General features: G+C 46.8%; 1 long non-coding RNA gene across 1 annotated transcript; it reads right to left on the bottom strand.

The window, feature by feature from the left end:
• Positions 1-58,446: 58,446 nt before the first annotated feature.
• LOC142571113 (uncharacterized) lies at positions 58,447-67,299 on the bottom strand. Its single transcript, XR_012825765.1, has 3 exons — positions 67,049-67,299; positions 65,412-65,548; positions 58,447-59,290 (listed from the first exon to the last, which is right to left on the bottom strand). It is a non-coding gene; the product is annotated as an uncharacterized LOC142571113 (long non-coding RNA).
• Between the last annotated feature and the right edge of the window lie 4,790 nt (positions 67,300-72,089).

Here is a 72,089-nt window from a genome sequence, read left to right as displayed (position 1 = left end):
CTAGTTAGGAGGACTGCAGGCAAGTTCCTGTATTATTATGAGCATACTTTATTAATCTCAACAATATCGAAACACTAGTTAGCTATGTTCAGCAGGTTTCAGCGAGTTACTAAAAAAAAGGACATCATGAGTGTTCACATTGAAAAGCATTATTGAGGCTAAGCAAGTATTTTTTAAGCATAGATGAAAACTTAATTGCTTGTTTTATTTCTGCTGGTAGATTATTCCAAATTTTTGACCCCGAAAACTATAGCAAACGTTGTCCATAAATATTTTTATTTGGAGGAAGATTAAAATTACCCACATTTGATTTATGGTCACACGAAAAGATGAGTAAAATATAGAAACATGAAAAGGCAGGTTGTGTTTAATAATGTTGAAGACACACATGGCAATTTTGAATTCATGTATTTTATCATACATCAAAACATACATTCTATTAAATAAAGGCAGACTTGGTACATGGCAACCTGAATGGGTAATTATTCTCAGGGCGCATTTTTGAAGTTTGCGTACAAGTTCAAGATAAGTTTTGTATGTCGTACCCCATGATTCATTACAATGTGATATGGCAATGGATGAGTGCAAAATATAAAATATGCAGCCAGCTCTCCCCAAACAACTTGAATTAAAGAGATAGTTGGTCAGGAATCGTCAGAAGGGCATGTGAAAAATGAAGGTGGCAATGCCGCCTAAATTTCAAGACGTGCAACACGGACAAGGTTATCAGCGGTGGGCAGCTGAAGGTCCACCCAGTACGATGTAGCAGCAGTATTTGGAAGCCACATGAATTGTTGGGAAATGCAGTGATTCTTGAGTTCTTCCCCATGCCTGCACTCTTTGATATTGTCTTCAGCAGTTGAGTAATCCTTAAAGACGAGCAAGTTAAAAGCATCATCTCCGATGGCTTTCCGGATGTGGCTTACCTTATCCGCTTCGGTGATGTTGGTATGAACTTGGCAGCAAAGGGCGATAACGTATGTACGAAATGAATGACTCCACGGGAGTTGGAGCGCAGCAGGAGAAGCCTTCCGAGCGGCGAGCTGGCGACCAATTCGTTTGCCAAGTAAGTCCTGAAGCTTCTGCTTGCATAGATTTCAGCTGGTCAGCTGTTTCACGAGTGTCAAACCAAACGGACAGTGTCTCTCTGAGGCAGAAAGCAACATTGGCGAGTGTCAGTGTCAGGTCCCACCGATTCTTCGTTGCAACATGCTCGTAATTCCCAAGTCAGTCATCGACGTCAACACTATCCAGGGTTGGGGGTTGGTTCAAGATCACAGGCTCGGGTGATGCTGTTGAAGCAGCATCCCCATCCACTGACAAGGTGGAACTGGCCAAGACACATCCACTGCGGATTTCCGTCTTGCTTAGTACCCCGCACCTCCAGCAAAGTACTTTGCCACAGGTAGAGATGTAAATATAGATGCATCTACAAGCTCTCTTCACCGAGCTACAACACCGCCAAGATAGCGGAAAAGAAAATCTATAATTGTTGTTCTCTTCCTACAGTGACCAACGCTGTCTTTGTCGCCGTCTTGCAGTCATATTTAAGATTTTTCAAATTAAATTCCGGAGTTTTATAAGCCAAAAACACGATATGTATACGAGGCACGCTGCAGTGGGGTACTCCGGATTAATTTTGGCCACTTAGGGTTGCAGAACTGCGTTTTTCGTGATATACGTCTTTTCTAAGCAATTTATTTATTCTCTACAGAGATGGGGGTATATACATCGCAGTATATGTGATCCACGTTCCCCCTTTGCTCAGCAGAAGGCCTGTTCTCACTGCAACACACATCGAAAGAGCACTACATTCTTCAGGCACAAGCAGTACTAACGCATGTGTCCATTAAAATGGAGCACAAGCACCCCGTCAGGCGAATATGTGTCCTATCTACGAAGGCGATGCAAGGTTTACAACGGAATGACAGCTTAACACCTGATTTCCCGTTATCTACACATTTATAACAAATAAGAGCATCTGTGTGGTGCTGTGAAAGTCAGCAATACGCTTATTCACACACGTGGTTTTCGGATCGAAAATTATTCAAGATTAGTGACTACACAACCAAGTGCTTAATGAAAAATCGCCAAAAGCCTTGAGAACAACAGCCCCCCGATACAGATCATGAAAAATGTCAGTCAGCTTTGCCCTTCCAATGGTGCCGATACTCGCAACCGCGGTCGAATGTTCTTCCATCAGCTCTCAGTGCAGCACGCTTCGTCATCTTTAAAGGGGCTAACAAATGACCCGCTCAATCGTGACAACACGGCGTAGACGTAAGCAAGGCACGCGGAAATAGAAATACCCGGCTTACTTGACTCTGCGGACAGCAGCTATCCACGCTTCTCTCCTCTCCGTTTCGTACCATTTGGCAGGAAATCTGTAGAATTTAACGGGCGGGTGTCTGCCTTTCGTGTTCTGGAGGCTATTATGGCACTGAACGACACAGCAATACTGGGTACCACCATGCCTGCGGCGTGACGAAGTCGCACTTGACATTATGTACCACGCACACGGCGCACACTACAAAGCACAATGAACGCGCGCGCGCGACCACAGATGCCACACAGACGCGACCCTCGACGTTCGTATCTGCCCGCTAGAGGAGCCACAGCGAGAAATTTCAACAAGAGCGGACATTCCCATAGAGCCCAGCGGCCGAATGGACTGTAGCACGCCAAGCGGATGGTAGTAACGTCTTCCGGTTTTGGGAGCGCGCGTTTTGAACACCAGTTGGTACACGCCGCGCCGGCTCCGCTGCTCGGCGCGGCATTCATTTTTTTTTTTTTCGCTTCTGCTTAACCCCACGTGGCCTTGGCGTGGAATCGTTTCATTTAGTAGAAATGATTGCGAACGACCTTTACAAGACTGCGCCGAATCTGTCAGGTACAATTTCATAAAGAAAACGAAAGACGTCTTCTGAAATGATGAAATGTTTATTTTGCTCCATATAAATGCTTGTTCCGGGCTTCTGCATTCCTCCAAAGTTGTAGCACCAGGTAAGCAGCAGTCGTTGCCGTACGAAGCTCCACCGGATGCCATCAGCTGAAAGAAAGTAAATTACAAGCATGTATCATTTTGGTATACTGACGTAACAGGAGTATTGCGTGTAGAGGCGAAACGTGCGTAAGTGGTGAATGAGCGGCACTACAGACAATTCCATTTTTACGCACATTTCGCCGCAAAGACTCTCAAACAATGCCATAATATACGAAGAAAATATCAGATTTTCAAGCATCCCTCCCTTCCCGGGCATTATTTCCTGCGATTTAAGAGCACAAATAGACGGGTGACTGCGCGTTTCCAACTTGGCCTCGGTCGACGCGATGTTACGCCAAGTACACAGAGGTGGCTATAACACAGGCTCAGCCAGATCATGTTACACGCTCGCAGACTGCCTTCTAGTCGCACTCAAGACAGATTCGTGGGTGCAAAGCCTGTTTTCAGTCGCTCAGAATACATAAATGTCAAGTTCTTGAGCTGCTCTGTGTTAGCTTTTACGCGTCCTGCCGGCGCAAGCAACACTCCCGTATTATCACTCTCGGCAATCGCTCGTCGCGTTTTCGCCAAGCGTGAGCACCGAATTGCAAGGTTATAAAATGCGTCACAAACTTCAGTACACGCAAAACTAACTCACTATGGGCGGCTTGCTTTTTTGCTAACAGCTTCACAACCCTAGGCGCGGCGAGCATGCCTCAAAATATCCCAAAAAGTTACCAAATGAATTACAATGCTTTTTCGGGTCAGAGAATGCGTCACGAACTTCTACCACTAAGGTTCAGTACACGCGAAACTAACTGCGGCACACAGCCGAGCTGCTTTTCGCTAACTGCGCCACTACGCCGAGCGCGGCCACTGTGCTTGAAAAGTACCCCAAAAAGTAGCGAAATTAGCTACAATAATGTCTGGGGTCAGAGAAAGCGCCAAAACATGTCCCGGTAAGATTCAGTACACCCGAAACTCCGTCACACGGCCAAGGTGCTTTTCGTCACAAAGCCAGGTGCGGCGAGCGAGCCCAAAAACTACCGAAATAAGTTTTAATTATGCTTGGGCTCATTGAAAGTGTTGCCAACATCTCCCAGTACGAATAATTAACTCAAATTAACTTGGCTTGGACGGCGGTGCTGTTTTCGATAACTGCGTCACTATATAGGTTCAGTTTTGTGCAGTAAGCCTAATTGTGCTTGAAGTGCGTCGCAGACTGTCAAACAAAATTCCTCACCTTGTTGTAGTCCAGTAGTGCAGCGGTGCTGTGCCGAAATGCAGCCGCCTTCGCTCACTCGTGCAGCTTGTCTGGCGCATGACGTTTGCACGCGCGTCTGGCGTGCCGCTAGCTTGTTGCTAAGCAACGCAACAAAAATAAGTCGCAAAGTATAAGTTCATTTACACGCAAAACTTTCTCACTTTTAGTGGGAAAGAATAAAGAAAATAAAACGTTGTCTGTAAGTTTATTTCACATACTTTTTTTGATGCTCGCGTCAATTAACGGATGGAGTTGAAACTAGGCGTGACGTGTTTCCTGTTGCCAGTTTTTGAGCGTGCGTCTATTTGTCGTACAAAAATCCCTCACGTGACCTGATCCTAGGTGCCTAGGGACTGCATCGTTTAGGGATTTTTGAGAAGGCGCGATGCTGGCGCCGAGCGACGCCGTGGCGTGTTCGTTCTCGGCGTGATCGTTCTCTGGACCCCGCGTTGTTCAATATTGCTCATGTGATTGTACGTGCGTTGCTTGTGTGTTGGTTGTAGGTTCTGCGTTACTTGGCGGAAAGCCGCGAGTAGTGGTGGTGCGGCAGTGCGGCTTTCGCCTCGGTGAGCTCTGGCAGTAGAGAATCTGCGTTGTGTGACCCGTGCTTGCTTGACAATTGAAATGTCGAAGTGGCCTAGCGCATCGGCAGCGAAGTTCTGCGAACCGCGATGTGGCGTCGCCGTGTCCGACTTTGCTTAACGGACATCGAGGGATGTGCTGCTCGCTACAAGTCATGTAAATGCGACTGCGTCGACCGCCCTTTGTTCAGTGCTGAATGTGTGTTAGGTGTGCTGTGCTTGAAACGAGTGGTTCAGCCGTGCAGCGGGGGGTGGTGGAGGAGCAGAGTGGCTTGTCTCCATTTGCGCGTTCACAGATATGTACTCCCGTTTTGGTCTCATTAGCGGCTGTCGCGGGATTGTGGTGTGCTCCTTGCCTAGTATGAAATTTACGATGCTAACACACAGCATGTTCACGTTTTTCCGTGCTATATGTCATTTGCATGACGACCGAGTTGAAAACAAGGCATATGTATCTGTTGTTTTCGTTTGTGTGTTGTAAATTACTACCTGTTGTGGAAGTTCTGGAAGTCTTATTACGCAAGGAGTACGAACGTAAACATATAAACATATTTCTGTGTGTGTGAAATTATGAATTACCCAGAATAGCCTTTACGACTGATAAGTGGGCTACACAGCCTGTGTGAATCAGCTACCTTTTGTTGCGACGCTCTTCCATGTGGTAGACTGATGCATGGTGCGCGTTTATTTCTGTACTGTTGTAAAAAGCATTTGTTTATTTACTCAATACAAATGTACTGCTTCTTCGCCGCAGTGCATTTTAGTTACGCGGTAAAGGATACTGAAAGTGGGAGGGGGCCGCTATCACCCAGCATAGTATGTCCACTCAGGCGACCTGAGAGGCGGCGGTTGCGCTAGTGTATAATCATAGGGTATAATTAAAGAACTTTTTATGTCCAGTGACAGTGGCCCCTTTCCACTTTTAGTATGCTTCAACGCAGTACATTGCTTAGGCTTCACCGCAGAACATAGGTGTATTGCAAAAAAGTTAATCTTAAAAAGCTCAATTATGCAACGTTTCTTTCGTAGCTTGCTACACCGCAATACAGAGGTGGAAATAAGCGTTGTGCAGTAAAGCATACTAATAGTGGAAAGGGCACATAGGTTTGCTCATTATTTTCAATTGTGATATAATTTGCAAGTGCATCTGTGCTCTTGGTAAGCTTAATTGACAATTCTTTGTACATTACAAATTCATATTGCAGGGAAGCTTACTAAGGCACATTCGTCATTTTGTAACGCAGTATTCACCTTCAATGCAGGAGCACAATGCGGATTCATACCTATGCTTCTGGCTGGACTGCACATGCTCTTTGAGAATTGATTCGTTTTGCATAAGTGCACTGGTACTTTACTCTAAACTGGAGGGCTGAAGTTTATACGGAAGCACAATTTTTATTAAGGGGACAAGATGTTGCCAAGATGGTTGCAGCACAGCTTTTTTTTCTTCCAGGCACCTTTTCTATTAGGAGCTTCCATTGCAGTGTTTCGAGCCTCTTTGAGGCAGCATATAATGTATATAAAAATCGGACACCGATTGGGAACATCACCTATGCTCTCTGCAATAAGCTGTGCACAGGATAAGTTCATGCCTATATATAGAAAAAAATGTAGCATGACCAGACAAAATAAAAGGGGGTGGGCTGCAGCAATACTAGGTGTTAAGTGGTGCCTTATCCTTTCCCTTCAGTTTTCTGTTTTGTGCTTTCTATTATGGTTCCTCCACAGTAACTACACGAGTGCTGAACTTGAGCTTGTTGGTTTCAGATCTGATGGTTGTTACTAACAGAACAGTGTGATACACGAACAAGGGCTTGGAGGCATCCGGTCACCTTGCTTGTCTCATGGTGTCGCTTTGTGAGCACCATGAGCCTCCAGCCCAACTCGGAAGAAAGGTTTCTTGCAATCGCTTCTGAACTGTATTGCCACCAAACCAACAGTGCTCTCAATGACAACTTTTGGACAGTAGAATGCTTGCACCCAGCAAAGTCTAAGAAGGAAGCATTCAGGATGTGCCAAGTGGGCCTTTTGAAGCTGGCCGCATTGCTGAAGGGGCTTTGCCTATCCGCCCTCTTTATGGATGCACAAGGATGATTTCTTGTTTCAGAAGGATTGTTTCAGAGGTGTCACATGGCAACAGTGTTGGGTGTTTAGTAGCAGATAAGCTTGCCTTTGGCCACTGTCAATAATCTGTTTTTTCTCCAATGCCCCTGTGAAGTGCCTACTTTTTGGACACAACGTGCTCTCCATGCATGCATGCATTTTTAGCTTGTAAAGATGTCTATTACCCCTTGCCTCAAGCTGGTCCTTGCTGATGTCAACCAAGAAGGCAGTGGGGAGTATGGCGATGCATATTTACAAAGCACTGCTAATACCAGTGAAACCAGATTAGTGGAGCTGCCGTTTTTTTTTGTCCACTCCATCTTCATCAGTTACAATGAGCAGTTCTTTGTCCAAACAGAAGGCATATGTAGTTGGTCATGCATAGCCTGCGCACTAAGATTTGTTGGCATGTTACAAGAGACGTGCCTGAGAACCTTAGCAGTGTCTATACGCAAAAACCTTCTGATGTGTTGATGACTTCCTTCTCTTTATCACAGTTTGCCTGATGAAGCCAGCAACTTGGTCAATTAGATGTTCAACAGGCTTCCCACTAGTTTTCCCAGCGTCTCCTTTACCAGTGTGCTGCTCATAGATACCTGTTTTCTTGACCTTGCACTGCACTTCAACCATGGCCACACCTGCTGAACCTATAGTATGCGATCAGAAAAGTGCTATACATCACGTTGCTCCAAACTCATGACAAGCTAGAAGGCCTTGAGGAACACCTTCATTAATTTCCGTCCTCATCATACTGTAGGAAGCTTCGCATGACAAGTGCAACAATTAACATCTGCTGGTTTTTCAGTGCTATTCCTGTCCAGCTTGCTGAAAGCCATCCTGAGTGTTTCAAAAGCAAAACTGCTGCCGGACAAGAAGTGCATAAAGCAAGGGTAGCTATAACCATATATGTCACACAAAATGAAGAAGGCCACCGAGTGTACAGGCGGTTTAATTCATATCCAACAAGCTTGGTTCTCTCTTTGCAAGTGAGTAAACCCAACTTGCCCCAAAAACATGGCCTGTGACAAACTATGTGCCAGATGCTGTGTCCCCTGCAAAGCTGAAGATGTGTACAAGATCCTGACACCCGCAGTGGCTTCTACACTGCGCAAACAGTTTACTATAAGAACGACTGCCTCAACTAATATGCTAATAACATGAAAACGGGCAGAAATTTGGCTATTCATTGGGCCCCACTGCAGGTGCAAGCCACTCTTCCGCCAGATGCGTGTTGTTCACAGGAACTGGAGCTATACAAATGCATATAAAAATAATGATGTTTGAAAGTAGTAGAGTCGAACTATATTCTGCACAAACAGTGCTACTTGCAGTGCTGGTAACTTATAGCTACAATTCATGGCTGCCCCACCATGCAAAGGCACTATTCTTGAATTAACTTCTATTTATGGTGGCCATATATTGCAAGTACATATCATCCACATTGTGTGCAATATGATTAAATGATGTCGACTTTGATAGCCATTCCTAATCTGAGATACAACAAAAGAACTAATATAGGCAACAAATCGTAATTCAAAAAGACAACCAGTGCACAGGATAAGTGACAGACTTCCTTTTATTGAACAAAAGTCACATGTCAACAACAGTGGGTAGCAAGCTTGGGTGACAGAGGCAAAACTTAGCGAAATGCTACACTCATACTCAAATGTAAAACAGCCTATGACACAAAAAACATTATATTTTACTGAATGAAAGGGCAAGACTCCATCCAAGAATGCACTATGGCACCACATAATTGACGTGGTGTAAAAGATGTTAACATGCCCTCTCCATAAAAAAAAGAAACACTTAAAACATGCCTTAAAAGGCAATGTGCAGAGTCTGAAAGCAAGGAAAAACAACCCAAAAAAGGTTTCGCTAAGTCTTTCAATGATTAAAATTGTAAAACTGTCTTGTCACTTCTTAATGAATCTGCACAGCGGAAAAGGATGAAAAGAAAGCCCAATAGCAGGGCCACAGAAAATGTCACCAAATAAATAAACCTTGCTTACCAAGGATACTGGTTTAGTTGTCTGACTCTGCAAAATAATTGTCTATGAGCTTTTCTTGTTTAGAACGGTTTAGCAGATAGCGGAAAAAATGGACATGAGAGCACCAGGTGCATGCATAGTCGATGCATGAAGAGCCACTGTTTTCTTACTTTTTTCTCTACTACTATTCACGAATATGTAAGTGCCTTAATAGCACTGCTAAAATCCTACTGCAAAACACAAGATTGGGCAAGTTGTGGCATAACGAAAATTGGAGTTCCACTCATACTGTGAAAGTGATGCAATAAATGGTGAAATATGCGCAGGAAGCTTGCTTCATTCGGTGTTTGTTGAAGTGAACACTTGCCAGCGCAAGTCAGTAATCTCCTTTAAAGAAGTAAAATAAGTGGGAGTTGTGCCTCCCAGTGTTGAAGTGGAAAGACTAGTTTTCTTCCTCCTCTTTCACATCCAGACTTGGTCTCTGGTCTCCAGAAAAACAACCCTTTAGCTTCTCACTGCTGAATTAATTTGGTTTTCTCAAAGCTATATTTGAGCTACCCATTGCTAGGTCTCGCGCTCTGCCCCATCAACCAGCCCCATCCAGCAAATCTGAGAAGCCAAGCACTAGAATATTAATAAAGCAGATGCACCCAATCACTGTCATTACATGTAAGAAGAAAAATTAACATAGTACTGCCTTCACAAGTGGGGAAAGTGATGAGTAAGAATTTGAAGGCGTGGACGCCAGCTCTATATACAGCATGCAGACATTGAACAGGTGTTAGCCAATCATGGCACCTGTTGGCTAGATCGCACTCTCCAGGATCGGTATTCGCCACGACTGTACCTTCAGCAGAGTGGCTGAAATGTAGAATTGTGGACTGCCAATCTTTTGATCATATGTTTGAATGAATCACAATGAGAACTTTATCTGCAATATTCTAGCAATAAATTTGGGAATTAGAGCGACAACACCAGTAGACATCAGAACCAGGGGAGTTGGCCCATAGCAGCTATTGGTGTAAAAAAGAAGACTGGCATAAGAAGAATTGAGATGTGCACGCTACATGCCTTTGTTCTGGTAGTGTTCCACTACTTTGGTGCTACAGTTAATGATCTCGAATGAGTTCAAGGAGCAAGAATTTAGTCCAGAAAAAAATATTACGCAGAACAGCTGTATCTAGTTGTATCATTTGCCTATGCCGCTGTATATAACCCTGTCCACACTGCTAGGAAGGGAAGCGTAGCAGAGGGCGGCAGAAAGTTGGGTGGGCGGATGAGGTTAAGAAATTTGCAGGGACAACATGGCCACAATTAGTATATGACCGGGGTAGTTGGAGAAGTATGGGAGAGGCCTTTGCGCTGCAGTGGGTGTAACCAGACTGATGATGATGATGTCCACACTTACCTAAAGCACATGAGTGGCATCCTAAACAAAATTGAGCTTTTGATATTGCTTTGGAGAAAATTAATCTGTTTCAGCCTAACAGTATGTATACATATTGCGCATACCTGCATTCGGTGTACCTTATCACCAACTGTTAAGTCACCTTGTTACCTCATCAGCAAATCGCTCCTGCAACCAAGTGTGCTGGTCCGGGTTTTACCTGCATTTCCACCTGTGCAGTTGGTAAAAGTCTTTGGCTGTTTACTATAACTTCATATTCAAACATATGGTTGCATTAGAGGCTTTCACACCACTAATGACTGGGCAGGCTTCACGAAAGGCCACCAGTACCTCCTCATTGCAGACTGTGCTCAACATCCTTCTTGGTTGGACTGTGACTAAGAACCCATACATCTTTCCTCCAAAGCGGCTGGCATTGACGATGGTTTGATGCAGAAAGAGGCTATTGTCTTTCCCAGATGCTGGTTCAGCCTCGCGAGGCACATTCCTTCAGCCAATATGCACACTGTCAATGTGAGTGAGACTGATCAAAGGTTGTCTATGGTGTCAGGTTTCTTGCCTGGTTTCGGTAGTGGCATCATGACCAAGTGTTTTCACTCTGTGGGGAATTCCAATATTCCAGATTTCATTGATTACAAGCAATAGTGCTTGCTTCCTTGTTTCGGCAAGATTCCTCAACATCTGAAAAATGACTCCATCTTTGCCATGTGCACTCTGTGGTGTCTGCTTCGTCAAGGTGGCATCCTCTTGGCCGTATGTCTTTGCATCCCCAGTGCGGGTGATGTGCATTGAGCTCACCTCGACTGAGTATTACGTGCTTGTGAAAGCGAATTTGAAGCTGTCAAAGACAAGTGAAGTCGCCTTGGCTGTGGTGCCTGGTTTTGGGACAGAGGTAGACCATTGCCAAAACGGCTTTTAGCCTGCAGCACACCACTGCAACTTTCTGATGAGACATATGTTTATTCAAGCCGTTTCTTCCTTGCCCTAATTCAATAATAGCCAATTTTAGCAGCTGCAAATCAAGCTGACTTCAGAAGACTGCTGATTTTTTAGCCACTTCTAGTAGATTATTGCATGGTTAATTTTCTAGTTGGGCATGACATGCTTTGTGCTTAAAAAATGAACTGTTTAAAGAATTATTGGAGTAATATTAGGACAGGCAACTCTGATTGAATCATCACTGCTTTTGTCGCAAAATGTGGCATTGAGCTAGGCAGATGCTGTCACAAAACCATAGGTTGTACAAGTACAGAAGAAACAAAATTGGAGTTCTGAAATTTAAAGCCAGATTTTTACAGCCTCTCTTTATACTGCTGGCATTAGAGAAATTTAGATTAGTGGACGCAAGCAGCGTGCGTAAACAAGCACCATGTTTGGGTATTTCTGGCACCCATGTGGTTTGCATAACCAAGCAGCACACGAGTCGTTTGCGTCCTCTTATGCAGTACTATTATTTTCATTGTAAAACAACCAATATCAAAGTAAGTCTGATCAGCCTGCATCAATATGCTAGAAATTTTTAAGCACTTAAGGTGTGTTGGTTGAATGTTTAAAGCACTTCACCACACCCTTGGTCACTAGACTTGAACTTTCCAGTATTACTTGCTAATCAACTCTTGAGGTGTTTACGTTGCTTTTCTGTGCTGTAAGATTAGTTTGACAGTCCTAATAGAATTGTTAAAGTGAAGGTATGAGCTGTTGTATTGGCCATGTCATTCTATAACTGTTAGATCTGACACTGTCAAAGCACTTGGCAACATTAATCAGCTTCACCTCACTATATATATGTATTGCGGTAGGACCATTCAGCACGTGAAAATAAAAATACCGGCAAATAGAGAGTTCGAGAGCACCTGAGATTACAGTAAAGCGGGCGGGGCAGTATGTTCAAGGTAACAAATGTGTTGCGGTGAAGTTATTGCAGACGTATATACACATTCATTCGTCCCAACTTTGCACCGAAACCTGCGTCCCGTTGCTAAAACTAAGAGCGCGAAAAACGGGCACAAATGCAGCTGAAGATTACAGGGCACAGTATTAGGCTCCACCTCACTGTGCTTATCGCGCCCTTAATACGAATAATATTAAACATCTACTCTGCATTTCGTGGAATTCTGGCAGATCATGTGACATCACTAAAGCTCCGTTATGTTTACAGCACTACGCGATAATTGTAAAGCCCACGATAAAAGTAAATCACATGAAGTGACGGATAGTGCACTAGCGCTGAACACGATTGAAAACATGCGCTGCCCTATTTCAAGGGCGCGTGAACAGTTGTGCGCAAACACCACCTTATGCATTATATTACTTACGTAAGTCGTGGCGAAAAACACGTGCAATACCTCCGCCTACGAGTCCCGTCAAGTAAAAGTGCATGTGCGATGTGATGACGCTGCCGAAAAGGGGCGAACACGACGACGCTGCTGCACAGCGCCGGTTCGCAAATTGCATTGCCGTGGCGCTACGCCACTTGAATATTTCAATCGTCAGCACCAATGAATTCTTCAGAAATACGGATCTCACACCACCAGAGTTCACCGAGACTTAAAGCCGACATGCCACACCACTACTACTGCGCGACTTTTAGCCAACAAGTACTGATCCCACTGCGGAGACACACGACCAGCGGTCGGCGTGGGCCGGAGATTCAACGCACGCCACGGCATCGCGGTTCGCAGAACTTCGCTGCCGAGGCGCTAGGCCACTTCGACATTTCAATTGTCAAGGAAGCACGGGTCACACAACGCAGATTCTTTACTGCCAGAGCTCACCGAGGCGAAAGCACAGATGGCGAAAGCCGCACTGTCGCATCACCACTACTCGCGGCTTTCCCGCTAAGTACGTACAACCAACACACAAGCAACGCAAGCACAATCACATAAGCAACGTTGAACAACGCGCGGTCCGCGCGAGCCGGTGAACGATCACGCCGAGAACGAACACGCCACGGCGTCGCTCGGCGCAACCATCATGCCTTCTCAAAAGTCCCTAAACAATCCTGTCCCTAGGCACCTAGGATCAGGTCACGTGAAGGATTTTTGTACGACAATTAGACGCACGCGTTTTTGAAGTGTCCGCTCTTGTTCAATTTGAGCCATGAGGAGTGATCAGCGCTACAGTGAACATTATTCTAGTACGCTATAATCAGCGCTATTGCAGGCGGAAACGGCGGAAACACTTGAGCTAGAGTGTACTAGAATACGGTTGAGTGGGGCAAGCGGCTGAGGCGGCACATGCTTTTCGGTGAGGCGCGCGACGACGAAAAATACTATGGTTGCGCTGCGATCGAACTCGATAGGGCGGTATCAATGTCGCGCCGTTGGAAACTGCTGGCCTTGCCGGCAATTCTGCTCGGCGCGATGGTTAGTACTGCGTCGCGCGCTGCTGTTTGGGATAAGACCGCCCAAATAGTGTTTATAATTGGATATGAGACGCATTTATGACTTAGGAATAGATGCCTTTCTTTCTGTTCTTTATTTCATTTTATCCATTTATTTTAATGCCGCTCAGTGACTGCGCCTGCATTGTGGCCGCAGTGTCGGCTTTCATTTTACTATGGTATTGTACGGTTCCCTTTGGAAAACAAGTATTTTTCTTGTTCTTCAAGCAGTATGTATGCCTCGTGTGTGTATTTACGCATATAGTTTTTCACCAGTAGGTCTTGCGAAGCGCAGCCGGAAGAGAACATGTAAACGTCCTGCTTGCCGCTTCAAATAAAACATATCGGCCCCATCCGGCGCCCTGTACTCAGATTTACGGGAAGCACTCTGATAGAAAAAGAAAGAAGCACTGCAGCGCAACATACCATTCATGTTTCCGTCTTCCTCGCGTAACAGAACGCGGAGAAATTGGCACGGGTTTTCTTATTGCGGGCGGCGGGTCGGCCAGGCAAATTGTACTACATTCGGGATTTTTTCTGCATGCGGGCGCTATAGTGGGGAAATAAGTAGCCCTTAAAACCTTCGCTGTTAAGCGGATATGGCGCTGCGCTGCTAAACTCGAGCTCACGGGTCCAAACCATGACGTCGTGGAATTCGATTCGTAATTCTGTTTAAGTGCATGTTAAAGGACCCCAGGTGGTGAGGACTGAACAGGGTGCCTCATAAGCATATCGCCAGACGTAAAACGCTAGAATTTGTTCAATTAAAGTAGAACAAGAAAAAAAAAAAGGTAACGCTGCGTCCTTCGGCGTTTTTCTAGGGGTGCAAACGAAAGAAATTATTCTCGAGTCTGATTACAGAGAAAAACATATTACTCTTATCTTACATTTCATACCTTCAATGGAATGCCGCTCTCGACTGACTGTACGTGCGCTCAACTAAACAGCTTCTGCAATATAAACGGCTGCTTTCAGTTATCCGGTTACTATCATAAGAACAATACTGAACCATTTAAAGGAACGGCATGCCGCATATACATATATCTGTATCTCATGTACATATTTGTAGATCTGCGATGTTCGTTGAAGAAGATAAGCGTGGTACTACATTGGGCACCCAGCTTTAATGCGTTACAGTCTTGCAGACATGGTTCGCACCATGTCTCACCATGGCGCGCGCGCGCGACTGTCAAAAAAATGTTTTCCTTGCCTGAATCAAGTTTCCAGATTTACAGGCTGTCCCAAAACGGGGCGTTTATATTGACTGAAAGCTAGGAACTTGTTCACAAGAACCAGTTAGCACCCGTGCTTTAATTCTCTCAGGAACTGGTGCGCATCGGCGCAACAGCAACGACTCTCCAGCAGCACAATCATTCGGAATAAGAGTCCTCATTTGCATCACCACCTATCTCACCTTCGAGGTTTCAAAAGTGCTGTTATTCCTTATTTTCGAACGCGAACGGCTACTCAACTATTTTTAATAGTGAATTTTGAAGCCGAATACGATCTGAATAGCAAATACCATTATTAGACTATAAGTTTCTACTTCATTTCGCCGGCTGACTCGTTGAAGGAGATGCCAGACTAGCCACGGATATTACTTTTCTAAAGGCTTCCTGGTCTTCCCGACTGAGTCTGAGCACATAGGCAATATCTTGTCCCTAACATTGTTGATATCAACGTCCCATAAGTGCCTCCATTGATTCCTTTTCTTGGAAAATCTATTGGTTCACCTGAGGCTGGTGCAGCTTTTAAAAGAAACACGCTTATTCCGGACAGGAGTTCTCACTTTTCAATCAGTGCGTTTAGGATATTTTATAATTTTTCTCTTGTATATATGTCGTGGAGATATAAGTCTATGTACCCTGAGATTGCTTGCATTTGCACCTCTTCGCGCCGCGCAGTTAATGAACCTAGCTTATCTCACTGTAATATTGTTTTCCTTGATCACTGTCCCTGATCCAATATACCCCCAGCAAGAAACACACGTCACATGACACGATATCAATGATGTTTTCTTACGCAGCTTCATGTTGCAGATAGTTACATTTAGAAAACAATGTCAAAAACAGTTCACCTGGCTAAAACTTCAATTGTACTGGCCAACAAAAGTCGCGGGCGCACAAATGCAAGTGCACAGGTTTCTTGCAAGAACTGGGCGTCCGCCAGCGTCCGCGCAACGAATGCGCGCTCGCTAGCAGATGACGCGCTAGACAACGACAGCAAAATTGAAGACGTCGTGTTTTACAACACACGCCTGCAATATATATATATATATATATATATATATATATATATATATATATATATATATATATATATATATATATATATATATGCGTGTCAAAAATGTCTTAGTCGCAATTTGCAGCGGAAATAAAGCCCCGTTATAAGAGCGTAAGCGCGCGACCGGTCTCATGGCCCGCAGCGAAATTACCTTGAATATGCCGCGAAACGAGTCTCCACCCCTATCCAGTTAGGATGATGATGGATGATTGCTCAACCCTTTGAATCGGGCGGCGGCGGCGCGCGCCACCTAGCCTTTAATGGTTCTATATGCATGCATACCTATGTATTTACTCCTTTACTTTTGCGTTGATATTGTCCACCAATCAGATAGCCTCCGTTTAGTTATTTCTACCTGTTCAAAGTCTATTCTACTTTCACTGTCTTTAAAACCCAAGGCTTTGAATAGTTCCCCGTTAGATTCAACTGCAGGGTGAAGTTGTTTACAAGCAAGTATCAGGTGTTCCGCCGTTTCCTCCTCCTCTCTACACGCCTCGCACACCAAATCTATCTCCTGGTATCTGGCTCGGTACGTTTTAGTCCTCAGTACACCTGTCCTGGCTTCGAACAACAATGAGCTTCCCTTAGAGTTATCGTAAATATTTTCTTTGGCTATTTCTTGCTTAAACGTCCTGTATGTCTCCAATGCCGCTTTGGTTTGCATCTCTGTACTCCACATACCCCTCTCTGCCTCCTTAACTTTTTCTTGACAGATGACTCCTTACTTGTTCCCCCGCTACTGCCCAAGTATTTGCTTGTCAATTTTCTAGTTCGCTTCCTCCACCTCGTGTCAACATTCCTCGTGTATAAGTAACTGAAAACCTTCCTAGCCCACCGAATTTCCCCCATTTTTCTCAATCGCTCCTCAAATGCTATCTTGCTACTAGCCTCTCTGCCCTCGAAAGAAGACCATCCCAGATCCCCCTGCACTCCAAGATTTGGTGTCTTGCCATGTGCTCCCAGAGCGAGCCTACCCACACCACGTTGCCTAATTTCCAACTGTTGCCGGGTCTCTGTTCTAATACATAGAACAGCATTGGCAAAAGTCAGGCCTGGTACCATTACCCGCTTCCATATCCCTCGTACTACCTCGTACCTATTGTAGTTCCACAGTGCCCTACTCTTCATAATCGCTGCACTTCTGTTACCTTTAGTCGTTAGATGTTTTTCGTACTCTGTCAGATACTCAATGCCATTATTTATCCACACCCCAAGGTACTTGTATTTATCGACTATCTCCAGCGTGGCCTCCTGTATCTTATGCTCGCCGCAACTGTTATCATTAAAAATCATGACTGCTGATTTTTCTTTGCTAAACTTCAAGCCTAACCTGTCTCCTTCTGTACCACATATGTCCATTAATTCCTGCAGATCTTCTGCATTGTCAGCCATTAATACAATATCATCCGCGTACATCAGTCCTGGTAATGACTGTTCAATCAATTTTCCTTGCTTGAGAAATGATAGGTTGAAGCCGAGTCCGCTTTGCTGTATTTTGGCCTCTAGACCTTGTAGGTACAGCATAAACATCAGAGGTGACAATGGGCACCCCTGCCTAAGCCCCCGCCGAATCATCACAGGCTCCGAAACCTGCTTTTCCCATTGTATAATCACCCGGTTACCTTTATAGATATCTTTTAAGCAATTGGTTACTCCATCTTGCACTCCTAAAGTTTCCAGAATGCCCCACAAGCCCTCTTGAAGTACACTGTCATAGGCTCCCTTGATGTCCAAAAAAGCCAGCCATAGGGGTCTGTGTTCCTTTTCAGCTATTTCAATGCACTGTGTTAGCGAGAACAGATTGTCTTCTAGCCTCCTATGCTTCCGGAACCCATTTTGTATCTCTCCAAGTACCCCCTCGTTCTCTACCCATGCCTGCAGTCTGTCCTTTATAATCTGCATAACCACCCTGTAAACCACTGACGTCACTGTTATAGGCCGGTAGTTATTTATGTCAGCTTTGTCCCCCTTTCCCTTATATATCATTCTCATCCTACTTAGCCTCCATTCGTCAGGTACTTTACCATCCACTAGCATTTTGCTCACCACCTCCCTCAATGCTTTCTTAGATTTCGGGCCCAATTTCTTTATCAACATAATTGGAATACCATCGGGGCCTGCCGATGTGCTACTTGGTACCCTCTTCTCCGCCCTTTCCCACTCTTTTTGTCCAAGCGAAAGCAGTGGGTTGACCGGGCTATCCCTCTCCGACGTACTGCATGTACCATTTGCCTGTTTTGTAAATTTTTCCCTCATCATGGTTCCTATATGCTCCATTGCCGCCTCTCCTTCTAACCGAGTACCTTGAGCTGTTACTATATACCTCTGCTCTAGGCTTGTCCTATTACCCAAGGAGTTCAGATGTTGCCAGAATTTTCTAGCTGCCTGTTTATCTTTTTTATTGCTTATTTCTGACAGCCATTGGGACCCTTTTGTCTTGATTTTCTCGTTGATCAAATAAGATGCTTCCCTTTTGCATTTTATGTAGTTTACCCATTTCCTCTACTTCTGCTTCAGGTTCTCCCTTACTTTTGGAATACCTGTGTTCCCTGGAGGCTTCCTGACGTTTCTTTATGGCCTTCTTAACCTCTTCATCCCACCAGCTCTTGAGTTTTCGTATCCCTTGCCTTGTTTTCCTGACTCGCGCCTTACCTAGCTCACGCTCAAATAGTCTCATTAACTTTGGGTAAGTCCAATCAGTTTCAGTACTCTCTGATATTTCCTCTTCAATTTGTTTGGCCGCTATTTCCACTTCGTCTTCTGAGTAAAAAATCACATCTGGCGTTTCCTCGCGCGTCGTTCGTGCTTTAGTTTCCCTCTTAAAACTCAACTTGATACGTTTGTGGTCGCTACCTATACTTCTGGAGCCCTGTTCATCTATAATCATGGCTCCTAATCTATCGTACATCCTATGTGACATCAACGCATAATCTATTGTCGAGTGTCGACCCCCTACCTCCCATGTTATGATCCCGTCACACTTTTCAGTAGAGTTACAGACAACTAAGTTAAGCCTCTCACACATATCCAGCAGCATGTTACCTGTGGAGTCTGTGTACCCATCCATATCTTCAACATGCGCATTCATGTCTCCTAATACAATTACTTCACATCCTTTTCCTAGCTCATTGATGTCCGCTGCTATACAGTCCAACATTTTTTTGTTTTCCTCTTTAGCATTTGATCCTGTCCAAAGGTATACAAAGCCCAGAAGTGTTTTCGCCCCTGCTACTTTTCCTTCTAGCCATAAATGCTCCTTGCATTCCTGTTTGACCCTTTGCCAATTTGTATTTTTATGAATGAATGCTCCAATTCCCCCACCCTTTCTGCTACCCTGCACTCTGTTGCAGTATTCCCATGCATAATCAGGGTTACAGGGCGGTTGTTCCATGTCCCTAAGATGTGTCTCTACAAACCCATAAACCATTAAGTTCTCCTGCCTTAGTTGTTCTTCGATTTCCTCCCATTTTAGCCTATTTCTGCCACCTTGCATGTTAATGAACCCTATGTCTGACTTAATTTGGCTCTTGCGCTTATTCCTGTCACCTCTCCTACAGTACCGATGTTCGCGTGTTTGTGGCTCCTGCCTCGAATCGTCCACGCCTACACTGCTTCTTTCAGGGCTCTGGGTCCCCCTAAAAAAGCTGTTGCCTGGCGACCCATCCTGCCCCCTATCCTTTTGCCAGTGGCACCACTGTAGTGAATACCATCCTGCACAAAAGGTAGGAAGCCGGTTCCGTACACGTCCCTGTTGACCTCCATCGTGCCTCGATGCGCGCGCCCTCTATAATAGTATATCCTCGATGCGCGCGCCCTCTCTAGAATAGTATATCCAATTCTAGTACGCTGTAACTCAACCATTGAGCCGGTCAGGAAGCTTAGGGAGATTTGCCGCACTGTAGCTACAGTGAACTGGAAGCAATTCTAGTACACCGTACTGTAGCCGCGTGTTGCCCACTCGTGGAACACGCGGCAAACTTCCTTCACCGGCTGCTTTCTGCAGCTGCCGGCAGGGGGCGCCATAAGTTTATGATAGCGCTGTCACATGCAACAGCTCGCATCTCCATAAGTGAAGGCAAATTCGCACTATATACAGCGAAGCTGTCTATTGCCAGCATCTGGAAAAATATTTGTCCGAGAAGTTGACAAAAACAAATCTTGTGGGCTGATCCTGGTGATAGTGCAGAAACGGTTCAAGCTCAATACGGCACATACCCCTCCGGGCTCGGCACGGTGTAAGAATAGGCTTGGCTCGGGGACCCCCTTGAACTGCCCTTGTCACACGTGGTACTCGAAGGGGTCCCAGCACGGAGGAAGTTTTTTTTTTTTCGTCCGCGGGTCCCAAGCACAAGGGTAAGAACAAATTATTTACGGCGAAGCTGTCTATGGCTAGAATCTGGGGGGGGGGGGCAAAGTAAAGCCAGTTACACGCAGTTAAAGCTGTCAAAACAGCGAAGCTGGTGGTCGTTTTCTCATGTTTGAACTCGCACTTAGCGCGATTTTCATAAAGGTCTTTTGTCATCGTTGTCACTTTGCTAGATTCGATGTTCGCTTCTGGACTGCGCACTTTTCGGTTGCGTGACATTGTGATCAAGCCACACAACCTGTAGCTATACGCCGACGGTCGAGGAATTCTCTTGAATCATCCATCGGCACCATCCGGGGGAGGCATCTCTGAGTCGGCGTCTCTGCTCGGCCTCCTACTCTTGAAGTTGGGGGTTAGCTTGCCTCCACCGGCGCTTGGCTTGCGCTTCCCGTTCTCGATCCTCAGAGGTACCGCTTCCCACCGCTGGCGCTTTGCTTGGGCTTCTCGCTCACGAAGCAAGGGACTTGTGCGACGTTGGCGCTGCCGCTCTCGTGCGAGCTGCCGCTAGCGCCGAGCGGAATCCATGCCGAGGGCGCGCGCCGGCGAAGCACCTGCTCCTAGACCCCTCCCCCGGCGCGCGCTCTGCCAACGCCCTCTAGAGAATTGAAGGCCTTCTGGCTGTACCCTCTCCCATTGATGTACGTCACGCAAAACAGGCCCACATAGAAGTTCAATGCAGCGTGCTACGAAGCTACGAGCGGCGCACCTGTGTTGAAAATGAGACGCGGAAGACCGAGTGGGCGACGACGGCGATAATAATTCGATTAGTTCTGAGAACGCTGCCGCTCCTTCGATAGCTTCGGGGTTAGAAAAGTCCTGGAGTGCTGCGACATGCTTCCGAGCGCACTTTTTTTTCTGGACGTGAACCGTGCATGTAGTCTCTGCGCTTGGGTTGCGATTGCGGTTGTGTGTCCGGCAAGCCTTCATTGCCGTGGAATGAGGATTACGTTCATGGCAAGCTATGCCTAATAAGTTCTGCGTGCCCAATTGCTGGAGCAACAAATCGGAGCCGACAAATTATGCGATCGTGTTTCCGCAAGATAAATGACAGAATATTGGGTGCCAATGCAAAGGCAAAGAAGAGAAAAGCTGGAATTCTGTGGAAAAAGGCAGCTCTTTCTTTGTAAGTAGTTGTACGAATGTTTGGTATCTCCATTGCTAAACTCGTTTGCGGTATTGTAAATATGTGGACTGCGGTACCGCATGCAATAATGCATCGAAAGCGAAATTATTCGTTTAGAGCCTAATATAGACTGGAATAAATACATGTGCCCCGAATGTGAAGAAGGGCACACCAGTGCAGTTATCATCAGGTATGTCTTATGGTGCAGTGCTAACATTTTGCTGAAGAACTTTTGCGGTCGCATGAACAGCAAACTCTTTGACGCCGACGATAAATGAAGGCAAAGAAGCTACTCTGAAGAAGAGGGCAGCACTGGGACTTTTTAATATAAGCCGTGCTCCCTGTCATCATTTACCCGAAATTCGCTCTCACCCTTAAGGTTGAACCATTTCATTTTGTATGGACGGACTTTTTAATAATGCAGCGCGTAAATAGTTTTGCATAAATAAAATAATCTTGGAACACCCTCTGCCCTCTGCGGGCCATTTGCTCAACTATGCCTAAAAAACAAACAATAACTACACTCTGATTAACGTCGCCCATCAGGGCGCGATCCCTTGATTCAACCCGTATCCGCGAGCACGCCGCCGGCCTCTTCTCCGTGACGTCACTCGCCGAGCGCTCAGGCCTTCTCTTGTCTAGGAGGTGTTGGCTCTGCCCCCTGAACCCCTGCGTGACAACGGACGGCGAAGGATAGACTTAGAATAGCTCCGCTGTTAAAAATGTCTCCGAGATGTTCACAAAAACAACTCGCCGGAGCGATGAACGCTGTTGCCCAAACGCTAATCTATGAAGATGCGTGTCGAAACGTCATTGATAAACCGTAATAGTCGAACCAACCAATAGCTGTATCTCGTTCTCTCTTGACATATGCTTGACATAGCCAAAAATTCCCTAGCGACCTTATCACTTGCCCCTTGGACTCGATGTGGGGAAGACCCGTGTCGCTCGCTCCGTAGAGGAAGAGTGCGCCTTCAAGGAGAACCGGCGCGCTCAACACCGCGAATGGATGCGAAAGCCACGAGAAGCCGAACGCGCAGCGCCCCAACATGCTGCGGCGAACGGTGCGGGCCCATCGACTTCGAGTGACCGTCCCCTTGCCGACGAAGAAAGTGCCCTAATTTAAAATATAATTAAACAAAACCAACAAGTTCGCTGGTCCTCCATCTTCACATAGTGGAAAGGCTCTGAATTTTTTCTTAAAAACCAGGCTATGAACTGTGGTAAGTGTCAGGCACCTACCCAGGATTATTTTTCGGGGAGAAGGGAGGGCAACCCAAGGTCATTTTTCATGCAAATGAGGGGTGGTGGTAACTTTACTAGTGTAAATGCGAATAATGCTCACTGTTCGCCATAAAACGCGTAAACCAGCAAAAGAGGAATGAACTGAGGTGTATCTCGCAGGTGCAAGCCCTTGAGATAGACCTCTCCTTTGCTTGACAAACAAGGAACCCCATCAAATGGACTCGCGCAGGAAAGAAGCGCAGGAAGAATACTGCCAAGGATAAGTAAACAAGCGAAAGTGTAAAATAAAGATTTCTACTAGCGTTTTTTTTTTCATTTGCTCTGGAAGAATTACAGAGAAATATACATTTGCGGAGCAATTCCAGTTATTTTGGATTCCTCGTTTACTGCTCTACCAACTTCCGTGCCAAAACCAACTCGTATTGTTATTTGGGAAGTTGCGTAACGATGCGTGGCTGTCAGTCCCGTACAACCGCACAGAGCTCAGGACGTTAAAACCCCTCGGTTCAAAAGGAGCACCAACCACTTCCCTCCTGCTTCGCTCCACTCCCGCGCTCGGTGCAGCCTCTACAGTGGCGCCGCCTATGTCGACCCTGCCGTAGCAGACGACGGCTAACGCGCTACCGGATGAAATCCGCGGGAAAGTTTGTTCGAATCCTAAGGAGCAGTTTTTGGGGTGAGATTTTGCTTCGTCATTCGCTAACTGGACCTAACAATGTCGTGTTGGAACTGCGCAAAATAAAAAAGAGAAAATGACCATTATTTAAGGTGTAAAGCGGCCGCACGATGAGAGTTCGTGTTGCTGAAGCATGACGCATGCACACGGTGTGCTCAAATACGCGCGTAATTACCTCAGTTTCAGGGTTTGTTATTGTTAGCTAGGTTGCGTTTATATGTGTAGCGAGCAGGATCAAGGCAGTAGGAGAGGAAGAGGAAGACGACGCTGTTCGATCTGTTGTCACCTCAGCTCTGCAATTTTTGCATAGGTTTTGCTATTCATTAAGTATGTTATTTATATCCTTGGAAGACGGCCGCATCTTTAACGCGGTACTTTCCCTATGGGAAGGGTACGGATGCTCCGGCACCGGCATCTTTAAAGGGACAGCGCCATCCGAAGGAAGCCAGCGTGGCGGTGGCGGCCATGACCTCGCAACGCGCGGCGCTCCCAGACATCAGGGACGATCAGCAGTCCAGTGCGTCATCATCGCTCAATGGGGATGACTCAACTATCGTTGACCTTGACGAGGAAGTGGCTGATATGACGGAAGTGGACAGCGACGGCTTCAAGGTGGTGGCTCATCGGAAGCAAAGAATGGTCGGAATCCCAGTGGTAGTTTTGCCAACAGAGAAAGGTGTTGATTTGAGAGTGCGGAACCCTATCAGGCTCTTCGAAGCCATTAAAGTACTGCTGGGATTTGCTTCGATTTGCAGTCGCTTCACAACGCAAGGTGCTCTTCATCTAGATATCGCAACGGAAGAGCAAGTTGACATTCTTCTCCAGTGCTCTCAGAATGGGGACATAAGATTTAAAGCCCGGTTGCCCCACTCCTACATGATTAATGTTATTAGGGGAGTACCAGTGTGGTATACGGAAAGCGACCTCTTGACTACTTGAAACCGCAAGGTGTGCTGCACGTGAGACGTCTGATGCGCTGGGTAGAGACTCAAGAAAAAGAATGGGCAGCGAAGCCTACCAACCCTGTTGTGCTAATATTTGCTCCGAACACCGAGCGCCCCTAAACAAATTGACTTCGGTTTTACCAAGCATGCAGTAAAAAAATTCGTTGAAACTCCTCCCCGATGCTTTAGGTGCCAACGCTTTGGGCATGTAGCCAAAGTTTACATCAAAGATCAACGTTGCAAGCAATGTGGTGGCGCCCCCGATTACAATTAAAGACGGCAAGGCAGATTTTGCTTGAGCTAATTGTGGGGGTGACCATCCAGCGAGTTCCGGTGGCTGCCCCTTCCGTGTAAGCGTCTTACACCGTCGAGTGTCCTTCATTAGTGGTCCCAAACCACAACCTCCTGAGAAGCCGATACCAGGAAGTGACGAGTTCTCAGCGTTAGAGTCACAAGTTCGTGGCGTGGTAACAAGCAACGTCAGTGAGCGACTTGACCCTGCAAGACGGCAAAGTTCTCTGGGTGAGTCGGTTGTTCGATCTGCTTCAGCAAAAAGTGTCCAAGTTCCTCAGCGACCAGATCACAGCCAGACTCGACGACATGGAGGACATTCCTTTGCCTCAAAACAGATGAAGAAACCAACTGCAGTGGCCAAGAGTGGGTCCGAGTCCGCATCTTTTGTTGAAGTTGTGAGGCAGTGCGTACAGCAAAATAAGGAGCTCAAAAATCGAGATCTGTCCGACCTTCTGCGAGTTTTGTTTGAAGTCCAGCGTTCATATGTTGAAGCGATGCAGAGTGCACCCCAAAGAACTTTCTATGGCTCGTTCTTTCCTCTGAGTTCATGATTATCGGCTTCGCAGTGAACATTACCTTATAATATGGCTAGTTTTCTTCAACACTTATCAACTAAATATCACCGAAAAGTGCCGTTTATTATGAAATGGAACTGCGCTGGGATTATAAGTCGATTAGCAGAACTGAAATTATTTGTGAAAGAAACTTGTGTTCCAGTATTGGCCCTCTCGGAGGCTGACCTACCAAGCGAGAGATCTTTGACTCGATATGTCGCCCACAAGAATTGCAGCATAAAGACATTTCCCGCAGGAAGTGCCGCCCTTTACATACGAAGAGAGATTCCTCATGTGGCTTTGAACGTCACCGATCTTTGCACCGATAGTATTGAGGTAGCGGCTGTGAGGATACGGCTCGGCTTCCGAATTCTTTCTGTTGCATCCATATACGTTTCTCCGCGGAAGAAGGTAGCAATGGATTTGTTTCTTCAGCAGCTTTGCGTCCGTTGCCCAGCGCCCCGAATTATCTGCGGTGACTTCAACGCCCATCACTACGTCTGGGGTGACAGGAACACAGATTTCCGCGGACGCAAACTTGTAGAAGTTATCGACAGTTTGGACCTGCGCGTGGCCAATGACGGAAGTCCCACTTTATTCCGGCCTCCAGCCTCAGCCCCATCTACAGGCCTAACCATGCATTCACCTGACGTCCGTGTGAAGTGGTCAACTGCACCTGACCGCATGGGAAATGATGACTATCCAATTGTAGTGTTTACTGCCGACTTCCATATGCGCGGCTCTAAAATTAGCCATGTTGTTAACTCGGACAAATACAGGGAGCAACTTGCATGTGTTTCTGGTAATGTGATAGACAAAATGATTTCTGGTAAGATGGCTGCTACCACGGCGGTCAAGTTGCCTAATTATTTTCCGACTCCGGATTTAAAACTAAGGAACCTTTGCGCAGCGCGCAGAAGGGCGGAGCGACAACTGACGCGGAAGAAGGACGACAGATCCTTGAAGACAACCTTCAATAGACTTAACGCGGCCATTTGACGCCATACGAACAAGCTCTGTAGGTCGCAGTGGGCGTCCTTCTCCGTTAGCTTGACTGTTTTCTCACCGATGACGAGAATTTGGCGAGTCATTGGCAGTTTTGCTGGTGACTCTCGTCTTAATAAGCCTTTCGAAGCGCTTGCACTGCGCAAGCAGAAACCTCTCGCGTGCTTGGCAAGAGGAATTTGCAGATGCATTTGCACGTGCAACTTCAGGAATTCATCCCTGCGCTCTGCCTGCAACATCTACGTCTGTTATGGACGCCCCGTCACACTTCGAGAGCTACTGACATCACTCAGAAGCCTGCGGCATCGATGTGCACCAGGTCCTGACGGCATTACCAACCAGACGATGCAGAACGTACCTCTTGAACACCGGAAGATGCTCCTAAGCCATCTCAATCGAGTGTGGGAGACTGGCGACGTTCCTTCTTCATGGAAGGGTGGCTTGTGTTGTCCCAGTGCTGAAGCCCGGCAAAGAAATTACAGACTTGGCCTCGTATCGTCCTGTATCACTGACGTCGTGTGTGGCTAAGCTCACGGAGAAGCTGGCAAGTAAGCGTTTATCATGGTGGCTCGAACATAGAAGGGCTCTGCCAACATGCATGACTGGATTTCGCACAGGTTTAAGCGTGCAAGATAGCATCTTGGATTTGATAAGCCACACTGAACATCATAGAGCTTTTGGCCTTTCAACACTAGCTATTTTCCTTGACGTATCAAAGGCTCATGATAGCGTCCTTCAGAGCTCAATATTAAATAGTTTGCAGGTCATAGGCGTACAGGGCTATCTTCTGCGATTCATTCACTCATTTATCAGCGATCGTAAAATTCAAGCGTCGTTAGGAACTACCATAAGCACCGAAAGGGCGGTATCGCGAGACGTACCTCAGGGAAGTGTTCTTTCCCCAACGCTCTTTTATGTTGTAATGGCTGGTCTTCCCGCTGAAGTGCAAAAACATTGCAGGTATGTCTATATGTCGATATATGCGGACGACATTTGTCTTTGGTTAAACGGATATCAACACAAGAGTTTAGCTCTGATAGCTCGACAGGCATTACTTTCAGTTCAAAATTACCTCCAAGGTGTTGGGTTGACTCGGTAGAAAAATCTGGCTTCATCATGTTTCCAGGTAGAGGAAGACGGTATGCGCTGCTTAAGATAGACCTTGATCAATCTTGTATTCGTCAATTGGAGCACAAACGCTTTTTAAGCGTCATTATTGACCACCGCCTACAGTAGCGACGAGCCGTGGACTCGATTGTGGCATCACTATCTTCGCGTCTCGATGTGATTCGTAGAGTTGCAAGTGAGCAATGGGGAAATGACCCTTCTTCAATGATCAGGCTGCACGATACACTGGTGACGAGTCGAATAATGTACCAGCTCCCTTTAATTTCGCCCTCGCTATCACAGCTGGAACGACTTGAGGTTTTGCACAGAAAGGGCCTAAGGAGGGCTCTTGGCGTTCCGCAGACTGCTCCTAACAATGCAGTACTTTATGAGTATCTATCGAGACCTCTTAGCCTAGTCGCGTCGTGAAGGTTTTTGATGAAAATTGGCCGCCTCAAACAGACGGTAGCTGGGCGAGCTTTTCTAAAGCGCCTTCGAAAGAGATCTGAGTCCCGAGCGTACTTGGCCCTTAATACTGTTGGTTACCTGGGTCTTCACGCTAGAGGTCGAACTAAGAGGTTGAAACCATTTTGGTCATTCGCGAGCCTCGATTGTTCGTTGACAGTTTCTCACGTTCGCGCTAAGCGGAGTTCTCCTTTGGCGGCAACGCGTTCGCTCGTACTGGAACATCTTGAGACTGAATATGCACGTCATTTTCAAATTTTTACTGATGGCTCTGTGGACATGGTCAGAGGATCTAATGCAGCTGCTTTTCACATTCCCTCTTTGAAGTATGATTGGTCTGTTCGCTTCACTGCATTCGTGTCCTCCACAACGGCCGAAAGCGTTGTCATTGAGGCAGCTCTAAAGAAGCTACGGTTTTGTACGCCTCAACCTGTTGTCATTCTTACAGATTCAAAATATGCCCTTCAAAGGTTAGAGCACGGGTTCCCTACCGATGCCTTATGTCTTAGCTCCCTACGCTCGGGCACAATCTCCATATCAAAGGCTTCTCCATACGTTTCCAATGGGTGCCTTCACACAAAGGTATCATAGGCAACGAGATGGCAGAGAGCCTCGCCCATAGAGCGCTGTCTGGGACTCCATTGAGAAAAGTGCCTCAAGAGGACAAGAGACTCTTCACAGAAGCGGTCTTGTGCCACTTCAGTTCTTTGTGGAGCTCACCTCACAAGCCATGTGTGACCAACGGTCTCAAAAGAAACCAAGCCACTTTACTGCTCCGCGTTCGCACGGGCTCTGCTCCTACCCCTTCGTGGATGTATAAGACTGGCCTGGCGTTGTCTCCATTATGTTCAACGTGTGGTGTGTGTGCGGTGACATAGAACATTACCGTATGTCCTCTGCTCTCTGTAACGCGGAAAGGAGTGTGTTATTCGGGTCCCTCAAGAAGACAGGAGTTCCTCACAGTTCTCTTCAGGACATTGTCTTCCCGCGCGGGAACCAGATGAGAAGGAAGGAGGTTTCTCGCCTTCTTTTAAATTACCTGCAGGACGCGGATTTGGCCTCCACATGGTGACCTTATGAGTGACTATTTGTAATTGTGAGGTCTGCGTCTGATTTATGTGATTTATTTATTTTAGGTGTCGATACGGTGGAACAATTGCTGGCAGCAACTGCAAGACTAATCCCACCAGTAGCCTACAACCACTCAACTCAACTCAACAACTCAAGGCAGTAAAGCCGTAATCATGGAGTTAAGGACACTGCTGAGAGACGAATTGTTGATTGTGGGTAAGAAACTGGGCTTAGAGGTACGCAAGGAAATACTGAAATCGGAATTATTGCAGCTGATTTCCCAACAGGCCAGTGAGGAGGGCATTGAAATTGGGTTAGAACTTTTTAGGAAAAGAGAAACGGGAAAGAGAGAGAAGAACGGGACAGCGAGGAACGCGAGTTAAGAAAAATGCAACTTGACATTGAAAAGAAACGCTTGGAGTTGTCTCAAGGAAGTGAAGGGGCTCTGAGACGTTCAAGTGAGGCTGAAGGATACCGCATGGACAGGCTGTTAAAACCATTTGAGGTCGGGAACGACATAGGCTTGTTCCTAGGAAATTTTCCAACTTGCGAGAAGATGAACTTCGGTCCGAGTACATGGCCACAGCGGTTGCTGTCTGTGTTGCTGTGTGAGGCTGCGGAAGTAATCGCCAAACTCAGTGCGCAGGATGCATATGATTATGCGAAAGTTAAGGCTAGTCTTTTGAAGAAGTACCGCCTTTCAGCCGAACCTTTTCGGCAAAGGCTTAGAAGCACAGGCAAGAAGCATAGCGAGGGATATCCGGAGTCTGCAATAGGTTAAAGGCCAACCTTGTCGAGTGGCTGAAAAGCGCGGAAGCGTACAAGAGCAGAGACATGATTGTTGAATGGTTGGTTAATTCGGCTTTAATGGCGCAAAAGCGACTAAAGCCATACTGCGCCAGCCACAAGATATTTAGAAATAAAATGTTAAAGCAGCGAAAGCTGCGTTACATTAGAGTTTGTATAAAACAAACGGTTTCTTCTAGAAAGCTGAACAAGTCAGTGAAGGGCACTAGCGGTTCATCTCCGAGTATTGAGGCGGGGTGTAAACGTATGTGTAACTTATGGAGATTCTGCAAAAGCTTCCGTCTCTGCGTTTCAATATGTAGACATGTCATAATAATTTGAAGCTAAACATTTCGACAGAATTGCCTGTCTGGTTGGGAAATTGATTAGGACTTGAGACTGACTCCAACCAAATAACTGAATTTTATTAGCCCGACGTTTCGGAGCCCGTTCGGCTCCTCCTTCAGGGGGTTGTTCTTCGGGGGTGGCGGTGTGCCGCTTTTAAAGCGTTTTTTTGCAAAGAAAGGAAGGGGTAGCACGGGAGGTGGGGAGACACTTCACAGACGGAAAGGTGGGGGGAAACAAAAGGAAAGGGGGGGGCGTTGTTGACGGCTTCCGTGGTGCTGGGATGACCGTTGCTGGGGAGAGTGCTCGCGAGGGTGCCCTTGATGGGAGGCGGGGGGGGGGGGGGTTACAGGGTCGCGCCGACGTTTTTTTCAGTCATTCAGTTATTTGGTTGGAGTCAGTCTCAAGCCCTAATGTCATAATAATGTGCATTACTGTGAGTGGTTCATGGCACTTTTCGCATGTTGGCGGGTTTTCGTTTTGAAGTAGAAAATTGTAGTCAGGTGTGTATGCCCGATTCGGTGTCTACATAGGATCACCTCATAGAAGCGTTGCTGGTGACTGCACGACTTCCACTCGCTAAGCAGGGGTTTTATTGTGTGTAACTTGTTATTTATGGAAGAGCCCCATTCTAGTTGCCACTTTGATGCCAGGGCCTTATGAATCGCTCGGATACTGTCTTTGTATGGAAGTGTTGTTTGCGTTATACCTTTGTGCGCTGACGTGAACGCGCATCTATCTGCTGCTTCATTCCCTGGTATACCAAAATGGCTTGGGACCCAGCAGAATCGTAAGGTTTTTCCGTATTCATTATAGGCCAACACGTTTTTGATATCACCAAGTAGGGGTTCAGACGCGGAGTTAAGGTTTAGAGCTCTGAGTGAGCTTAACGAATCGGTATATATGATAGCATTCATCTGCTTGTCACTGGTAAATTTTTTTACTGCCGTCCATATCGCAAAAGCTTCGGCGGTAAACACTGAAGAAAAATTATTTATCCGAATGTTATTTAGGCAATTTTTCGTTACGATCCTGACACCTACGTATTCTTGTGTTTTAGAGCCGTCAATTCCGTGTAGTTTTTATATTTTTCTTGAATAGCTCGGAACTCTTGTATTATGTGTTCTTGTGGAATGGTCATTTTTCTTTAGATGTGTCAGTGTCCAGTCACATAGCTGTGAAAAGTTGTACCATGGGGGAAATCTTGGTGGCCTTTCAGCAACCTGCAGGACCTCATGAGGAACTTCCCAAGACTCACAGTATTCTTCGTGTCTTAAGATCAGTGTCCGAATCATGTTCGGTTTGCTTGTATAGTGTACCCGCGATTTGCACTCTGTTACGATGCTGTAGCATATTTGTTGAGGTGATGACCGAATTCTCAGTATGTAAGAAAGTGTAAGTAGTGCTCTGCGGTGCTGTAAGGACGGCTCATTGCAGTCGACGTATAAACTTTGGACAGGTGATGTTCTGTAATCACCGCTCGCCAGTCGTAGGCCAAGATTGTGAACTGGATCAAGTAACTTAATGTAGGACTGCCTAGCTGCACCATAAACTATACTACCGTAGTCGAGGATGCTACGTACAAGAGACCGGTATAATACGTAATAGACATGCTCGGTCAGATCCCAGTGCTTGTGCGATAAAAGCTTAATGATATTTAGTGCTTTATTTGCTTTTATTTTAGTTGAGTTAATGTTGGCAAGGAAATTCACTTTTGTGTCAAAAGTTACGCCTAAAAATTTGTAGTCTTCTTTGACCGGAAGCGTTGTACCATACAATGTGAGAACTGGAGTGCAGTGTAACCCTCGCTTCTGGGAAAAGAGAACTGGAACAGTTTTGTGTGTTGAAAAACGGAAACCATTTTTGTCAGCCCATGTGTGAGATTACTTATCGTTATTTGTAGTTGTCTTTCACAGGCGGCTAGATTTGAAGCGTGGCAAGCCACTTGCAAATCGTCGACATATAATGAGTGCATAACCGATGATGGGATCATCTTATTAACAGAGTTCATTTTGACTATGAAAAGTGTCGTGCTCAGAATGCAACCTTGTGGAACGCCATTTTCTTGTGTAAATGTGCGTGAAAGTATTGTGCCGAGACGTACTTGAAATGCTCTATTTGACATGAAATCACATAGACAATTTTGCATTCTGCCGCGAATTCCCAGGTCAGCCAGGTCTCTTAAGATTCCGTATCGCCACGTCGTATCATAGGCCTTTTCTAAATCGAAGAAAACCGTCAGACAATATTGCTTGTGTAGGAAGGTGTCACGTATTTCCTGTTCTAGTCGCACGAGATGGTCAATGGTAGAGCAACCCTTTTTGTATCCGCACTGGTGCATGTTTATTAGGCGTCTTGTTTCAAGGATGAATGTGAGTCTGGTGTTTATGATGCTCTTATAGGATTTGGCTGGACAGCTTGTTAATGCAATGAGTCTGTAGCTGCTAGGGGATGTTGCGGGTTTACCAGATTTTAGAAAAGGCACTGCTATCGCATTTTTCCAACCTGTGGGCATTACCCCAGATTCCCATATCTTATTGAAAAATTTAAGAAGTGCCCCCTACTGATGCTTGAGATAGGTGGGCCAGCATGATGTAGTGAACACGGTCACGACCTGTTGCCATATTTTACCGGTAGAAAGAACTCTGTTCAATTCATGTATTGTCAGGGGGTTATTATAGATTTCAGCTGAAGCCCCAGTGGTGGGCAGTCTCTGTTTCTCCGCCGATTCTTTATATTTCAAGAATGAATTTGAATAGTGTGCTGAGCTGGAGATGTTGCAAAAGTGTTCACCTAATGAGTTGGCTTGGTCCTGTAGTGTTATTTGTGCGCCTGGACATGCAAGTAGTGGTATTGTGTAAGATGAGTACTCTCCTCTAAATTTCCTCACCTGGTCCCACATTCGTTTCGATGTTACGGTACTATTAATTGAAGATACATATTTTTGCCATGATGATTTTTCAGCCTGTCTTCGAATGAACCGTGCTTTGGCTTTGGCTTGTTTGAAGTTTAAGAGGTTGCTATAGGTGGGGTACCTCCGTAGGGTTCCCCATGCCTTATTTTGTTCTTTTTTAGCGTAGGAACACTCCTTCGTCCACCAGGGGTTTAGCTTTTTGTGCACAATACCCGGTGACTGGGGTATCGCCTTTTCTGCCGCAGAGATTATAACCTCAGTGATTTTTTTATTAAGTTCGTCAATACTTAGCTCTGGCAAAAAGACATCTTCCACTTTCGCGTTCTCCACAAAAGCCGGCCAGTCTGCGAGCTGTAATTTCCGTCGGCGTGGTCTAGTTACTAAGATATATGGTGATGATAGGATTTGGATGAGTGCGGATAAGTGATCGCTACCATATGACGTGTCGAGAGCTTCCCATTCAAGATCAGTGAAAAGTGAAGGCGAGCAAAAAGCTAAATCTAAACAACTAAAAGAGCGGGAAGTTGGTGAAAATGAGGTCGGGACACCTGAATTTAAAAGGCAGATATCATTGGATAAAATAAAATCTTCAACTAGCTGTCCTCTTTGGTCAGTTTTGACACTGCCCCAAAGAGTACAATGAGCATTAAAATCCCCTACTAAAACAACTGGTTCTGGTAACTGATCTGTTAGATTTTCTAAGTGTTTAGTAGTAAAATGTGTGTGGGGAGGAATATACAGTGAGCAAACGGTGATGGTTTTGTAAGATAGAATGGTGACAGCTACGGCCTCTAAAGATGTGTTCAATTGAGCCTTTCGGGTAGGAGTGCCGCCCTGCACGACTCTATAGCCACTCCAACTGACAAACGGCTGGAACATTCGTGGTCCCTTCGGACAACGGTGAAGCCTTTGATAATTCGACTATTTTTGGACCGAGATTTGTTTCCTGGAGACATACTGCAACTGGTGAAAAGCTGTTGATGATGTCTTTGATGTCACCTAGATTGTGTATGATACCTCTACAATTCCAATGGATAATAAAAGCCATTTTGAAATTGAAAGGTAAGAAATGGCACTACGAAAAGAATAAGAGGTGAGATGTTAGGTGACATGGATTTAAAAAGGCTAATACAAATTAGCGATAACCTTTCGGTTATCGCATTCTAATTTTGAGTGGTTATTGGAATTTTGTCCCTCTTACCGCGCTCGAGAGAGCGTCTGCCCTTCGGTGACAATGACACCGGGGTTCTTGTGTCGACCTCCATTGCTCTCTCTGATGCGCTGGAGGACCGAGAGTTTGGCGCCGAGACACGCTTCGCGGGCCTTGGAGTTCTCTTGATCTTAGGGCCCCACGGGAGGGGTGTCTGCAGGGCATTCGAAGATGATGGAGCAGCATTGGTTGCTTCCACAATGGGGGTGGGTGGCGTCAGTACGGGACCACTGTGCGTGGGCTCGCAGGACTCCTCGGGCCTCTGTGACGATGCCCCCACCTTCGTCAGATCGGCATAACTATGTCGCGCAAGGTACGACAGTCGCCTTCTGGCTTCAAAGAATGAGATATTTTCTTTAACAGTTAGTGCAATTACTTCTTTTTTTTTCTTTTTTGAAGCAAGGGCAAGACCGCGAGTAAGCGGGATGATCTCCTTTGTAGTTAACACAATGTGGTGAAGAGGTGCTATTCTCAGGTTGGTGATCGTTGGAGCCGCATTTAGCAAAAGTTGTTTGTCCTCGGCATGCATGTGAAGCATGTCCAAACTTTTGGCATTTGAAACATCGTCTGGGGTTCGGGATATACGGTCTCACATTGACTTTAACATAACCTGCATCCAGTGAAGTAGGCATTGCGCTTGTTCCGAAGGAGAGTATAACATGTTTGGTGGGGATTTCTTGGTCGTTTCTGCAGATTACTATTCTTTGTACTTTAGTAACATTTTGTTCCTGGAAACCTCCCAGCAGTTCCTCATCGCTTAAACCAATAAAGTCTTCTTCAGATATTACTCCCCTGCTTGTATTAAGTGTTATGTGGGCTGAAACTGTCACTGTCGCGTCGCCAATACGGGTAAGCTCAGAGAGCTTCTCTGCTTGATCTTTATCATTCAGTTCTAGGAGGAGGTCCCCGCTAGACATTTTGGAGGCTTTGTATGTCGGTCCGATTTTATCTTTCAGGCATTTGGCTACAAGGAATGGAGACAGCTTTCTTACCGGTATGTTTGTTTCGCTGTGGCCTACATAGTACTTGGGGAAAGATGGAGCATTGCTTCGAAAGGAGAATTGGAATGGTACTTCGGTGCGGCATCTTTTCAGACGCCGATCATAGACAACAGAGGCTTGCGCTGCCATAGGAAAATGTGTATGTTCGGCCACAGCGCCGACCGCCCACCACGGAGCCCAACGAGGGACGCGGCAGAGCTTGTGTTCAAGCCTGCACGACGCCAGCCGTACGCCGTCACTATAACCAAACATGGTGTACCCAATGTAGGATAGGCACACAAGGTTAACCCTTGCCACCGTGGAGAAAGGAAGTAAATGGAAGAGAGAAGACAGGAAAGATAAAAAACTGAGAGATAAAGACGAAGGTTTGAGGAGAGAGAGACAGGAAGAGGCGACTGCCGATTTCCTCCGGGTGGGTCAGTCCGGGGGTGCCGTCTACGTGAAGCAGAGGCCAAAGAGGTGCGTTGCCTCCGCCGGGGGGCCTTAAAGGTGCAAACACCGGGCATCAGCTTAACCCCCAGGATCCCCCTTTCCGCGGACACGGAGCCGCGCATGGCCACACGCGGGAGGGTCCAACCCTCGTGTGCTCGGGTACGTGGTGTCGCAACACACCAAACGCCTGCTGACGCAGACGCCCCTGCGGGAATGATTGTTGAATGCGTGCGTCTAGAGCGGTTTTACAAATGCATCCCACAATCTGTGAAGCTGTGGGTGCAAGACAGAGGAAATGTAAACGCTGAGGAAAAAGCGGCAGAATTAGCCGAAGAATACGCAACGCGTAGAAAGCAGAACGCCGAGGACGGAAATTGGGACAGTCGAAATCGACCGCGGAAACCATTTCCGTTCAAAAATGGCTCGCAGACTAGACGACCGGAGCCTGTAGACGTGGAGGAAAAGCCCCCAGAAAAGAGCGAGGAGAAATCAAACGGGGGAACCGTACAAAAAGAGAAGAAAAGAAAGTTCGGATCTTTTAGACCGATCCGCTGCTATAAGTGCCACAAACTCGGACATATCGCTGTAAATTGCGGGAAGCCTAGCGTAGTTTTCTCCTACGCGGATGAAAAAGACGAGAATGTGGAACTTTTAAGCCAATACCTTCACGACCTGCAAGTTAATGGCAAACCATGTCGGGTGCTGCGTGACAGTGCCGCCACTATGCACATTGTCCATCCGTCTTACGTGACGGTAGATGACTTCACTTGAGAAGTAGCATGGATCAAACAGGTTGTAGAAGGTCGCAGCGTGTGTCTGCCCATGGCCAAAGTCAAAATCAGTGGACCGTACGGGGAGCTCGTGACCGAGGCTGCAGTTTCCATATTTTTGTCGCTGCAGTACCCTTGCATTTTTTCGAATCGGTCGGATCAGTTACTGCGTGACAAAGGGCTTAAACTGGGGGAGGGCGTATACAGGCGTTGACGCGAGTCCAAGCTCGTAAAATCGCGTCGCTTTCTGCTGAAAATGCAAAAGCTGCTCCCGCGGAAGTAGCGAAAGAGGTCAGTTCAGTAACCGAATCCGAGCTAGGCTCGAGGGACGAAAAAACGGTTGAGGAAAGCCTGCCAGCTGACCAGCTCAATGTGAGCGGATCACTAGGGTGTCAAAGTTCACGCCTGCAGGAAGAGCCAGCTGACGCAATCGCAAGTGAGACAGGGTCGTTACTATCCCCGGCCTCAAATAACTTTGATCAGCTCTTACGTGGGGACAGAGTTACTGGCAGCCGAGCGAAAGAATAATGACAACTTAGCTGAATTGCATCACACAGCTAAAGAACGCATTGCTAGGCGCAACGTGACGATACATGAGAGAGGAGGGTTATTGTATCGGCACTACAGAGACCGAAAGGGTAGCATTCTAGATAAGTTAGTCGTACCTACTAAGTGCAGGAAGGACCTTTTAAGTTTGTCATGGAAATGGGTGGTCTGGCCATCTAGGTATAAACAAATCAAAAGAAAGATTGATTATGGAATACTACTGGCCTGGCTGTTTCAAAGACGTAGAAAACTTTGTAAGACCATGCGACGCCTGCCAGCGCTCGGGTAAACCAGGAGAAACATGGAAAGCTCCACTAAATGTAGTGCCCTTAATAACAGAACCTTTCAGACGACTTGTGATAAACACGGTAAGGCCTCTACCAAAGACAAAGTCGGGTTACAGGTACTTGTTTACCATGCTGTGTCCAGCTACAAAGTTTCCAGAAGCAATCCCTCTGAAAGAGCTCAGCTCCACCGAAGTAGTAGACGCGCTTTCGACAGTATTTGCACGAGTTGGGTTTCCAGCCGAAATTCAGGCGGATCAAGGGTCAGTATTCACCAGCGCAATGACTCCCACATTCTTAAAAAAGTGCGGGGTAAAGTTGATACGCAGTTCCGTCTATCACCCTCAGTCAAATAGTGTAGAGAGGTCGCATTCACTACTTAAGCGAGTTGTGCGGGCGCTCTGTTACCAGCACAAGGAGGACTGGGAGAATTATCTTCCGCCCAGTTTGTTTGCATTGCGAACGGTTCCTCGTGAGGCTACAGGGTCCTCGTCAGCAGAACGTATGGGAGTACACTCTGTTCTCCAGTGAGAATGTTAAGAGATGTGGGAGGAAAGAGGAGGGAGTCGAACAGTGGTAGAATACTTGCTAAATCTACTGGAACGGCTAAGTGCAACCCAAGAACTTGTCGAGAAGAACAGGGGAATAGCTCAAAAAAACGCCAAGTTCTATTACGACAAGAATGCGAGGCTTCGTACGTTTAACGCCGGAGACCAGGTAATGATCCTCAAACCTTCAAGAAAGAACAAGCTTGAAGTTCACTGGGACGGGCTCGTTAAAGTGTTGCACGAACTTTCAGATACTAACTATGCTCTGAAAATGCCCGGTCGTAGGAGGGAGGTGAGGATATGCCACTGCAACTTGATGAAACCGTACGTAGAGCGGAGCGGGGTCGTTAACTGTACGATCAAGGAGCAGGATGACACTAGTACCGAGTTTAATGAGCATAAGGCAACCTGCAACTCTGAAATCAGCCTAGAAGAAGTGGTAAAACATTCGGTAAGCTCGCACGCTCTTAGACCCGAGCAGCTAGATGAGCTAGAAGGAGTGTTAGGGGAATATCTCGACAGATTCAGCAATCGGCCAGGTAGAACCGAACTAATAACGCATGAAGTAGAGCTGACATCAACCGAACCCGTAAGATCAAAGCCTTACAGTGTGTCTCTACGACAGAGAAATTATGGAGGCATAGATACGGCACATGCTAGAGTTGGGAGTTATTCAGCCCGCTGAGAGTGACTACACGTCTCCGCTAATACTTGTAGAAACCCCCAATAAGGACCCTCTTCCGTGTGTTGACTACAGGAAGTTAAATGCCATCACTAGGAATCAGTTGTACCCGATACCCAACATTGAAGAACGAATTGAAAGAGTTAGCGCTGCTAAATACATTTCAACTATAGATCTCGTACGGGGATACTGGCAAGTTCCCCTTTCAGAAAGTGCCAGCCTCAATGCCGCATTTATCTCACCTGTAGGCACTTTTCGCCCTCTCACCCTCAGCTTCGGGCTGAAGAACGCGCCGTTTAGCTTCTATAAGTTAATGCGCGTTATCCTAAAAGACTTTGCAGGAGTTCGCCTTACCATATCTTGATGATGTAGCAATTTTTTCGGAGAGCTGGGAACAGCACGTATCGCACCTCAAACAGGTGCTCTCACGGTTGAGGGAAGCCAGCTTAACGTTGAAAGCGGAAAAGTGTAGGTTTGGCTGTTCGCAGGTTACTTATCTGGGCCATGTTGTCGGCCAGGGCACGAGACGGCCGAGAATTGGAGAATTTTCTCAGCCGCGCACGAAAACACACCTTCGTTCATTTTTGGGACTTGTGGGGTACTATCAACGGTACATTCCGAATTACTAGCAAATGGCAAGTCCTTTAACGGATGCCCTCCGAAAGGGAGCACCGAGTAGCGTGCACTGGGATAAGGACAAAGAGAACGCTTTCCAAAATTCGAAAACGCTATTGGTTTCTGTTCCTGTGCTTCGCGCACCGGACTACGCAAAGGAATTCATAATTCAGTGCGACGCAAGCGACAGGAGTATGGGCGTGGTACTTAGTCAGGTCGGCGACGATAATGAGGAACATCCTATCCTCTATGCCAGCCGCAAACTAACTTTAAGAGAGGAAGCTTACAGCGCTTCAGAGAAGGAATGTGCTTGTCTAGTTTGGACAGCCCATAAGTTGTCGTGTTATTTATACGAAGCGAGGTTCATCTTCGAAACCGTCCACTGTCCTCTGACGTGGCTCAATCAAATGTCACACAAAAATGGCCGCTTGCTCCGATGGAGCCTCACTCTCCAAGAGTACAACTTATCCGTTAGATATAAGGGAAAGTTGCACAGCAATGCGGATGGTTTGAGCAGGCTAATTTGAATTCTGCGTTTAGGGATCCTACCTAAATTTTGGGGTTGTTATTGTTGATGTTGTGAAGCCCACAAGATCCCCTCTCATTTAGCAGGACTCCCTCTATAATTGCTCAATTTGTCAGTACGAAATTCCTTCCAAATTGACGTAGCGAAATGCAGCATTTTTTGTTTCTGCACTTACGTTTTCTTTGAAGCCCAGCGGGTCTAAAGTGAGATCCAAGATACGTCATCTCGGCACAGAGCCGTGTTGTGGAGTTCGCTTTGCAGTTGCCTGTCCTTGTTGGATGTTTTGGGACGGTGTCATCATCACAGCTGGTCGTTGCAAGCAAAGGCACCCTCCCCCTTGCCACCAGCCACTCTCTTCCTGGCCAGCGGTTATCAGCACTGGCCAGTCGAGATTTCACGGGCTATGGAGGAGCTGTTACGAACGGCCTGCAAGGGTACCAACCTACAACATTTTCCCAGCCAGCTGCAGCTGCGGAGGTGGCGAGTTTCCCAGAAGCGACATTGGAACCCTTCCCCACCTGCTGCGGCGACTCGCTTTGTAGGGACGACGATGTGCCGCGTCAGCACCCCCTCGGCGCCGCTATGACTAAACGCGGTCGGCGGACGAAGTCGCCGTCGCCGCCACGGGTTGCTTGGAGCGGGGAATTCCAGGAAAGAGATGTGTTGCAGCTGCGGTCTCACAGGCGCCAGGAGTCGTCGGGCAATGAACAGACGCGGCGTCTACTGACTACGGGGCCAGTTCTTGGATCAAGGGGCGCCTGCTCGGGTTAAGACCCCTGTCTGCAAGAAAACCTCTCACCACGGTGTCTTCAGTGAAACTTGTGCGGAAGTGAGCGCGTAAACCCTCCCCCTCAAAGGTGGTTCGACGACGATGACTTTGGACGCTCCCATTGGTCGAAGGTTAAACGGCAGTTTTCCATCACCTAGGGATTTAGGGAGGACAGAGTGTTTAAGGAGCCGTAGCGCGGCTGTTGAGTCGGCATTCCTCTTTCAGTAATGCTAGACTGATGAACTGTAACGTTCTCCCCCCTGTCCCCATGTAGACACTGTAAATATATTCCATATCTCTCGTTCTCGATGAGAAAGAATCTCTCCCTTCAACAGCGTCGTCAGCGTGGATAAGTTGGACGATGGCATGGGCCAGCTACCATCTATTTCATGCCCGATCCCAACGATTACAACGGTTATGTCGCACGACTGGAGCGAATGGTTTTGTGCCCTCTCAGCAGAGGGCGCATTAAATCGAAAAAGCGCCAAATATAAACCACAAAGCGATTTATTACAGCTGGACTTTGAACGGTAATTGCAGAGAGAGTGTCATTCAGTCTATTTGCACGCGCATGTTTTTGTGAGGCAGCAGGGAAGGAGAGGGAGTATATATGGGTGTACACACCTTGAGCATGCGTGCGTGTGCACTTGTATTTGCGTGAGCGCGCATGTTTGTGCCTCAGTATTTGAATATGCGTGCGCACGAGTGCGTGTATGCGTGTGCAAGCATACGCGTGTTTGTGTGTGCATAATAATAATAATATTTGGGGTTTTACGTGCCAAAACCACTTTCTGATTATGAGGCACGCCGTAGTGGAGGACTCCGGAAATTTTGACCACCTGGGGTTCTTTAACGTGCACCTAAATCTAAGCACACTGGTGTTTTCGCATTTCGCCCCCATCGAAAATGCGGCCGCCGTGGCCGGGATTCGATCCCGCGACCTCGTGCTCAGCAGCCCAACACCATAGCCACTGAGCAACCACGGCGGGTTGTGTGTGCATGCAGTTCTGTGTGCGTGCGTGCGTACATTTCTGTGCGTGTATGCATGCGTAGGCGCATGTAAATGTGTATGAGGGTGAGCGTTTGTCGGATGTTTGTGTGTTTGCGTTTGTGTGAGTGTATGCGAACGTGCGCGCGCGTGAGTGAGTGAGAGTGTATGCGAGCGTGCGCGCGCATGAGTGAGGTAGTGAGATTATGTGCGTGCGTGTGTGTCTGTGTGCGTGTGTGTGCGTGCGAGCGAGCATTTCCGCGCACACATACTCTTGCGGATGAATGGGATATAGAGTTTATTTAAACCCATAGTTACATCTGCGAGAGAAGAACGAATGACATTGCATTTATAGCATCATCTCTTTTTAAAAGCGAAACAAATGCAAAAAAAAAAAAGAAAACGCAGTTCCATTGTCCTCTGTGAAAAGGTATGACCAGCGAAGCTGTGTATGTCTCCGCGGCGGGTCGGCCCGGCATTCCACTATCTTCGGGATCGGCCCGCGTACGGGGAGTTCTTAACGCCTGCGTCACTTTAGCCGTAGGTCGGCCCGGCATTGCACTATCTTCGCGATTTTGTTCTACACGCGGACACGATAGTGGGGAAAGTATTCCTTAAGAGGAAGGTTTAGCTCGGGTGCTCCTTTATAAATGCATGTAAAAGGAAAATTCGTTTTTCTCGGCAACTACTAAACCAAATTTGGCGAGGTTTGTTGCATTTGAAAGAAAAACTGAAACTCTAGTGACTGTTGGTACCGAATTATTGATTTAGATCGTCAAATATTTAGTAAGAATTGACAAAAATCGAAAGTTTTGAGAAAACGACACCATATAGTTTACAACTCTAACTCTGCAACGAAAAATGATATCACAATTCTGTGAATGCACATCTAAAGCGGACAAAATTGATGTTACAAGTGAACCTAAAAAATTTGGTAATATGAATATTGACGCGTGTACTTCTTTATCATTATCGGGCGACCACGTTTCACCGCCTAACAATAGTTATCGCACAGCGCGCGGACGCGCCTGCATGTATTGGAAGTTCCTGGAATGTTATCAATGGTTGCATCCGCTGTCTGGGACCGAACCTTGTGTAATCTGATTGCATGTATGCGCGACGCGAATAATGTAGAATTTTGTGGAAGACACGCGGGTCCCACCGATTACTCTGGAACATTCGACGACTGGTGCATAAAAGCCGACGCGCTTGACCCGTTTATCAGATTTTCGACGATCGCCGACGGTATTCGCCGTTTTCATAGAGCATTCAGTGTAGCCTGCTTTTTCTGGGCGCAGGTTTGCCCAATAAAGTAAGTTTCACCATTCATAGTTTTGTTCCTGTGTCCTCAACCGTCACTACCACGTGACATCTAGTGGAGCTAGGTGCTTTACGTTCATGTACCGGACGCCCCCGACAAGCCGTGATCCAAGCCCGGACCGCAAAGACAACACCAACGTCGTCCCGGAACATCGAGCAAGCCGTCGGCTAAAGCAGCTGCCCCCTGAACATAGACTTCTACTAGAGACGACAAAGAAGATTGTGGCCAAGACAGCCCCAATGGCAATCGCAGCGTCCCTAATAGTTCTGCAGCAGCCCAGAGAGCCACCAACGTTATTCCGTGGTTCCACATTCGAGGACCCGGAAAGCTGGCTGGAAATGTATGAGAGGGTCGCTACGTTTAATAGCTGGGACAGCGACGACAAGCTGCGAGATGCCTATTTCGCATTTGAAGACGCCGCCAGGACGTGGTTCGAGAATCGAGGCCACCCTTACGACGTGGGACCTGTTCCGAAGCGGCTTCCTGCAAACATCTACAAGCGTCGTGCGAAAAGAGTGAGCCCAAGCTCTACTATAGGAACCAGAGCGCAGCTGCCCAGTGAGACGATCGCGATCTTCACGGAGGAGATGGCCCGTCTATTCCGCCACGTCGACTCGGAAATGTCTGAAGAGAAGTCTAGTCCGCCTACTCATGCGTGGTGTGAAAGAGGAACTTGCAGGAACGCGCAGCTACGCTGAGCTAAGTGAGTGTAAGCAACCACGCGTCCCAAACAACTGAACTTTTATTCACTCCGAAGCGCACGAAGAAAAGTCACATGGTTCCTCGTACATGCGCTCTTGGCATTGCGCACGGAAGCACCGTTTCGCGGCGCTACAATACTCCCCCCCTCCCTATTGAATGGGCCAACAATGAGCTGCGGTTCAAAGTTCATTCCCAACGGAGGTCTTGTGCGCCGTCCACTCCGTGTGAACCTTTCGACGACTGGTTGGGCCGGTTCAGTCTGGTCTGCTGGTAGTCCTTGCGGCTGTGGAACTCGAGATTATGCCCGCACTTCACTGTTACTGTCCACGTGCGCTGGTTTTACATGGTCAAGCGAAACCACGTCGTGACGACCACCTCGATCGATCGTGATGTGATTTTCTTCTCGTTTCACCACCTTGAACGGCCCATCATACGGGGGCTAGAGTGGACGCTGCACGACGTCGTGCCTTACGAACGCGTGAGAGCAGGAACAGAGATCATTGTGGACAAGCCGTGGTGCGGGCAGACGTGGAGGGACTGCGCGTAGCTTGCTCATAATGTCCCGCAGTCGCAGGGCGTAATTTTTGTTGGCCTGGGCGTTTGCTTTTTTACTGTCGGCGACAAACTCCCCCGGAAGGCGAAGTGTTTTGCCGTATACGAGTTCAGCCGAGCAGAAGGCAATGTCCGCTTTCAGAGCCGTTTTAATTTCCAATAAAACTAAGGGCAGCGCCTCCACCCAACTGTGAAGTTGCCGTCAGGTTGGCTTCAGCTGGCGATGAAACCTTTACACCATACCGTTGTTGATGGGATGGTAGGCCGTTGTTCTGATGCGCATGATTCCTAGGAGCCGCATGATGTTCCCGAATAGGGCAGACTCGAATTGCGTTCCGCGATCCGTTGTCACTGTTGATGTTACTCCGAATCGCGCTACCCAATGGTAGATGAAAGCACGGACCACAGTATCGGCAGTCATATCTGGGATGGGGACGGCCACCGCGTGAAGCGGTCGACGCAAGTTAGTAAGCAGTTTCGCCCTTGGCAATAAGGCAATGGTCCCACAAGGCCCAAATGCACAAGGGAAAATCGAGTGTCCGGCACGCTGCATTGGACTCTCGACCTGCAAATCTTCTTACCTTGCCGACAGATCAGAACCTAATCGCCGTGGAAGCTGATGCCCTACCTGTCACTGTCTTGATGGACACCGGCGCACACATCTCGGTCATGAGCGCTCATCTCCGGAAGTGGCTCAAGAAAGTGCTCACTCTTGCCGAGTTCCACGTCGTACGATTCGCTGATAGGGGAACTACGGCCGTGCTGAGAATGTGTGCCGCTCGTGTCAGCGTCGCCGGTCGTCACACGTCAGTATTGTTCCATGTACTTGACCATTGCCCTCACGACCTGATCCTTGGCCTTGAATTTTTATCTGCCCACTCAGTTATAATTGATTGCTCGGCTGATGTAGTCACACTTGATTTTCCTGATGTTACCGACCTTACCGACACCGTACCAATGCACCCGCCGTGGTTGCTCAGTGGCTATGGTGTTGGGCTGCTGAGCACGAGGTCGCGGAATCGAATCCCGGCCACGCCGGCCGCATTTCGATGGGGGCGAAATGCGAAAACACCCGTGTGCTTAGATTTAGGTGCACGTTAAAGAACCCCAGGTGGTCGAAATTTCCGGAGTCCTCCAGTACGGCGTGCCTCATAATCAGGAAGCGGTTTTGGCACGTAAAACCCTATAATTTATTTATTATTGCCGTACCGATGCAGCTCTGTTGGGCCGACTTTGTTCGTCTATCTCCGCAGGCACTTACCTGTTTCACTGCTGTGCCCAACCTCTGTGTACCGGATGGTGACTGTGTCGTCACTCCCTGTGTCTGCCTTACTTTCGCACGGCCTGCCGTTTCCTCACACTGCAGTGACCGGATGGGCTCACCAAACTTACCTTCCGCTCCTGAATATCGGATTCTGCCCTCAGGTACTACGCAAAGGCTATCTCTCTCGCCACACTGTCGCCGTGGCACGAGTACGACCTTTCTTCCCTCTCGCCTCATCCGTTTTCCTCAAACTCGCCTGCAAGTCTCATTCCGCCACGTCGTCTCCAGCACACATCACCAAGCTGATAGCCCTGGACCTTACTCCCACATAAACCGACGATCTTCGTCATCTGTTCAGATATTATTCCGACATTTTTGACCTTGACAGTGGGCCTTTGGGACAAACCTCCCTAGTTCAGCATCGCATGCATGCCGGCGATGCACCGCCTATTCACAGACGGCCCTATCGCGTGTCACACGCCGAGCGCCGAGTGATACAACAAGAGGTTGATAAGGTGCTAAGGGCATTACTGAACCATCGTGGATCCAGTGGGCTTCTCCTGTTGTCTTGGTAAAAAAGGACAACACCTGGCGATGCTGCATAGATTACCGCCATCTAAACAAGATAACAAAGAAGGACGTCTATCCACTACCACGCATAGACGACGCATTGGATTGCCTGCACGGTGCGACGCATTTTTCACCGATAGACCAGCGCTCCGGTTACTGGCAGATTGCCGTCGACGACATGGACCATGAGAAGACCCCATTTGTTGCGCCAGATGGCCTTTATCAGTTTCGAGTCATGCCAGTCGGCTTGTGCAACGCTCCAGCCACCTTCGAGCACATGATGGACACTCTCTTGCGCTGCTTTAAGTGGTCTATATGCCTCTGTTACCTGGACAACGTCATCGTGTTCTCGCCCATTGCGCGACACACCTTGAACGCCTTTCGTCTATTCTTTCTTTCTTCCGTGCTGCTGAGCTACAATTAAACTCTTCGAAGTATCACTTTGGTCGCCGCCAAATTATCCTTGGTCATCTCGTCGACTCATCTGGCGTCCGCCCTGATCCCGCAAAAGTTCGTGCTGTTCTCAATTTTCCTGTGCCAACCTGCGCAAAAGACGTCCGCAGCTTTGTAGGCTTATGTTCTTATTTCCGTCGATTTGTCATAAATTTTGCGTACACTGTTCGGCCTCTGATTGAACGTCTGAAGAAGGGCGCCGCCTTTTCATGGTGCCCTGACCAGTCTGCTTCCTCCCAACGCCTTATATAGCACACTGCTCACTACTCCGCCAATTCTTGCTAACTTCGACCCATCTGCCCTGATGACAACGCACATGGACTATGAGAAGACCGCACGGAATTGGCACGCTTTTAGCTCAGTGTAAACGTGGGCGTGACAAAGTTATTTCGTACGCAAGTGGCCTGTTTTCACACGCTGAACGCAATTACTCCATTACAGAGCGCGAGTGCCTCACACTCGAATTGGCAGTGAGCAAATTCTGGCCGTACTCATACGGTCTACCTTTCACTGTTACTACGGACCATCACGCTCTCTGTTGGCTCTCGACACTTAAAGGAGTACCGACACAAAAAAAAATTCACGTGGTTTTTTCTGCTTTAATAAGTAGGTAATGACCCAGTAATCAGGGCACGAAACCTCATTTACTTCAGAGCGCGACAGGTAATTATTTGCAGTATTTTTTGTAGCGACCAGTCGAAGTTTCGGTTCCAGAGAGCAACGAGACGGGAGAAACGGGAATGTAAACAAAGTGGTCACGTGTTCGCAAAAAGCCATGACGTATGCTCTGACGCGCAGCCAGCGTGCGCGACCAACTTGCTGAATATTGTCGTGCCACTGCCGCATCGGTCGGACGAACGCAGCCCATGACAGCGCCGGTAGCGTGAACGTCATGGCCACGTGGTAAACCCGGCGGGGCAGGGCCGGCGAGCGGGCGCCTCGCCACTCTGATCATGTCTGTTCTTTTTTCTCTCCGTGGTCGAAACGCGGGCCTCTTTCGTCGCTGACGGCGGCACATAAATCGGCTACAATTTGTTTCTAAAGTGACCTCGAAAGAGTGCGAGTTATAAAACGTTGTGCGAAATAGTAAATCGTTGGCGTGATTTCTACTCGGATGCGGTAAGCGCAGACGCGCCAGCAATCGTCTGTATACAAAGCGGCTCGCATGATTGGCGTGTTTACTCATCGCTACTAACGGCGCCGGGAAAACTAACCGTATTTTCACTTAAGAGAAACATAACTGTTCAGGCATTGATTGTGCAGACGAATTTAGGCGCTTTATTACGAGCTGCGGACACTTCGCAAGGACCCTCGGCCCCGGATAGACGGCCGACGAGCTAGGCCTACATCATCTCCCAGCGATCGCAAGCTCGCCTGGCATGCTCGTTCGCGTCTGTCGGCGCCAATAAAATCAAATGTGCTGCAATTTAAGCGTGACATAACTGTGTACAAGTTGTGCCGACTAACATAGGCGCTTCGTTATACGAGCTGCAAGCGATCGTGTCACAAGCGCAACCGGTGTCGAATTCGATGGCCCAGCGAGCTATGCCTGCCGGCTCCTGGCCATCGGCGGCTGTCAACGGATCCGATACTTCTAACGCGGCCTTGCGGAAATACGTCTACAGTGCTCGCATAGACGTGTTTATACCCGCCGTGGTTGCTCAGTGGCTATGGTGTTGGGCTGCTGAGCACGAGGTCGCGGGATCGAATCCCGGCCACGGCGGCCGCATTTCGATGGGGGCGAAATGCGAAAACACCCGTGTGCTTAGATTTAGGTGCACGTTAAAGAACCCCAGGTGGTCAAAATTTCCGGAGTCCTCCACTACGGCGTGCCTCATAATCAGAAAGTGGTTTTGGCACGTAAAACCCCAAATATTATTATTATAGACGTGTTTATATTGTCATCGTTTGTTTCAAGCACGATAGCTGTGCAAATACGGTTGCTTTCATTTTCTGTTCGAAGTTACGCAGCATTCAGAACTTCCACGCAGGGGCGCCGGTTCTGGGCGGAGCTACCTACCGCTCGCTCATTCGTACCATGTGTCCCGAACTGCCGCATGCGGCAAGTCGCACACGACGCGCCGTACGACAGATCGCACGGAAAATCGCACCATGTGTCTCGCGCTTTAGACGTGGCTAATCACTTAGCGATTCAGATATTGCGGCCGGCGATAGCGAGGACGAACCTCAACAAAACCCTCGCATTGGCCACGATCAATGGTAAGACACAACAAATCGGCATTGAACGTTGTGGCAGCGCAGTCAAGCTGATAGTGTGGGAAATATCCCGATGGACACGACAAAAACTGCAGTTGCAGCGACACGGAGGGCGTCCCACTGCAAGTACAACAGCTAGAACAAGCAACAACAGAGGAGAAGAGCACATGTAAGCTGCATGGCAGCCAACGAAAATTCGTGATGTAGCCACATGACGTAGCGTTTTCTTGGCTATTTACAATCCCGCTTGATGTCAATATCGCGAGGTGCTCTGTTTTGCGGTTGGCTGTGCGCATGTGCTTTAAAATTGATTTTAAATATGTTCTAAGCGATATTCTCGGCTAAAATTTTATAGACGATGTGTGTGTGACCAACTAAATCGATCTCATAAGTTATCTCGACTTCAAATTTTTGTGTCAGTACTCCTTTAATGATCCAACGGGTCGTCTAGGTCGCTGGGAACTTCGTCTTCAAGAATTCACCAACAGTGGTGTACAAGTCCGGTAGGCTACACCAGGATGCCGACTGTTTGGGTTGGCCCCCCGTCGATGCTCCTGACTCCAGTGATGCAATTTATTTATTTATTTATTTATTTATTTATTATACCTCAAAGGCCCCAGAGATGGGATATTACGTGAGGGATGGGCTTAGTTTAACAAAACAGGGATTCGAGAGCAGCCTTGAAGTGATGAGCGTCGGAGTGTTGCGTGAAGTCGGCAGACAGAACGTGCCAGTCCCTTGCGGTTTTCACAAAAAATGATCGTAGATGGAAGGTAGTCTGCGCCTGGGGAGGATACACGGCTTTTCTGTGGTTAATGCGGCTGGACTGACGATGAGCTGCTGGAACTGCTAAAATATTCACGCTCTCCGCCTCCCACCACATCGGCGAGGAGCAAGCACGTGATACATCCTTGCGCGACCTCCTCAGCCGCCTCCGTTGTGACCTGTCAGACCCCTCGCTTAGCTTGTTCCTCTTTTTGGACGGCATCTTATACCGCCGAAATATGCGCACAGAAGGACATGAACTGCTGATAGTCGTTCCTTCTTATCTTCGGGCAACTGTACTCGCGCAACTCCACGATCTCCCCACCGCTGTTCATCGGGGTGTTTCCAGGACATACGACCGCGTCCGGCGACGATATTTCTGGCCTGGACTCTACCGTACCGTGCGACGTTATGTCGCTGCTTGCGAACCATTCCAACGTCATGGAAGCCTGCTTTGCTTCCGGCTGGAACAGTCGAGTCAATTGATATACCCACCTAAGCATTTTATCGTGTTGGCCTCGACCTGTTGGGCCCCATCCCTTTTTCCAGAGCTGGAAATAAGTACATCGCCGTGGCAACAGATTATTCAACCCGCTATGCCGCCACACGAGCCATCCGGGCCAGTAGTACTACCGACGTCGCCGACTTCCTGCTCCAAGACGTCATTTTACAGCACGGAGCTCCTCGCCAGCTTCTCACAGACAGGGGCCGCTACTTTTCATCTCGGGTTATTGAAGGTCTACTTCGCTCTTGTGCCACGAAAAACAAGTTCACGACAGCATACCACCCTCGAACGAAGGGCCTCATTGAACGCCTGAACCGAACAGTTAAAGACCCAGCGAACACACATTGGAAGACGTTTTGGCAAGATATTTAGGACTTCTTGAAGACGTCCTACCAAAACTTTGTTGGATGTCTTAAAACGTCTTGTAGCTGTCGTGAAGACCGCTTAATGCTCCACCAAAACGTTTTGCAAGACATTTTGTAGCCATTTTAAAAATGGCTAAAAGACGTTTTGCGAGATGTTTTGTTTTGTTTTACAAAACGTCTTATAACCGTTTTAAAAACGGCCGTAAGAAATTTTGCGAGACGTTGTGTAGCCGTCCTAAAAATGTTTTCCCAACAGAACAAACAAACAAACTTGACGAGCAAGGTACGATACCTTCGAGTCAATATTTGTGCAACGTAGCCCTACAATTTATTAAAGCAATCTGTTGAGTGACAGGTCATTTAAGACCCCAAGCTAACGAACGTACAAACCATTCAAAATCTTCAAAAAGTGGCGGCACTTCTAGTCAGGAATATTGTAACATTGATTTCAAGCATCAGCACCTTAAAATTGTATCGAAAGGTACCACTTGTTCGTTGGGATAGGGTGTAGTTGCAAAAATGACATCAAGACCTACCACCTGTCATTTTAAAGTGGGAACACCATTGCCAGGGGAAGCACTAGCACAAAGGCGACATTTTAAGTAGTCTCTTGACGCTAAAATTCAGTCAAAACATTGCAATCTAGTGTCCGTTTCCTTCCAGATCAATTGCCCAACGAAATGATGCTCAGATTCAGTGATCTGTTTGTAAACGGCATACACTGCACATAAGCGATGTTCTGACAACACCCAAGATAATTTTGCTTACCTTGTCAACATTGTTCTAGATTTGCGGGTGGAATAATATCAAGCACTCCAGCAACACTATCACAGAAGTTTTTCTTCCGTGGATGCTTGGCAAACACATGAATTTACGAACACAATAAACCCTTCCACTATAGCATTAATTAAAGGAATTGAGTGGCTCCTGACAGGCTAAAGGGACAAATCAATGGGAATGTTCCTAATCCTCGCAATATTGAAAAGTTTGGCTGCACCGACAGAACCAATGCCTATGGCCCATTTCTTACAACCCACCACAGCACCAATGAAATATTGGCAAGGCCACTAAAGCGAGAACGCATGTTAAAGCCACGCTTAACATAAAGAGTGATTAGTCACACAAATGAAGCGCTGAAGTGGCCAAAGGTTTCAAAGAATTTTTAATCAATCAAATCAATACCACCACTACGTAAGCGAAATATTTCTAATCCACCTTCTAGAGATTTTCTTTCTGATTATGTTATCACACATTGGTCACTTCATGATTCATGGAGCTGGCTTAGACAGTTCCACAGGCTGATGCACCTACAGACAATGTAGCTTGTTCCTTATGTTGCTTGAACTCAGATTTGTCACCTGTAACTAGAAGATAAGAGAAGATATTAACACATGTTACAGTCAAACTTCGTTATAACGAGAGAGAGAGAGAGAGATAGCAAAGAGAGGAAAGGCAGGGAGGTCAACCAGACGAGCGTCCGGTTTGCTACCCTACGCTGGGGGAAGGGAAAGGGGGAACAGAAAGAGGAAAGCGGGATAGAGGGAACACAGTCTGTGCACGTAGCAAAGTGCTTGGAAAACAGTCAAGTCAAAACAAGTGCTCTGTCGATACGTTCATAGCTGGTGATGCACGTTGAAGGTACCAGTGAAGACCAGTGAAGATGGAACATAACGATTATTGGATGTAACAAAGTGAAATCCCCGTTGAAATCTCCGTAGATATCCACGTTTTAAAACCTTCTTTCAACGAAGTAAAATTATCCTGCCAATAGATTTGCCGATCTTGATTTGTCGCCGAAATACTTGATTTGTCTCTCAAGAAAGAAATGCCCGACCTTTGCAGGCTCAATCGCATTCCGCGGGGTTCGGCACACATTCGGTTCCACGATTTTTAGGTAATTGCGTTCAATGCGCCGTCGAACACTGTTCCTTCTCACCTACGCGTAGCTGCGCATAGGCAGAGGCTGAAAGTATCGCCATCGCAATTTCTCCAACTACGGCACCGCGCAGGCTAGTGTAGCTAGGCGTGGCCTCAGAGACTGTACCGATGCAATCTCATCAACCACGCCTCCTTGTGTGGCCCGCGCTGCTCGAACGCGACAAATGTTGCTGGCGTCGCAGCGTGCAACCTATTCAACCGCGCCGCCATTTCGCGATGCTAACGACAAGCCAATTGAAAGCGGAAACGAAAGACCATCACATTGAATCAGAAGGTAGATATTTTAAGCGCAATCGTGTCAGATGCTAAGAAGTTGGGTGTTGAGGACGCCGAAATTTCTTTTGCTGCTTTCTGTTCAGCGCACTTGGTCATGTAACGGTTCTACTGGCCGCAAGGCCGTCTTCTATGCAAGTTGAAATTTGTGCATTTCATTACGCGTGCAACGCAGTGAACGGCAGTAATGAATATAATGAATTTCGGCTCCCCTTCAACGTGGTTATAAAGAGATTTGATAGCATGTGACTGATAAGAGCTCCCACTCATTTGTACGGAAGGTTTGTTCGCAAAGACGAAGTGCTAGAAATTCGACCTAGGCATCTTGCGTACGCATACAGAATAATGCCATTGCTGGGATTCATCCTCTTGTGTAGTGTGATAGGAAGCACCCAGGATACTGACGTGAAATTCAGATTCTTGGCGATAACGAAAGCTTTATCCAAGGCCAATATCATGGTTAGTGCCTGCCACGTCCTCCGCAAGTACGTCGCTAGCGACATTTTTCGTTTTCGCATCATACGCGACGCTGCTTCAAGCAATTTTCTAAAATGCATCTTTTGTTCAGGTAAACGTAGCCAAAGTTTGCGCACGGCATACCTATACCACGGCGGAAAACCATCTTACAGAATGTCCTTCGCGCGTTTTCATAAACCTCCATATCGCGCATGTGAGCGCTCTGCCATTAAGCTATGTGGGACATAGTATTCGGTTGTGCGTTACGCATTCATACTTCGTACTGGCGACGTGGCCTTGGTGGGAGAGGTGTTCGTTAACCGAGGACGCGCACATAGCACGTTCGGCACGGCAGTTGTATCACGGTGCACTCAACAAACTGAAACTTCCTGGCTTGTTATCAGCTACTTTGCTGTGTTGCTTTTATCTGTGTGTACTCATAACAAGCACGTTCGGCACGGCAGTTGTATCACGGTGCACTCAACAAACTGAAACTTCCTGGCTTGTTATCAGCTACTTTGCTGTGTTGCTTTTATCTGTGTGTACTCATAACACAGCGGACTTGTGGCTCGGCCATTTTACTAACTGAACGACTTTAGTACGAAAGTGGAATTGCTCAATTGGCTATTAGCATTCCACGTGACTGTATTGCCTTAAGTCTCTTTGTGCCTTTATGTGGCTCGCTTTACCGCTCCGGACGAGCAGTATTTTTTCGACTGCGCCGGTTTACTCAGTGTGGCCGCGGATTGCAGTAATTTGTTCGTGAGTGGTCGCGTGCATCGGTTATCTTCACCGAGAAGAATATCAATGGTGTGCGCCGGTACTCTGGAACCATTTTTGATGCGTAGGAATAGTGTCCAGCCGATAGCGATTGAAAATTGTTGTTGACTGCTATAGAATCAGTTACAAAGCTCTTGGCCGTTCCCACGAGTGCATCATAATATTGGAAATGTTTTAAGCAGTGATATGACTAGCCCCTTGCGCATGTACTCGTTTAGTCTCAATTTAGTTGAGTGTACTGTTACTGGCAAGCTAAATCTACCGATAAGTAGCTTGAGTTTACCATTGAGGCGACGATGCCAGGAGAATGTAGATAAGTCATTACGGCCTCGATAATGAAGTTGGACTTCAGAGAACACGCGGATGGAACGTCCTGTTGTGTGTACTTATGTTGTTTGCGTCTTTAAATAATTGAATTGATAATTGTGTACTGTATGTGTGACATATGTATTTTTGTCATTATCTTTTTTGTACTTCATTATGGAGGCCGCAATGACGTATTTACCTTCTCGCATATTCACCTCAATGGTAAGCTCAACCTACTTCGCGGTAGGTTTAACTTGTCGCTAACAGCACACACAATCGAGACGGAACGTGGACGTGTACAATAGGCCAGTCATATCACTGCTTCAAATCGTCACGTTATTAGGCTCCTTTCTATGTGCAATGGTAATGTGTGCTACGTGGTAATGGTCGAGAGCTTTGAAGCTGATGTTCCACCAGCCAATAATAATTTGGATGGCTATCGGCCAGACACTTCTTATGCATCAGAAATGGTTCCAGAGTATCGACGCGCACCATTGCTATTATTCTCGATGAATATAACCGACGCACGCGGACACTCACAAACAAATTACTGCCATACGCGGCCACACTGAGTAAACCAGCGCAATCGAAAAAATACTGCTCGTCCGGAGCGGTAGGGCGTGCCACATAAAGGAACAAAGAGACTCACGGCAATACAGTCACGTGGAATGCTAATAGCCAATCAAGCAATTTCGCTTTCGTACTAACGTACTGCAGCTAATAAAATGGTCGAGCTAGAAGTCCGCTGCGTTATGAGCACACACAGATAAATTCAACACAGCAAAGCAGCTGATAATAAGCGAGGGAGTAAGTTTCAGTTTGCTGAGTGCACCATGACACAGTTGGCGTGCCGAACGCGCGAAGTGCGCGTCGTCGGTTGACGATGACCTCTCCCACCAAGGCCACGTCACCAGTAGTGAGTACGAATGCATGACGCACCACCAACGCATAATGGGACGAGCACGTACTACCAGACCTGACGGAATTTCATCCTAAACTACGCACAACCCGTTATTACGGCACAGAGATCTTAATGGCAGAGCGGTCATACAGGTTTGCGCGACATGGAAGTTCCTTCCGTCATGATGCGCGAGCACGCACTGGCACATGGTACTGGATTAGATTGGCTCAGTGACTCCTCAGCTCGTTTAGTCTTATGAATGGCAGATGTCACGACACTCTACGCATTAGGTGGTAGTGACCGCCACCTGGCGCCGACCACAACTAATCTTCGACGTGGCCTCAGTGACTGCGTGGCGCGGCTCATCCTGGATAAGCTTTAACGGGATGTAGCAGATTTGAGCGATCGTAGCAGTAATCCCACCACTGCGTGTGTGTTGTCATTCTGCATGGCACTTTCTTGACTGAACCAAATTTTTAAATTGTCTGTGGCACAGGTAGCACAATCCCAACCCTTGTACTAAAATACTCATTGAGGTGGGGTAATATTCTTACGAGAATTGAAAATGCTTAATTGAATCATTGACATAATTATGCTAATTAACTTCTTATCAATTACATTAGTGCGCATATTTGAATCTACGTATTGTAGGCAGTGAGAATGCAAATCATAGCGACTTGGAACGAATTCTGAGGATGGCAGTGGTTTCAAGATAGACGCTGTCAAATTTGTGGTAACAATGCACTGTTTAACATTTTTTAAGGAAACGCTTTTTCATGCACTGAAGCACAAACTACTTCAAATGGCAATGCATTTCGTTAGACACTATAAGATTCATCTCCAATTACTTGGAAAGATTTTGGATGTGCTACCTGCCACAAGCAATTAACATAAACCTGGGGCCGCTAAAAATGAAGCATCGTGTATATCGGAACGCATAATCCGCTTTGCAACAAAACGGTGACATCGGGTAAACACAAATATATTGCCTAGCTAATCAAATGCAGACACTTGTAAATTACCTTTCCGCATGTCTATGACCCAAGAGTATTAAGAAACGACCTTTTCGGCTTTGCAAATAATCTTCCGATCAGAGTGGCCTATCGTTATGCGAACATCACAGGGAACAACTCCCTCACGCATCGTTCTGTTTACCAGCGCTTGAGGTTGCTGATGCAACGCTACAAGCCTCTGACATTGCTCAACGCTTGACGCTACGTGCGAGTAGGCCCACATACCTCAATTTAATTATTGAGATACCTCACAGGTACCCACCGGAACACTGTTTGGAGAAGCATTCACCATATGCTACTCGACCATTGCGCTACCGTTTCCGCCAGCTACCAGCTGGTTTACGTGCATTACCTAAACCACGCCACGCATGCAACTGGCGCAGCTTAGCGAGCATGCACCGACCGGACTTGTGCCATAGACCGTCACGGCAACGGTATAGAACGCTAAGGTGACTGGGCATGTTGGCAGGACATGCATGCAAGTTTTTGCTCAAAAGACGAGGACAAACACGAGGCCGTGACACACGAGCGCACACTCCCAACAGTGGTCTATGTTGAAGAGAGTGACCACATCTATAGCAGAATCTGTGACACATCACGTGTGCGCCACCCGCAAAAAAATTTCCATCCCTACGCAAGAAGGATAGCTCCTTGCTCGAAAGGGCGATAGACGCTTTTGACACGTGCATAGGTGTCACCACACCTGTCAGTGAATTAAAAGAAAAAGTAAATTATGGGGTTTTACATGCCAAGACCACGATCTGATTATGAGGCACGCCGTAATGGGGGACTCCGGAAGTTTGGACCATCTGCGGTTCTTTAACGTGCACCTAAATCCAAGTACACGGGTAATAATAATAATAATAATATTTGGGGTTTTACGTGCCAAAACCACTTTCTGATTATGAGGCACGCCGTAGTGGAGGACTCCGGAAATTTTGACCACCTGGGGTTCTTTAACGTGCACCTAAATCTAAGCACACGGGTGTTTTCGCATTTCGCCCCCATCGAAATGCGGCCGCCGTGGCCGGGATTCGATCCCGCGACCTCGTGCTCAGCAGCCCAACACCATAGTCACTGAGCAACCACGGCGGGTAAGTACACGGGTGTTTTCGCATTTCGCCCCCATCGAAATGCGGCCGTTGTGGCCAGGATTCAATCCAGTGACATCGTACTTAGCAGCCTACACTCTAAAACTTTTAACACCCTTAAGGGTGTAAATGACTTGTCCCATGGGTGACACCCTTTTGGGTGTATTGCTACACCCCAAGCAACGGGATGCAAATTAACACCCCACAAAAGAAGGGGTGTTAATATGACGTCACCTCGCCATTGGGTGTAAAACAAACAACACCCTTTCTATATGGGGTGTAACACAGACACCACCCTTTCAATATGGGTGTAGCATGGACAAAACCCTTCCAAAAGGGTGTTATCCCTGCAAGTATTTTAGCGTTCACTACAGCCACGTAGTTAATGGGCAGACTAGCTGTTGTGAATGCTGCCTAGCCTTAGCTATGGTACTACCTTGTTCAGTATGAGCCAGAATCTGTGAGGCGTCGTCATATTGCGCTTCTGGTCCGTCATGTGGTAGCATAACGTGCGACCCTTTCAGGCAAACAATTTAAGGTTTCGCCATTGCAGCAAAGCACACACGCCATGCTTTTCGTAATCTTCCTCTGCAGTGATAGTACACTGCCGGCAGGATGCAAAGCGCAATAACAATGCGCGCTGCACTAAGGACACAGGATCTCCCGCACCTTGGTGCACCAGTACTTATAACCCCGTGGAAACAGCACACAGCCAAAAGCATGGTTACATGCATTTCAGAAATAATTAAAAACCTCCACTTTTCTTGGTCAAAAATTTTCGCAACACCAGCTCGACCAGGAGGGAAAGACACCACAGCTCGTTGTTTTAGCTCATATTGAATGCAATAGAGCGCAAGCAATGCATGGATTGGCGACGGTAACAAGTGCAGTACTACAGAAGCATACGTTTGCCTGTCAAGCAGCTTTTTGCCGTTTTAAGCACACATTTTATACCTCTATTCATCAAAGTTGTCATTTATCTCCACGGGATGCTTCTACTAGTACTTTCACACATACGACTTAAAGGTAGCACTGAAAGCCAAAGAACAAAGTGCTTCCACGTTGAATAATGTTTCAGCATTTACGAACAAAACAGCATGTGTAGCTGTGCATGCTGTTCAATACATAAGCATGCACTATTTCCTGAAATATATGTATGCTCCATTTACTGCCAGTGACCTGCCTATACCCAATAATTTAGTTTATTTTTCACTATGTGCTGGCATTGAATATTCCACAGGCATTGTAAGTAAAGCTACCAGAACAACAATCAGCTAGTCTAAGGTTACCTAATTGAACAAAATCATTGTAAAATTTGTGACGAAATGTCAGAAGAAAAGTATTTATTTAATTAAAGAGAAATGGTTACCTAATAATGTTTGCACATTTTAAAAGTAACAAGGAAGATAAGGAGTAAAACCATACCAATACAAAGACATAAGCACCGAATAATGGCACAGGCTTGCTCAATTAAATTTTAAGCAGAACAGTTTTTTAAAATAACCTGACTACGAACTATTACATGTTTTCATTCGAAAAGCACTGCATCTTATTATAAAGCACAAAAATAACCGGTTACATAAGTAAGAACAAGTCAGAGTGTGTCTTTAACACAAGGATAGAAAGTTGGGCGAGTTGGTACAGTAACATGATCTTGGATTGCAGCCCGAAGTGACACGGACACAGACTAGAAGCAGACAGGATGAGCACTAACTCTCAACTAAATTTTTATTGAAACGAAGAACATATATATATATATATATAGGTGACTGCAAAAAACCGCAGCACATCTAAACGAATATTGAATACAGAGTAGTAACATGAAGACGACAAACAAAAGCCATCAGCCATCAACTGCGTGGCAAATCTGAGTGCAAGCTATTCTCTTATCAAGTATACCTGTAGGCATTGCGACCAATGTGCTCCCAAGATGTTTGCGGCATTAGTCATTGCAGAGTTGTAAGGACATGACAATCCTAGGATGATTATGTTCTTGAGGCTTTTTTTCCCCACTTTCCATCTTTTGAAACGTGTATACTTTAGTCATGAAAACAAAAATGCTACAACTGGCGTGTGATAAGTTTTGCGTCTTATTTCCTAGCAGCTCATTGAAACGAGCCACGATGACAAATTCAAATGCCGCTACCTCATCAGACATTCAAATTTCTTAAACACAAACAAAACCAGATAGGCATTAGAGTGAGCATCACTTAAATACATTACACTGGTTTAAAGTTATTGCACCACTTTGTGCCAGGTAAAAATGTTAGAAACATCAAAAATGTTAAGATTCTACGGCCAACCGTGAAAACTAAATAAAAATATCATTAAGCTTTGTTAAACGGGTACAGGAGCTTTACTACTGGCCGTCTTGGTGATGGACACGCAGATAGATGAGCAGCCATTCCACTCAGACGAGAATGTTGAGGGCTTCGCATGGAAGTCTGCGAGACACTGCAGAGTAGTTCTTGGTCCACATGAAGGAGGTTGCTTGCATACACATCTGGGCCACCATACTGAATGCATGGTGTTGCCGGAACCTTTTCCCCCTGCACTGTGGTAAAAAAGCATGGTTAAGTTTCTACGATATTTAATATGCAAAAAAAGAGGTGAGGCATGCAGACAGGACACGAGAGTGGAGAAGTGAACACGAACGCGCAAAACATGAAAAATTTCATTAAACTGTTTTATTAGATAAAATTTTTATACTGTGTTTCATTCATTATGAGGGTTCATAACCGCAATATATTTATTATATAAGCAGGTGGAATTATCAGCTTGGTCAGTTTGTACAAGCTCGTTTGAGGCCAGAAATCGAGTTTCACAAACACAACCTCAACATTCTTGATTGAAAAAGGAACACCTCAGATGACATGCAGTCCTGTGAGTGGGAATTGCACAGTTCAAGAAAAACAAATTAAAACTGTCAGCCGGGTCCTGAAAAAGGAATAAGCACCTACTACTGCAAAAAGCGAATTGATAGGTTTTAGTAGCACAAGGGCATCTCTGGCCAATGAGCGCCAAGTCTATACTGCAAAAGATAAACTTAGCGCATCTTTACAAAGCAAATATATAAAGATGACTAATGCCTCTCTGCACTACAGTTCCTTTGCTCTAGAGTGAAGTCATTTTAATGCATGCACACGTACATACACACGCTACACCCAAGTGTAACAGCTGCAGAATTAAAATTGGGCAGCAACAAAGTCGCAACCTTTAACCATTGATCCCAAGCTGTACTAGTGACTGGAGGTAGTACCAATATCACCAATGACGAGTCGCACTCTTTCTGACCGATGTTATGCTGCTCTTATTGTCAAAGATGAGTTACAGTCGGCATTGAGGGAAAGCTGCCCTCAAGAGCAGCTCTTATTTTTGTGTTATTTCTAACCAGAGACCAATGAAGTAATATATTTTTAGAATGAGAATGACACCGAAAAATTGTGTACGTAAAAAATTTGGTACATTTTTCCGAAATTAACTTGAGGGTTAACGGCTAAAGCGGCAATCCAGAAACTAGAACAAGTTTTGACATGTTTGCTGCCAGTGAATGCTAGAAAATATGTTGGCATTCTGTAGTTTTGTCCAACAATGCAAAAGGGATTCTTAATAACTGAGGAAATAAATGGAAAAGTATCATGAAGTATATTTCGAGAATGTAATGCAGAATCACTCAACTTCTGTTACTATATAATCTCCACTTGATTAACCTGCACTTTCTGAACTAGTTCAGGAGGTGCTGCATTTCACTACTCATTCCACCAGTTCAACGTGGCAGCAACTGCACGTTGTGATTTGTTTTGCTTAGTGCAGGCTTTGTACAGGGCGAGTTCACAGCATTCCCTGCACATGGCCGAAAGGTAGTGCATGTTTACGCAGCAGGTGTGGTGCCGCTTCTGCACGAGCGAGGTGCAGAAATCAGAGTTTCATACAATAATTACTAGAGGGAACTCTGACGTTAGTGTCCACAGGAGATTAAACAAGAACGGCTGTACCAGCATGGAAATTATGGGAAGTACATGGATTTGTCTAAACTTTGTCTGTTTGGCTTCAAACGGCTTTGTGACTTTGTAAACTAGTCATTTTCAACAATATACTGTGTAATAAATAAATAAACATTAAAATCGTCCGACGACAGGATTCAGACACAGGAACTCTAGAATAGAAGTCTGATATTGAAACCATTAAGCCACGGAGGCATGTAACGACAAGCGAGTGCAACGCCTTGGTGAATTTATCGCGGGCATACCAGTGCCTTGAGACGCTTGGCGCCTTTCGATTTGGGCGCCTTTCGATTTGGCCACCTTGACAAGCTCAATCGTTGCAATTAATAGCAATTGTGCGTGTTGGCGCCGTCTTCTGCACTTCGAAGAGTATAGACATGGATTGCGCTGAAATTTACGACAATAAGATTTATATAGCGTATAATATACGAAGCCACCAGAACGTCTGAATTCACAAGCACGAATATCAGACAAATCCATGTGCTTCCCATCATTCCCATGCTGGTACGAATGCAGCGCCAGAGTTCCCTCTAGTAATTACTGTAAGAAACTCTATGGCAGAAATAACCGAAGTGCCTCGCATTTTGTTCTGGAGTAATAAACTAAGTTTTGCTGGTCCCATAAATCTTACTGGTCATTAATTCCAAGTTTTAGTGCAGTCACATGTCTAGTAGGCAATTGTGGTATTTTGCATAAACATTGCAAAGCCAACTGTGATGAATGTTCACTCTGTAAATTGTTTATGATCGAGTAGCATAGACTACTGAAGCAATCCCTGGAAGGAAAGTGAATAAATTTTCTTATTAGCAGCCTTTAAACAGCATTCGAGCATATGACACATGCACCTCAGATATGCAGATATTTCCTTGACTCAGCAAGAAGCGATGCTTCATGTTCCACGAGGCTACTTCTATCAAAGCAGTATTGGTGCTCTCTAAAAAGAATTCCAATGCAGATGATCCAAATATTTTTCAGGGGCAACAGTTATGCCTGAAATCATGCTAGATTAGTTTTTTTAAACACATGCTCAGACCATGTTAGAAGTGCTTCTTAATATCCTCCTATTTATTGGACTAGTCCTACATCTGTACACAAAGGCTACTAATTAGGTCCCATGCTATATCATCATCTTAACAAAAACTTCACTTAGTAATACACATGCTGTGATAAGATTTGAGACCACATTGAGATGCTGAACAAGGTGAATTCATTATTTTTAAAATGAAGTTCCTGTTCTTCCAAACGAGAAGAAAGGATACTGAGGGTCAAAATTTTTCTGAATTACAGCTGGAAGATGCCAGGGAAGGCACGTGGAAACTTATTTGTAATTTTCTATTTAAATGTAGAAATGATAAAGGGAAATGAGAATGGGAAAAAAAAGCAACCAGGCATGGGGGGAGAACGAACCTACAGCCTTTGCATTAGGCATGCGATGCACTAACCACTATGCCACCGAGGCAGCATTCAACCGTCCACTATGGCCCCTCAAATTGTCGAAGCTCGAACACGGCCGTAGTACCACAGTGGTTAGTATATCACATGCGTAATGTGAAGGTTATGGGTCCGTTCCCCACCCACAGGTGGATATCTTTTAATCCACTTTCACTTACCTAGAATTTATCATTTCTATACTTCATATAAAAAACTTAAAACATGTTCCTGTATGCTTTCCTTGGCCTCATTATCTGCTGGCTTCTTCCAGTTCTGTTACTTCCAACACTTATACATATTCTAATCTGGTAAGTAAACAGTTTTGCATGATGCTGGAATGAAAGATAAAACGTCATTGCAGGGTCATGTTATGTAGAATGCCTTACATTGCCCAGGCAAGGTGTATTAATGTCAATCTGAAAAAAAAAAAAAACAATTCCCACTCTAGGCAGAAATGCTGTGTACTGCTGTGTGCAACAGGGTTTAACGAAAACAACTTGTTCAGAAATAAAGCCACCAAACAACGAGGAAATATGAAAACTAGATGAAAATTTATGCAGTTGCATGTTAAAAATTTAGCACAGCAACAGATGAAGACATAATGAAGGAAGCGCGAGGATGGTTTATTTTGGACACACGAGGCAACATACTTGAAAGATGCATATGAGCTTACACGTTGAGAAATATTGTTTATGTAGCAGCTAAACTACGAACAGGCCTAGAACACACTGATACAAGGTGTCGAGCATGTAAATCTTATCATGCCCTTAAGTCAAAGAAACATGGCTGCTTCTCATGATTCGCTACACATGGCTGGCTCACACAACTTAGCCACTTCTATATATGCCTTGTAATTACCAGGTGGTCTGTATGACATGTTCAAGCTTTAAATATGTACAAGTGCCACGTAGCTGGATAGCACCAAGGTAATGTCGTTTGCCATCGTTTTGAGGAAGTGAAGCCAATTCTTGCATTTTTCCTAATTAGGTAATTAGTTATTAACTATTATTTAACTGCTCAAATATTTTATTCAAAGCAAAAGTGTCAGTTCCAAAATTGTAGAGCATCCTGAAAAATTCCCAATCCAGCTTTCTACTGCTCAATAGATGCAACAAATTTTTTTTTCAAGCTTGAAAGAAGCCAGTGAACACATGCAAGAAGTGCCGTGCAACTAACCGCTCGTGCACCTGAACACCATTTGGCTCCTCCTTTCATGCTTGAAAAAAACTTTTTGAAAAGAATATTTTAGAAATTGATTAATTATTGTTGACTATGTTTTAGGCAAAATGCATGAAATAGTGTGACTGCCACTTCCATTTTCGGCGACACGAATTGACTCCATTTTCATGTCCAAATCCAGCTATACATGGTGCGTGTTTTGAGCTGGTTCTGTAATTTAGGCTGGTTTTGACTAATTGAAGCTTCGCACCCTAATAATGGAGTCAGCCTAAAAATAAATTGGTACATAAACGGTCGCTGTCAGTACTTCATACTCCTTTAACTTAGTGCAAAGTGCTTGTGAGCCAAGAAGTTGGTAGTTCTAAGTAGTATTTCTCATTTTGACCTGGTGTTATAGCCCACTTACAATGATGCCATGCTGCTCAGTCATGCTGGTCCCAGCTTCAATCTAGACCAAGGCAGCTGCCCTCCGATGAGGGTAAAATGCAATAACGCTTATGCACTTAGATTCAGGTGTACATTAAAGAAGGCCAGGTTCCCAAAACTTCAGGTTTTGGAATCAAAACTTCAGGTTTTGGAATGTAAAAGCCCATAATTTAATTTTAAAAGCTAGAGGTGCTTTATTAGGAGCAGGGGCATCATTTTGAGCTTTTACTGCACTGCCATGGCACCAAGAAGCTCCAAGTAAATAAAAACAATTTCTTAGACAATGTACATATCTTGCAAACATTTACAAACACTCCTCCGCATGCACCTCTGTTGCTGTTATATTTAGATCCGTATGCTAAGGCGGGTTATGATGTTAGAACATGTTTCAAACGTTTTAGAGCGCAGCTCTTTGGCGTCCGTTCCTGGGTTTCGCGTCGTCGTCGGCGTTGTCGTCGGCCTCGTAACCAGCTCCGCCCCCCTTTCATCCCCCCAGCGCTAGCAGCGACCGACTGATACCGCTGGATGCCGCTGACGCCGCTAGAGAGTCAAGATAACGTGACTGCATAGAACACCGTCGCCGCCATGCAGGAAGAGGAGGAAAGGGTCCCCCCCCCCTGTTCTTGTGTGGCGGATAGGGTGCTCTTCAGTTGCCGACGCGCCGGTTATTTCACGTAGGCCCCGGCACGTCGACGAATACGTGACCACCTTCCCACGGCTAGACCTGGTTCTTAGCGCTGCGGAAGCGAGGGTATCATATTGTTTGTGTCGGCATCGGCGGCGTTGTCCCTGAAACCAACTCCGCAGCTGGGGTTGACTCACTATCGGCGTCAGCGGCATCAGTCAGTCGCTGCTATCTCTTCCCTCCTCCCTTTATCGTGTTGTCCGCTTGCTGCGCGCGCTTCTGCCCCCATCGTTTGCCGCTGGGTGTACACGCCGCCCCCCTCCCCCCTCTTCCTGCGAGTCTCCGGTTGTCAAAGCGCCGGCTCGAACTTAATTCCTTTCTTCGCTCCTCCTCCAATGCAACCCCTGTGCGGTGGCAATCAGAGAGCCAGATCGGTGGCGGCGGATCTGTATATGTGCACCGCCCGAGCCGAAATTGCCGCTGCCGTTCGCCCTGTGCGGTGGCAATCAGAGAGCCAGATCGGTGGCGGCGGATCTGTATATGTGCACCGCCCGAGCCGAAATTGCCGCTTTTTGTTAAAGGAATACGTGTGAAAAATAAAAAAAAATTCTGTGATAGCGCATACATGTGTTGCTCGATTTCTTTGCCTCAATCTATCGAAAAGGTGAAACAGCTTATTTGCTGCGCTCAAATTTCGCATTAGGAAGTAACGTAATCGTCGGTAATTTTTTTTTACCGCTTTAAAGTTGTTGGTTATATTGCATCTCACTATGTGTCGAACGCACATTTCAGTGCATCAATTTCTTCAGAAAGTGCACTCCTCTTTATTTATTTTTTGTGCATGCAAAAAGGGTTCAGAAGAACTGCTTTCTGAAGGTCTGTATAACAAGCAAAAAACGATTCTATGTAGGCTGCACAAAGAGAAAGGGTTGGTTTGTAAATATGTTATTTAGTTCTTAAAAAAAGAGGCAGCTGTCAGTACTCTGTTCCAAAGTAAAAATTGCCCCTACCTGGCTCTGCTTCATTTTCCGATGTTGATGGTCCATTCGGGGGCACTCAACTGATAGGCTGCACTTTGGCGTTGTCGGGTGCGCTGTCACCAGGCCCAAGGTCGATCGACATCCTCACGAAAAGTCGAGTCCAAACGCTATAAAAGAAATATCTCATCATTTTGCTATCAGTTTTGTCATCTTGCGTGTTTCACACACGGCCGTCAGTGAAATATTTCGTCACTTGGATACTGAAAAAAATTCAAGCGTTTTCTGGCAACCAAGCTGATGATGATGATGTGTGGTGTTTTACGGCGCAAGGGCCAGGTTTGGCCAGAGAGCCATGACAAGTGGTAATGTTGACGATGTATTATGGAAGATGCGACTTGGCTGTAAACTGGCCTAAAATTGTCGCTGTAGAGTGCGTAAAATCTACGTGCTATAAGATTATGGCGATGACTAATGACGAATACTATGAACATTAAAATCCATCGTGGAAGAATGATGCAAAATAGAAGATATATAGGATGCTAAAATTACTTGGAGCACTGCTGCCTCGCCAGAGCCCTTGAAACAGAAGGGCCTAGAGGCATGTGCTATACGAAAGAGCTATCACAGCGGCATCCTCTGAAGAGAGGACGGCAGCCAAGCTGAATACACAGTAAATGGAGAACATTAAAGAGCAAATGCAGTTGTCACATTAGATTGATCAAGTACAGCAGAAATGGAAAATAAATGAGTGATACTGTGTCTGTTGGCTTTGAATGCAAGAAACGTAAAAACAGGAACTTGCAGCCACGCCACTTCGAATTTCCCGAGTTTGCTACACCTCACAAGTTTGGCATCGTCCGGTACTCGGGGATAGTAACCGCTTAAAATCAAGATGAACGAGCGTCGGAATAAATTAACAGGATACTTAACCGGGTAATATTGGCGCATAAAACAACTCACGTAGCGAAGCTACTGTCAATTACCCGATGACGCATCTGCGGGCGGTGCGGCTTGGGCGAACAATTCAAAAAGGAATGAGAGTTTCACTTGTTTCACGCCTGCTAAGCTAAGACAGAATTTGAGTTTCTTATTAAACTATACTAGATATTTACGCTCCGAATAAAACGCTGGAAATTTTGTTAGGTCACATTGCATACGTATGAGTGAGGAAATTGCTTTTATTGTGTTCTGCCCAGACGGCATGCAGCAGCTACCACTCTCATGTAACAAAAGCATGAAAGTGGTACTCGTGACACCGAAAATAAACATATACAGCGCCAACGTTACGCCCCTTGGAGTTGGAACTAAGCACGATTAAGCGTTAGTTTTCTAGCTTTCATAACGCCATGAACACGACTAAACATCGAGCGAAACAACTCTCTGCTCTCGAAAATTATTACCGCTTCCATTTATATACCTATCGCTGCCACAAGCAAAAGTCAATGGGCTAGCTGTCCACAAGCCGCAGATTAGACTGACAGCAACATATTACGGTAACGTAAAACAATCTCCACGCTGACTTAGCAGCCGCGGTGTGCTCTAAGTGCCAAAGTTCTCGTTTGCCGCTCGAAATTCACACCATGATGACGGGCACTGCATCTTTCACATGATATATTGTACGCTTTGCTCCGGAGCTCAATAGGAGGGCGAAACGCATTTGCACGTACCTGAAATCCGCATGCCGGAAACCCGTCGACGCTTCCGAGAACGGGGCGCACAGCCATACACCCGTACGGCGGCTAGACTTGGACGTGAGGCACTTCTATCAAACATTTCACATGCGACATGTTTCACACCGATTGCGCGAACACCACAAAATGACGCAGGCCGCATTGCGACACCGAGCAGATGTGAGCCACCGATGAGCTGTGTGCGCGGATTGCAGAGAACAAAACCATACAAAACGTTAGGCGCGAGAAGATGGCGGCTGTCGTTGCGGAGACGAAGCGGACGAAGCAATGACGCGCGAATAAATGTTGCCAACTGTTGGTTCCGCGTTATGCCGGCGGTGGTGGCTTTAGTGGCGTGCGTTGCGGCTGTCTAATTTTTTTATTTCTTTTCCCCAAACAGTATAGCTAAGATCAGTTCTTTGTTTGAATTTTTAACTGTGTCGTTTGGCATTATCTTTGTCTTTTTATGCTATTAAGCGGCCAATTATGGCCTCTCAGGTTCGCGCGCGCCAGCTTCGCGCGCAAATCTCAGAGGCCATAAGACAGCTCGTTAGTAAATGCCGTTATTGTCGTTGTTAACGTTTCATCATCCTTTCTTCAACTGAGATAGAGAGGTAGTGTCCCTTTTCCCGGGGTTGGGAGGGGGCGATCAAGACGGCATCGCTAAGCGGGGGGCGGGGGACAAGGTTGGTGTTGGTTCTTATCGCGAAATTCGCGAACCCTGCGATTTTTTTTTTTTTGTATAACGTAAGCATTTCTATATTTCCCCAACAAGAAAAACCATCCGTCCGTCAGTCCGTACCGCACGATATCTTTTAAAATAGAACCCGCAGCAGCGAGTGAATTCACCTTCGTGCTAGCTCTCGCTTCAACGCGACCGAAGCGGCGAGAACACTGCGCTCACGAAGCTTTCAGCTTGTGCCGCACTATGCGCTTTTCGCAGATCACTTTCAAGATAGGTGTACGCGCGTCTGTTTTCAAAGCGAAGTAAACGGTGAGAACACAGCGCGTGAAGTTTTCAGCAGTGGGCACACTCTGTCCACAATGCAGTTCGCTTTCAAGATACAGTTCGCGCGGCCGTGCCACAAGCAGCCGCCGCCGGAGAACGGTTGATAATGGTTCGTCGCGGATGAGAACGGCTAAAGAGCGATAACGGCTCAAAGCGAACGGAACGTCACCAGCGCGCCTGGCCCCGCCACCTGTAGTACTTTTCTTGCGCCGCCGACCAGAGCAGTTCGTGTCGCCGCAGCGCTGTCGCTTATACTTGTCGGATCAAGTCTCATAACATTGATAACGACATGGACTGTGTGTAGATGAGGAAGAGTCACAATGCTTACGCACACTTAGACAAATCCGAGAGGAGTTCCTGTGTGGTTTTTTTTTACCGGAAATGTGCAGTGAGCGGTGGGACCCAGAGTTGACAATGCCTGTAAGAGGGGTGCCAAGCTTTTTTTTTTTGTGAGAGTCTTGCCCAGCTCCCAAAGACCTGCTCATGCTAAGACTTGCTGATGGCTGTATGTGTTTTGTTTTATTGTCGCATGCCCTCGAACCGCCACAATCCTACAGTGCAATGGCATTAGAGCAGTATTCACGTCCAAAGGGAAATGCAGCCGGTAATTGGGCTCCCTAAGGTTTGCGGCCCGGCGGCAGCTGCCCTCCCGTCCCCCGTTTCCGTTGACAAGTTAGGGGGAGGGGTCTAGAGCAATCTTACACCCCCCTCCCCACAGTGGCGTAACCAGCAAATTTTTTGGTGTGAGGGGGGGTCCCAATTGACCCCCCCCCCCCAGCGGGGCCATTGCCATAGCAGCAAAAATTTTACTGTTAGTGAGCGGTACAAGTGCCCGGCGTGCCCCACTTGGCTACGCCGCTACTAGCCGCCTCCCCCCCCCCCCCGCAATCGACGCAAATCGAGCTATCAGAACGTACATGACATGCATGCATGACATAACATAAATGACATGCCGCGAAGCTAGCATGGATGTCGTCACATCATCATCATCAGCTTATTTTGACCTCCATCGCAGGACGAAAGCTTCTCCAGCGATCTCCAATACCCGTCTTGTGCTAACTGGTTCCACGTGTCGTCAAGTTTCCCAATTCCATCACGTCCACATTATTCTCTGCCGTCCTCGACTGTGCTTCCTTTCCCTTAGCACCCATTCTGCAACTCCAATAGACCAGCAGTTCTCTCCCTTACGCATTGCAATGTCGACCAGCACAACTTCTTCCTCTTAATATCAACCAGAATATCAGCTATCGCCGTTCGCTCTCTAATCCACATCGCTGTCTTCCAGTCTATTAACGTCATGCCTAATAATTTTTATTCCATCGCTCGTTGCGCGGTCCTCAACGTCTTCCCAAGCTTCTTTGGTAACTTCCAAGTTTCGGCTCCATACGTTAGTAACGGTAGAAAACAATGGTTAGCAGTAAGCTCCCTGGTCACGATTTAGTAATGCCTGCCGTAAGCTCTCCAGCTAATTCTTTATTTTTGTTAATTTCCTTGATCAGAGGCCCCTGCGACGGCCACCGCGTGAAGCGGTCGACGCAAGTTAGTAAGCAGTTTCGCCCTTGGCAATAAGGCAATGGTCCCACAAGGCCCAAATGCACAAGGGAAAATCGAGTGTCCGGCACGCTGCATTGGACTCTCGACCTGCAAATCTTCTTACCTTGCCGACAGATCAGAACCTAATCGCCGTGGAAGCTGATGCCCTACCTGTCACTGTCTTGATGGACACCGGCGCACACATCTCGGTCATGAGCGCTCATCTCCGGAAGTGGCTCAAGAAAGTGCTCACTCTTGCCGAGTCCCACGTCGTACGATTCGCTGATAGGGGAACTCCGGCCGTGCTGAGAATGTGTGCCGCTCGTGTCAGCGTCGCCGGTCGTCACACGTCTGTATTGTTCCATGTACTTGACCATTGCCCTCACGACCTGATCCTTGGCCTTGAATTTTTATCTGCCCACTCAGTTATAATTGATTGCTCGGCTGATGTAGTCAAACTTGATTTTCCTGATGTTACCGACCTTACCGACACCGTACCAATGCACCCGCCGTGGTTGCTCAGTGGCTATGGTGTTGGGCTGCTGAGCACGAGGTCGCGGGATCGAATCCCGGCCACGGCGGCCGCATTTCGATGGGGGCGAAATGCGAAAACACCCGTGTGCTTAGATTTAGGTGCACGTTAAAGAACCCCAGGTGGTCGAAATTTCCGGAGTCCTCCAGTACGGCGTGCCTCATAATCAGGAAGCGGTTTTGGCACGTAAAACCTTATAATTTATTTATTATTGCCGTACCGATGCAGCTCTGTTGGGCCGACTTTGTTCGTCTATCTCCGCAGGCACTGACCTGTTTCACTGCTGTGCCCAACCTCTGTGTACCGGATGGTGACTGTGTCGTCACTCCCTGTGTCTGCCTTACTTTCGCACGGCGTGCCGTTTCCTCACACTGCAGTGACCGGATGGGCTCACCAAACTTACCTTCCGCTCCTGAATATCGGATTCTGCCCTCAGGTACTACGCAAAGGCTATCTCTCTCGCCACACTGTCGCCGTGGCACGAGTACGCCCTTTCTTCCCTCTCGCCTCATTCGTTTTCCTCAAACTCGCCTGCGAGTCTCATTCCGCCTCGTCGCCTCCAGCACACATCACCAAGCTGATAGCCCTGGACCTTACTCCCACATAAACCGACGATCTTCGTCATCTGTTCAGATCTTATTCCGACATTTTTGACCGTGACAGTGGGCCTTTGGAACAAGCCTCCCTAGTTCAGCATCGCATACATGCCGGTGATGCACCGCCTATTCACAGACGGCCCTATCGCGTGTCACACGCCGAGCGCCGAGTGATACAGCAGGAGGTTGATAAGGTGCTTACTAAGGGCATTACTGAACCATCGTGGAGCCAGTGGGCTTCTCCTGCTGTCTTGGTCAAAAAGGACAACACCTGGCGATGCTGCATAGATTACCACCATCTAAACAAGATCACAAAGAAGGACGTCTACCCACTACCACGCATAGACGACGCATTGGATTGCCTACACGATGCGACGCATTTTTCACCGATAGACCTGCGCTCCGGTTACTGGCAGATTGCCGTCGACGACATGGACCATGAGAAGACCCGATTTGTTGCGCCAGATGGCCTTTATCAATTTCGAGCTATGCCATTCGGCTTGTGCAACGCTCCAGCCACCTTCGAGCACATGATGGACACCCCCTTGCGCAGCTTTAAGTGGTCTATATGCCTCTGTTACCTCGACAACGTCATCGTGTTCTCGCCCATTGCGCGACATACCTTGAACGCCTTTCGTCTATTCTTTCCGTCTTCCGTGCTGCTGAGCTACAATTATACTCTTCGAAGTATCACTTTGGTCGCCACCAAATTATTATCCTTGGTCATCTCGTCGACTCATCTGGAGTCCGCCCTGATCCCGCAAAAGTTCGTGCTGTTCTCAATTTTCCTGTGCCGACCTGCGCAAAAGACGTCCGCAGCTTTGTAGGCTTATGTTCTTATTTCCATCAATTTGTCATAAATTTTGGGTACACTGCTCGGCCTCTGATTGAACGACTGAAGAAGGGCGCCGACTTTTCATGGGGCCCTGACCAATCTGCTTCCTTCCAACGCCTTACATAGCACACTGCTCACTACTCCGCCAATTCTTGCTAACTTCGACCCATCTGCCCTAATGACAACGCACGTGGACTATGAGAAGACCGCATTGAATTGGCACGGTTTTAGCTGAGTGTAAACGTGGGCGCGACAAAGTTATTTCGTACGCAAGTGGCCTGTTTTCACACGCTGAACGCAATTACTCAATTACAGAGCGCGAGTGCCTCGCACTCGAATGGGCAGTGAGCGAATTCTGGCCGTACTTATACGTTCGACCTTTCACTGTTACCACGGACCATTACGCTCTCTGTTGGCTCCAACGGGTCGTCTAGGTCGCTGGGAACTTCGTCTTCGAGAATTCACCTACAGTGGTGTACAAGTCCGGTAGGCTACACCAGGATGCCGACTGTTTGGGTCGGCCCCCCGTCGAT

The sequence above is a fragment of the Dermacentor variabilis genome, chromosome 2 (genome assembly GCF_050947875.1).
Source record: "Dermacentor variabilis isolate Ectoservices chromosome 2, ASM5094787v1, whole genome shotgun sequence".
Classification (NCBI taxonomy): Eukaryota; Metazoa; Arthropoda; class Arachnida; order Ixodida; family Ixodidae; genus Dermacentor; species Dermacentor variabilis.
Note: the sequence above shows the minus strand (reverse complement) of the source record. Positions and strands in the feature narration are given on the sequence as shown.